Source organism: Coenobita brevimanus, chromosome 3 (genome assembly GCF_032717465.1).
Source record: "Coenobita brevimanus isolate Jiangsu-jjx chromosome 3, ASM3271746v2, whole genome shotgun sequence".
In the NCBI taxonomy this organism is placed as follows: domain Eukaryota; kingdom Metazoa; phylum Arthropoda; class Malacostraca; order Decapoda; family Coenobitidae; genus Coenobita; species Coenobita brevimanus.
Window position 1 is genome coordinate 6,481,226 of NC_136956.1, and position 72,089 is coordinate 6,553,314.

The window sequence follows — 72,089 nt, forward strand, 5'->3', positions numbered from 1 at the left end:
GCAATTTAGTATATGTATAATACAGGGTATAAATATAGTATAAGTATGATTTTTGTATTGTAGAGTTAAGGTAGGAGGTAAACATCTATGAATTATATAATCCGCGTTAAGTATTGCATCAGCCGATCAAACCCCCCTTCCCGCCCTCCATGAAACACGCTTGTAACAATGATTTAGCGAACATTTAAGTTAGCCGAGACTTTGCAGCCTTCTGATGGAGTAAAACTAAGAATATCCTTCAGTCCTAAATCATTTCAGTGATAAAACATTAACTGACAAGTACCAGAAAGGGAGAAGCAGTTCACAATATCCTATGTGATGTTAACTTTGAATTTCTGATCGTTGCGTACATACCCAAGCCAAGTTTAACTGACAAAGTAACGTCCGAACCCCATAATGAAAACTTAGTATTAAGAGATCATTATCGATAGCCCTCAGATTTTAATCCCTAAATACCGCAAATTTGATCTGGCTCGTCTGCCACTAGAGTCGCAATTCGGAGGTGTTTTTTTTATTTTCACCAAGAGGAAAATCAATATGTTCTGGCTAAAGAGGAAGAATTTACACACCTGACAGCGCAATCGGCACCCCCCTAGGCATAATGGTTACCGCACAATCGAGGTCAAAATTGAAAAAAAAAAAATAGTTACCCCCAAAATTTTCGAAATATCCCATAGTTTTGATAATTAACTATTGCAATATCTTACGTCACACCAAACCCGAGAACAGGTGTTTTGGGGTATTAGGAGATTACTTGCTTTTTGGGAGATAAAGTACATTGTGGGGAGAAGGTTTGTAGGTATGGAGGTTGGATTAAACTATCTTTTCTCATCAAAGTAGAGCACTTTCGTTTGTTCTTGACCAACTACTATGAAAACAGATGTGTATGTACGTGTGGGGTGATAAAATTCGATCGGGGAGAAGGCCCACAACGATTACATTGAACCTTAGGAGATCATTTACGGTAACAACCAATTTGGCTAGTTGAAACAAACAAAATCTATGTGATTAAGCATATCAACCATGCAAGCAGGGGTGTTTGCAGGTGTGGGGGATAATTCAAGTATGGGGAGTAATAGATGTATCGAGGTGGAGGGATGGTGGTGGGGGGATGGGGCTGGGTGGTGGTGAGGGGGCTGGGGCTCAGATGCCTGTGATTGCACGTGTTTGCATGTATAGAATAGTATACAGAGAAGCATTTATTACGTCTAGGTACAAAAAGGCACAGGAAAAAAAAATGAGGCAATACATAGAAAGCACTTGTACACCCTCCCAAAAAAGTATCGGCCCCTTTGATTATGATGGTTGTGAAAATGAGCAACTTCCGTGGTATATGTTGTGTCTCAAACCATATACCACGCAGTAAGTGAATCTTCTTGCAATTTTGAGTTCTAATACTTATCAAAGCTAATATTTGCACTTGTAATACCGGATGCCCCGTGTATCACAATGTTTCATCCATAATTCAGAATGATACGTACTGTGTGTCGATACTTTATTGGGAGGGTGTACATGTGTTGGGGATGGGGAAGTGGGGAAGGGGAGGAGTGGGGGGGGGAGAGCAAGCCAAGCAGTGTGCTCGGTATCACACGATGGTTTGCTGGGGGTAGGAGGGTAGCATGGGGCCGAAAAGGAGGCAGGGGGTAGGGTAGCTAGGAGTATACAAGGTAAGGGGGGAAGGTGAGGGGGCTGGAGGGGATGGAATGGGCCTTGTGGTTGGGGGAGGGGTAAACTTCGACTAACAACGTCCTATTGGGGCGTACAGAGGGGTGAGAGGTCTTCAGAGAGGGTTATTACTTAACAGATGTCGAAACATTCAGGCATTGGGTGGGCTGAGAGGGTGCGTGACCCCCCCTGCCACCAGATTTGCCGGATCACCCAACCCGAGGTCGGAGGGCTTAGTTCTCATTGGCTTGAAGGGATATACCATCTCCTTACAAACTTCCGTAACAAGGGCGGCACCTGTTGTTATATCAAATCACAATATGCAGTTGACACTATTTTAAACTTCACTTCATCAAGTTTTGATTACTCATTGTATAAACTAAATTGTCAAAATATTACCAAATATATTTGTTTAGTTTATCGATCCCCCAATGCTTCTTCAGAACCCAGTGTATTTGATTCCATATCCACACAGTTGAGTAACCTTAACCTTCCACTTAGCACCGAAATTACCATTTTGGGTGATTTTAACATACACAATGTTGAATGGTTATTGCATTCTGCCAGGACTGACGATGCTGGTCTAGAGTGCAAGCTGTTCTCAGAATCGTTTAATCTCACCCAGTTTGTAAAGCAATCAACCAGAATACCTGATAATCCTGACCATAATGCCCATCTCTTGGATTTATTCTTGACAAATAACCCAGATCAATACTGGATAGAGGTACTGTCACCACTTGGATCCTCTGACCACAATCTCATCAAAGCCTCATTAGTTAACCTCCCCCCACACCTCCCCGTTCTGAACCTGTCAGGGTGACCCGATGGCACTTTGATAGGGCAAACTGGGATGGATTCAGAAATTATCTTGCTGACATTCCATGGCAGTCTTTCTTCTCTAGTGATCACAGTTCTTCCCAGTACCACATTTGCGATTTAATACTAGCTGGTATGGATATATTCATACCAAGTCAACAGTTCACTAAAAGATCGAACTCTCCAAAATGGTTTGATGGCAACTGTGCCAGAGCAACAGCCCAAAAGTCATTAGCATATAACTCTTACTTAAAATCAAAAACATCTGAATCACTCTCTCAATTTAAAATTTGCTAGAAATCATGCAAAAGCTGTAATAAATCTAGCTAAATCAAACTTTCTTCAAAAGCAAGCATCAAAACTACTTAACAACCCTAATGACAATAGAATATTCTGGTCAACTCTTGTTTTAATAATAACTTTAACAAGTCATCTTCCATTCCCCCACTAAAATCTTCAGATGGCAACATTACAAATGACCCGCGTGGGAAAGCAGATATTTTTGCCAGTACATTTGTGAGAAACTCTACCATAGACGATATCAGCCAGAATGTCCCAGTACTAGAACTTGACTCTCCCGAGTTTGCCCCACTTAAAATACAGACAAGATACGTAAAATCCATGCTAGACAATTTACCTACCAGCAAAGCTCCGGGCCCAGACGAAATTCCTCCAATTGTTTTGAAAAAGTGTTCCCCTGAACTTGCCTCTGTTCTAGCTAAATTATTCAGACTATGCATACGTATTCTTTACTCCCAAATTCATGGAAAGAAGCCAATATCCACCCAATTCCGAAGAAAGGACATTCCTCTGACCCCTCTGATTACAGACCAATAGCTGTCACATCTTTTCTTGGTTAGGTATTTGAAACTTTAATTAATAAGCACGTTGTTAAACATCTTGAAACCAACAACTTAATTAGTGATAGACAATATGGTTTTTGCCACGAAAGATCCACCATTGACATACTCAATCTCCTAACTCATACCATCCATCAATCAGTTGATCTACATGGAGAAACTCATGGAGTAGCTCATGATATTTCTAAAGCTTTCGACAGAGTATGGCACCGTTCCCTGCTGTCCAAACTCCCATGCTATGGACTAACGTCTCTTGTTCCTTTGATTTCTTCATATCTTAATGACAGGAAAATAAGAGTAAAAGTAGATGATGTATAATCCAATTTCCACTCAATTAATGCCGGCATGCCACAGGGGTCAGTTCTGGCGCCAACCCTATTTCTGGTTCATATTAATGATCTCTTATCTGTCACCCACAATCCCATCCACTCATACGTAGATGAGTCAACACTACATAGTGCATTCACACTCAGACACCCATTTACAAAGTCTAATATCTCTACCTCTCAACTCAGTACAGCCATCTCCATAAACCAAAACCTATCTACGATCAGTGAATGGGGACAAAACAACCTTGTCTCATTTAATGCTAGGAAAACTAAATATATACAATTTACTAATAGACAGATATTGCCAGATTCGTTCATTACCTTCAGTGCTACTAATATTCCAATCTCCAAAAATATTGAAATTCTTTGTGTCTCACTTAACAATGCAATCAGCTGGACCTCTCATGTTAGATCACTTGCTAAAACCACCTCAAAAAAACTTGGATTATTGTACAGAGTCCGTAGCTTCTTCGCTGATGGACAGTTGGCTATAATTTATAAGAGTCATGTGCGCTCTCAGCTTGAATATTGCTCACCCTTGTGGAATGGATGTGGAGAGGTTGCATTAAAAGAACTAGACAAAAATCAGAACAAAGCTGTTAGAATTATTAACAACCCTACCATTACAAATAAACTACCTCCCCTGCAAGTAAGAAAGAATGTTGCCTTCCTTGCATTATTTTACATATATTTTTATGGCAAATGCTCAGACGAAGTTGTGTCCATGGCGCCACCTCTCCATGCCTTCCCTCGTGCTACACGGGCATCTGGTAGCGCTCATGACTGGAATGTCACTTAGCCATATTGCAGAACTTCTGCCCAACAGAATTCTTTCATTCCCCGAAATGCATATCTCTGGAACTCGCTTCCCCAGAGTTGTTTCCCTCCTAATTTCAACCCACAGCTGTTCAAGTCTAATTGTTACAGATATTTTATTAACGGAGGACACCAGTAATCTGGTGTATGGATTTTTTTTTTTTAGTCATTTGTTTTTTTCCTTCCTCCGCTCTGTCAAAAAAAAAAAAAAATCGGGGTGGAGCAATGTGCAGGCAGTTTTTTACAAGGTGCGCTATATTGATGTGATTTGGCTGAGAGGGCTAAAGTGGTCAACACGTACATTGATATGCTTCGGTATTTAGGGGTTAACTATCGTCGTACAATTTTTGTGAAATACTATAAACCCTAAAAGGGTCATTTACAAAGTAAACGACTCGTGACATGGTTCCTAAGGAATAACAGCAACAGGGAGTTGACAGCCTCAGATGTAATCGGACTAGTCTCTCTAGCCTATATAAACCAGAAGCATCGTGAGTGATTCTGCAACCATCTCACGTCTCGTTCACAGGTCAGTGCTAGAAATCCTTATATATCCCCCCCCCCAATTACTTCCACATTAAGTCTGTTACTTACAATGACCATTCTCTTCAAGTTGTGAGTTGTGGAGAATAGAATGATTAACAGTTGTACTCAATAGCAAAATTCTTGATTGTGATTCTGCAACCATCTCATGTCTCGTTCACAGACCTCAGCACCGACCAAGTCATAGTCTGCCAGCCACGTCATCACACTTGCATGTCTTACATTCCCCCCCCCCTCTTCTTTGTTTTAGGCCAAATCTAGATGTAGTTGTTCATTAACATAGACTGAGAAGCTCCGTTATTATCATTCAAGGGTGGAATAATGTAATCAGAGTGGATTTAACTGTTACAAACTTACCCTTTAGTTTTCGGGAATTCATAAGCATTAAGTCGGTTGCAACTTTTGAGTCTTCTTGTTAACTGAACTGGGTGGTTGTAAACATGTCCCATTATTAGTAAGAAAGTAGAGTTTCATATTGTTAAGTATCAACCCTCCCCGAGTCCACCAGTGACCTAGGAGGAGGACGCCTGATATAGCCAACAGATCATTCTAATTAAGACACTGTGTTCCTTGAAAGCAGTGATAAGAAGCAGGGAAGTGAGCATGGAAGTGAAAAAGTTACTACATGACAGTATTGTGATACCAACTCTAACGTATGGAAGTGAAGCTTGGACGTTGCTGGAAGGACAGAAGTCAAGAGTGAGAGCAGTGGAAATGAGTTATTTAAGAGGAGCCTGTGGAGTCACATGGAGAGACAGGCTGACAAATGAGGATATAAAGGAGCGTTGTGGTGAGGATGTGGATGTGATAGGAAGCGTTAGGAGGAATACACTGAGATGGTTTGGACATGTGGAGAGGATGGAGGGTGAAAGACTGACGAAGAGAGTGTATGTGAGAGAGGTGGAAGGGGGAAGAGGGAGGGGGAGGCCGAGGATGAGATGGAAGGATGAGGTGGAGAGGTATATGAGAGAGGGGGGTGTGAGTTGGGAGCGGGGCAGTGAAAGGCGGGGGACAGGGCGATGTGGAGGCGATTTGTTTGTGGCCACTCGAACGGGATTGAGGCGTCTGGCAGATAGATAGATAGATAGAGAGGAATCAGTAATCCGATAATTGAGTAAACTGAATTTGAACATTTGGGGTATAATTAAAAGGAATGCAACATCTTATTCCTTTTTTTTTTTTTTTCAACTCCCTTCTCTAATAAGCATGCAAGGTGTACTAGGGAACAAATGGACTCGTAAATCTGAGCCAACCTAAACTCACGCTACCATCTTAAGTGGAAATTCGAGCCTAACTGGTTGGACACGTTTCGACTAAATAGTTTGTACCTATTACAGAGTAAGGAATTAAATCACTCCAGTTAGTCTTGGACTTCACAATCGAAATAAGCACGGTATCATAATGGCAGTTATGCTGGTAATTTAAAAAGGGTATTTCAAGGTCATTACACTGGTGGCTTAGCCATGAAGAAGATAACACTACCCCCATTCCCCATAATCTTTAATAAATTCTGATCATTGCACTTGTAATTAGAATTGTTTCAGAACTTCACCAGTCACAAAATTTCCATCATTACACTGGTTCTATTAGCAGTGTCATCCTAAAATTCAGAGTATTACACGTTGTGGTGTTGATCTGGATGTGTAGTTACGTGGAGAGACAAACAGACAAATAAAGAAGAGAAGGAGCGTTGTGGTGTTGATGTGGATGTGTAGTTACGTTGAGAGACGGACAATTGAGGTAGTGAAGGAGCGTTGTTGTGTTAATGAGGATGTGTAGTTACGTGGTGAGACAGACAAATATGGTAGTGAAGGAGGGTTGTGGTGTTCATGTGCATGTGTAGTTATGTGGAGAAACAAACAAATGAGGTAGTGAAGGAGTATGGTGATGATGTGGATGTGCTGAAAAGTGTCACACAAACCCCTACATGGTTCGTGCATGTGTTAAAAATAAAGAGTTAGAGATTAAGTGAGAGTGTATGTGAGTGAGGTGGAGAGGAAGAGAGGGAGAGGGACACCGGGATGAGATGGAGCGATGGGGTAGAAAAGGAGGAAATGAAGGTGGTGTGGGTTGGAGGTAGGGCAGCCTGATAGTAGAGGATGGGGTGACGCGGAAGCAATATGTTTGCGACCGAGCACTGCATGATTAATGCGTCTGACTACAAATGTATTGACAGATTGATGGACAGATGGGAATACAGACAGATAGTTAGACAGGTATATGGACTGATATCGGAAGACAGACAGATAGGTAGATGGATAGACATGCACTAGTTTATACATTGTACTCTGAGCATGTATCAGGGATCCCATTTTTAGTGTTTAATAGTTTACCTGTAAACCAACTGACGGCATGAAGCGCACACACACACACACACACACACACACACACACACACACACACACACACACACACACACACACACACACACACACACACACACACACACACACACACACACACACAAAGTATACAAAGGAGCGTTGTCACATTCAGGACTAGTGTACAAAGGTTCTAAATCATATGTTGTTGGACATACAGTTTGTGGATAAAAAGATCATTTTCACTACTGTACTGTCTCTCTATTAGTATTGGTGTTAATGTAAATGTTACAGTAAGACCATATTCTTTTGTGGCATGTTCACATTACTGTTATTAGACGATCACTTGTACAGTATGGACGTCACTTATATGAAGCTGACGTTATTGCATTCTTTCTCAGTATCAGTGAGTCATGAATATTAAAACTGCCTTTTTGCTTGAAAGGTCAGCAACGTCCATCATGTGCTACTTGTAAGCAATGAATGTTACTGTTGTTGCACAGGACAATCCTGAGGAGTGCAGTATGTGCTGCATCACCTATGATGAGGGTGAGCGTCGACCACGCAATCTGCCGTGTGGCCACACCTTTTGTTCGTCCTGCATCTTACAACTGACCACAGCCAACCAGCTGACCTGCCCTGATTGCCGTGCCAGCCACCCCGCCACCTCCCTGGATAATTTCCCAGTAAGTTATCGAATGGAGGCTCTTCTAAAAAAACTAAAGAGTGTACAGCAGGCACAGGCAGCAGGACCATCTGGTGAAAAAAAATTCAAAACAAGATGTGGCACAACTCAGAAGAGGCCGAGTGGGATAAGCATGGAGCTTTGGTCAGTGCTGATGGAGAGTGAGAGCAGCATTAGCAGCCAGGTTACTTGCTGTCATGACACCCAGTCCCAGCTGGACCAATACCAGAAATGGCTAGCTGATCAAAACAAACAATACCTCCAGCTGAAGAAAAAGATGGAGGAATTCACACAGATAATCGTTGCGACTGTGACGCTGATAGAGGAGGAGTATGCCAGAGTGGTGGCCATGAAGCAAGAAGGAGAGGAAGGAGAAATGCAGCTGGAGGCCAGACTGGAGTGTCTGCAGAATGCCAACACAGTAGAGAAGGCCCTCACAGCCATTGGCTACGCTGATCAGTGCAGTGTGGAGGTTGATGACTGGAGGCAGAAATGTCAGCAACTGTTCCCTGATGTCAACACTGTCACCACCAGCATAAAGGTAGGCAGCCACTCCCTTCTACTTGTACCACCAGGCTTCTGTAGTAACATGAGCACACTTACACCGACATATTAACTTTTGATGTGTGAAGCGTACATTAGGTCATAGTTGGAAGAGCCTCCAGCATTAATGTTTGTGTTAGTACGAACAGCTGCATGAGGCCATCAAGACGACCCTGGATGCACTGCCAGTGGAGACTGATGCCACACACAGCCCCGCCCTTCTACCACACCCAGACCCGGCCTCCACCATCATGGACAGGATCAACACCATCACAAAGATGACAAAGCAATTAACAGTAAGTTACCCATTACTGTCCCTATTCACAGCACCCCCACCAGTATTGTCTTTATGTTTTGTATTGTTAATGTCCATAAGAATTTCCTGACTGTATCCCATGTAATAACACTGACACTGTACACATGCACTAATGTACAATACTTGTCCTGCCCACAGGTTGAGAACCTCCTGAAGATGAGTCAGCGCATCAAGACGCTGGTGGAGGCTGGCCTGATATTTGCCGTCCAAGAAGACCAAGGTCACATCTGGTCCTCCAGGATAAGCCTAGAATATGACCAGATATACATGTACTGCCTTCAGGATCAGCCCCCACCCCCCCACGCCCACACACTGCAGGTAACTCCACCACTCTGACATGTACCATCAGCTCCCTCACCTGTTTGAGTCTTGCTCCATACCAAGCACATATATACCACTGATTTTTATCTCGCCTGTGTTATGAAGTTCACAATAATTTCTAATGCCTCAAGTTGGATGTTTTAGACGCAGGTCATACCACTGATTCCCTCCCTCATATTTACTTACATACACACTCCTCTCTCCCTGTTGCTCATCATACTCTCCTTCTGTCTCTCTCGTCCTTCTTTCCTTCCTCTGTTTACAATATCTCTACCTCACTTTCCTTTCCCAAACATTTATCCTTTTTCTTTCTTCCATCCGTCTCTCCTGTTTAATGCATTCCCTCCCTATTATTATTCTTCTGTTTGTTTTTTTGTCCTTCCTCCATTAATCCTCCTCTCCGACCTTTCTTCCTGCCTTATCATCTTCCTGTCTTCCCTCATCTCACACCCTCTAATTCTTTCCTTCTTCCTAATTCCATCCTTTATCTATGTACCGTCTTTCTTCCCCTTTCTTCCTCCTTTTCCTCTTTTTTTTTTTTTTATTGTCATTTAGTTCTCTCCTTCCCCCCGTCTCTGCGCTCTCTTCTTTCTTCTTACGTCCCTCCATCTTTGTCATTTCACATTTGTCTGAAAATGTTTCTTTACTGTTTTCTTTCTTATTCCTTTCTTTCTCTCATTTTCTCCACACTCTCTTTCCTTCTCCCTTTTTAAGTGTTTATTGATTCTTCTCACTCATATTTAGCCTCTTAAACTTTCATCTTATTTCCGTCTTCTTGTATTCATTCTACCTTCTTTCACTTATCTCTTCATTTCTTTCCCTCTACTCACCCTCATGTTTTTATTTCCTTTCTTTCTCATCATCTTCTATAAAAATTTTGTAATATTTTCCGCCCTTTCCTCTGTAACCTCCATTCCCTTTAACTTCCTCCGCGCCATTCCACTACTGTTTTCCTTTATGTTTCTGCATTTGTCCCATGTTATCCCAGTTTATTTGTACTTACTTGACTCTCGTCTGTTTCCTTGACTCATTTTTTATATTGTCATTTAATTTGTAATTCTTCGTTTTCCATTTTGCCCAAACTTCATTCCCATCCCCCAACCCACTCTCTCTCTCTCTCTCTCTCTCTCTCTCTCTCTCTCCTGCTGCCACATGCTCTAACCTTGCCATGGCGCCCTCCTCCTATCCTCCACTTCATTTGCTCACACTGCTCCTTTCCTCCCTCCCTCCTCTCCTTGCCTCCAGCTTTTTGTGTGTATACCTTCCTTCCTGTCACTGCCTCCGTGACTGACGTTGTTGTGTTGTGCAGGTGAGTGAGGTGGTGGGGGCCATGGACCCCTCCTCCACCCTGGTCCACCTGGACCTGGGCTGGGGGGGCTCAACAAGAGGGCGGGTCCACATCCGGCTAAGTCCCAACACGCCTGCAGCACAGCAGTTCCGGCTGCTGTGTACCGGCCAGACCGGCGTCTCATACCACAACACCAAATTACACATTGTGGGGTTCAAGGGCAGGCCGGGGGAGTGTGTGGTGGGTGGGGACTACGAAGGGAAGGCAGGCCAAGGAGGGGCAGGGATAACAGACATCAGAGGTGGGGAATACCGGGAGTCAGGCAGGGCAGGGGCCGTGTTTTGTGGGTGTGATGCTGCCGTGGCTGCCCAGTTTGGCATCATCACCAGGGACTGGGAAAGTGACAGGGTGCTTTATAATGTCTTTGGTGAGGTGGTCAGCGGCCTGGAGGTGGTGAGGGCAGCAGCCAACCACAGTGACATCACACAGGTCACTGTGGTGGACTGTGGTATTGTGCTCAACCAGTAGTTACTCTACAACATCAATGTACTCAAATGTACATCCTTCATGATAATTGTACTGCATTGTACAGTTGCGAGCAGATGACTCGAGGCCACCTAGTCCACCAACATGTTTGGTGTTTTATCTGGTAACAACGGTAGCTATGAACTTGACCGAGATCCAGTCGGCTGTTCTGGCGAAACAAACCCAGTGATAATTTGTCAATGTGCAGTTCTAACTGGTCTCCAATCAATATCATGCAAGTAAACGTATTATATTGATAATGATTAACGTGTCATACACATGGCAGATATATTTATAACCATAGTATTACAACATAGGCTTCCAGGTAGTGGTTCATTCATTCATGTGAAACACACGGGTATCGGTAGTGATTTCTTTTGTTCGACCATCGTCATGAACCAAACGACCCTTACCAGTTTTCAAGAGATATGCCATAGGGTTATCGTTTCCCCGCAACCTCTCATTATTATCACAAAAATACCGTCATGCCAGTCATCCCTCACCGTGAACCTCACTTTCGTCGACCTCTGAATCCGAAGCAGGTGGGAGAGTTAAAGGTTCACACCATAGTATGCGGAACAGGGGGAGCGGGATGTGGGACTTATAAGGAGGATGGTGTGTGAGGCAGGGAGGGACTAGGTGGGACGTCTGATGGAAGGGGGGCTGGGTGACATTGGTTACCTCTTTCCCAATATATATATATATATATATATATATATATATATATATATATATATATATATAATGCTGCAGCCAGTGCCAGTGCCGTTTTAAAATGGCCTATAACAAAAACCTTCACTGTGACCGCTTTTTTCAAGATTCACAGGTAAAAATTGGCAGGCATGTAAGGTAACTGTTCCTCTACCATCCCCCAGTCTGTCAAGGCCATATATATATATATATATATATATATATATATATATATATATATATATATATATATATATATTTTATATATATATATATATATATAGATAGATAGATAGATAGATATATATATATATATATATATATATATATATATATATATATATATATATATATATATATAGTCAGAGGTAAAAGTGAATAATAAAAATTATTTTCAGTATTTGAATAATTTACTTATGCTATCCCTCCTTTGGCTTCCTTACATTAGGAGTATTTATCGTGTGTGTGTGTGTGTGTGTGTGTGTGTGTGTGTGTGTGTACATTACTCACTACCATCGGCCTCCTCCCTCTCCCTCTCTTGCTCCAACAATTCCTATTTATACTCAGGGTGTTCATTATATTTCTGTGAGCGGCCCTTGACTCACTCCACTGGATACTTAGCCACATTCTTGGCCAAATTGTCCATGATGGCCAAGGGGAGGTCCATGTGGCACTTCTGGGCCAAGTCCACTAAATATATAAGAACGTCACTTAACCCGCCGAGTGCCAGTGCCGTTTTAAAATGGTCTGACATAATGCTGCAGCCAGTGCCAGTGCCATTTTAAAATGGCCTATAATAAAAAACTTCACTGTGGCCGCTTTTTTCAAGATTCGCTGGTAAAAATTGACAGGCATGTAAGGTAACTGTTCCTCTACCATCCCCCAGGCTGTCAGGGCCATACACTAACTCGCTCCTCCCCTCACGCTCGCTCTGCTCACTCTGCCTATGTGCCTCACCCAGTGCTGTACATAGTGAAGGCATTTTGTAAATATTTTCATGCAAATGTAAGTTGTAAATAGTTTCTTGTAAGTGTAAGGACTATATAGTGAAGTCAAGTTGTAAATACCTTCTTGTAAGTTCCAAGACTGTACATAATGAAGTCAGGTTGTACCTATCTTCAAGTAAGTCTAAGATAATGCATTCACAGCGAGAAAGACATGCAAATTTTGATAGATGCTGAAGTAATAAGTGATCAGAAAAGTGTACTGAACATTGCTATACCTTCCCAGCATAAATATCTTCTAGTTAGTGCCAAGACTGTACGTAATAAAATCAGGTTGTACCTATCTTCAAGTAAGTGTAAGATAATGCATTCACAGTGAGAAAGGCATGCAAATTTTGTTAGATGCTGAAGTAATAAGTGATCAGAAAAGTGTACTGAACATTGCTATACCTTCCCAGCATAAATACCTGAGTGAAGAACATGTTGATGGCCAGGTACTTGAAGTACTTAGAGCAAAGTACTGGAGTTTACATTCTGAAGTAAAAAGACTCGTTAGACGTGATAAGAGGAGGCTATATGATGAAAAGGCAACAGAGTCAGAAATTAAATTAAGTAAAAATGACGGTCAGAGCACAAGAGCAGCATATCAGGCCATAAAGGAGTTAACTGGGACTGAAAAGAGAAGGAAGGAAATACCTGTACGAGATAGAAATGGTAATTTGATGATTAAAGATTTGGATATAGAAGGAAGGTGGAAAGAGCACTTTGAATCTGTTCTAAATAGACAAATCCCAGCTGAAGAGGACATTTTGCCAGCCGAAAGAGATTTGCAGATAGAAACAGGGGATATAACTTTGGAAGTGGTAGCAAAATCTATAAAGGAGTTAAAGAATTTTAAGGCCCCAGGAGAGGATGGAATATTCCCTGAAATGCTTAAGGTGGAAAATGACGAGTTGATGAATGCTCTTTTGAAACTTTTTAATGGGCTTGGGATAATGGTGGAATTCCAGAAGAGTGGAAAAATGGAGTGATAATAAAAATACCAAAAAAGGGAGATTTAAGTGTGTGTGGCAATTGGAGGGGGATAACTTTGACACCTGTAGTTGCAAAAGTCTTTTCCAAAATCTTGTTGAACAGAATAGAGCCAGTAATTGATAAAATTTTAAGAGAAGAACAAGCGGGATTTAGAAAGGGTCGAGGTTGTAATGATCAGATTTTTATTGTAAGGTATCTAATGCAACAAGCTAGTGAGATGAAAATGCCACTTAGTATGTGTTTTGTGGATTTTGAAAAGGCGTTTGATAGTGTTTCACGTGGAGATATGTTGAAAATTATGAAATTCTATGGTATACCAGAAAAGTTTGTAAATATTATTAGAAGCCTGCATGAAGGTACTTTCTGTAAGGTACTGGTGGGTGGTTCTTTGAGTGATCCATTTCAAGTTAGGTCAGGAGTGGTTCAAGGAGTAGTTCTTTCGCCATTGTTGTTTGTTTTGGTTATGGATTATGTTATGAAAAAGGTTGTAAGGAGAACAGGTGCAGGAATTACTGGAAAGAAAATAAGAAGCTGATGGATTTGGACTATGCTGATGATATTGTACTGATTTGTGGAAGTATTTATGAGATGCAAAGGGTGCTTGATTGTCTGGTGGAGGAAGGAGAAAAAGTGGGATTGGTAATAAATTGTGGAAAAACTGAAATTATTAATATGAACGTGGAAACCAAATCGATTGTGGAATTGGGAATAATGTGGTGAAGAATGTAGAAAACTTTAAATATCTGGGAACGATTGTATCATCTAATGGATCATTAAACAATGAAATTGAGGAGATGATTAGACAGGCTTGGTGAGCTGTTGGAATGTTGAAATCTGTTTGGAATAATAATATGCTTTCGGTACATACTAAAGTGAAAATTTACAAGTCCATGGTTAGACCAATTTTAATTTATGGGGATGAGTCATGGTACAGTACAATTGCAACAGATCAGAAAGTATTAGGATTTGAGATTAAAATACTGAGAAGGATTCTTGGGGTAAAGTGGCAAGACAGAGTTACAAATGCAAGAGTAAGGGATATTACGAGAGTGGAACCAGTTAATGAATATGTGAGACTGTCTCGTTGGAAGTGGCTGGGGCACATATACAGAAAGGAAGGTAATTTAATACAGGATGTGCCAGAGTGGACTGCTAGAGGAAGAAGAGGTAGAGGTAGGCCGAGGGAAACCTGGTTGAGGACAATGAAAAAGGAAGCAGGAGAGGAGTGTTGCTGGGACCTGAAGGAGATGGCAAGAGACAAATATTGGTGGAGAGAGTTCATCGAGGCCCTATGCATCCCGTGGGGTGTCACAGGAAATGATTCATTGATTAATACCTTACATAGAAAATGGCTTTCTCACGTATGTGGTAAGCGTGAGAGAGCGTCTATACCTATACACGATTATGCAGGACTAAATAAAACTCATTTCCGAGCCTCGGTGAGCATTTTAATGGCAAAATTCGTTGTTTCCACATCAAAATCTATCATTTTAGCCAAAAAAGAAAAAAAAAGATCGAAAAATGGCCAGCACTGGGGTGACCCAGAGGGCTAAAAATAGTTGGCACGCGGCGTGTTAATTCCTCGGCTACACTGACTCGCTCTGCCGCACTTAGCTCAGGTGCTCCTGCCGATGCCTGGAGGTGGTGGTAATGGACACTACACCTGGTCCTTAGTATTTACAGCAGTTACGTTAAATTAGCAGCAATAAATGACACAATGAACCCTTAGTATTTACAGCAGTTATGTTAAATTAGCAGCAATAAACAACACAATGAACCCTTAGTATTTACAGCAATTACGTTAAATTAGCAGCAATAAATGACTTCCCATTCACAGCAGTTACGTTAAATTAGCAGCAATAAATGATGCAATCATTTTTTAGCATTTACAACACCTATGTTAACTTAGCAGCAATAAACAACACAATCAACCCGTAGCATTTACAGCAGTTACGTTAAATTAGCAGCAATAAATGACGCACTGAATTCTTAGCATTAACAGCAGTTACGGTAAATTAGCAGCAATGAATGACACAGTCAACCTCTAGCATTTTTTTTTTATGCGAGGAAGAAGGAACCAAAGGCCTCAAGCCTGCAATAATTGTTCCTTCCAAGAGAAAAACAAAATACAGGAGAGAGCCAAATTCAACATCCGATCATTTCAAGATGCCTGGACACACTGCGTTTGAAAGACTGGAGATCATAGGAAGCAGGAAATACAGAAAGAGGGAGACAGTTCCAGAGTTGACCTGTTGCATAAATGAAGGACTGGGAGTAACGGTTAACTCTTGCATTAGAGAGTTGGACAGAAAAGGGATGAGAATTTGCTGCCAGACGGGTGCTACGCGCCCGTCGTAGAGGTGGAGGAATGCATGCAGACAGTTCAGAGGAGCAGTGACCATTGAAGTAGCGATAGAAAAGAGATAAAGAGGCTACAGTGTGGCGAAGAGACAGGTTGAGGGGAGTCAGTAAGAGGAGAAGAGTTAATGAGACAAAAAGCCTTTGACTCCACCCTACTGAGAAGAGCTGTATGTGGGGAGCCTCCCCACACATGAGAGTTGTACTCCAAACAGGGGCGAACAAATCCCATGAATAAAGTCAACAACCGTGTAGGGGTAAAGAAGGTACGGAGTCGGCTAAGCACACCTAATTTCTTGAAAGCAGATTTTACAAGAGATGTAATATGATCTTTCCAAGATAAGTCCCGAGTAAATGAAACCCCAGGCATGTTCAAGGATGATGCAGGATTAAGATGAATATTATTAAACATTAGTTGGTATACCTGTGGAAGATTTGGTCGGGTTGATAGGTGTAAGAACTTAGTCTTTGATGCATTAAAAACAACAAGATTATTTTTACCCCAGTCAGAGACACTTGACAAGTCAGACATTAGGTGTGTCATAGCCTCATCCCTTGTTTGTTGAAGTAACTGCTGAGATGGACGTTCCATGAACCAAATGGAAAGGTGAAGGGTGGAGTCATCAGCGTATGAGTGGATAGGGTTAGATGTACAGCTTAGAAGGTCATTGATGAATAAAAGGAAGAGAGTTGGTGATAGGACAGAGCCCTGAGGAAAACCACTGTTGATAGACCTAGGACAAGAACGATGGCCGTCTACAACAGCGGCTATAGAACGACCAGAAAGGAAGCTGGAGATGAAGGCACAGATAGAAGGATAGAAACCGTAAGAGGGCAGTTTGGAAATAAAAAAATTATGCCAGACTCGATCGAAAACCTTTGAGATGTCAAGTGCAATGGCAAAGCTTTCGCCAAAGTCCCGAAAGGAGGATGATCAGGAGTCTGAAAGGTAGGTGAGAAGATCGCCAGTGGAGCATCCCTGACCGAACCCATACTGACGATCAGAAAGAAGGTTGTGATAGGAAAGATGCTTTAAAATTTTTCTATTAAGAATTGACTCAAAAACTTTCGAGATACAGGATGTTAAAGCAACTGGACGATAGTTTGAGGGCTGGGAATGGTCACTCTTCTCTGGGACTGGCTGAATGTGAGCAACCTTCCAGCAAGAAGGAAAGGTACAAGTTGATAGACAAAGGCGAAAGAGTTTACCTAGGCAGGGTGTAGGCACAGGATCACAGTTCTTGAGAACAACAGGAGGGACTCCATCAGGCCCATATGCCTTATTAGTATTGAGGCCTGTGATGGCAGAAAATACATCAGCTGAAGAACTTTTAATGTCAGCCATGAGGAAGTCAGAGGGGGGAAGTGATGGAGGAACAGCACCGGAATCGTCTAAGGTGGAACTGGAGGAGAAAGCCTGAACGAAGAGATCTACTTTATCAGTAGAAGAAATAGCTACAGAGCCATCAGAGTAGAAAAGAGGAGGGAAAGATGATGAGGTAAAATTGTTAGAAAGGTTTTTGGCAAGGTGCCAGAAGGAGCGGGAAGAATTCGAGTTGGGGAGTTGAGAGCATTTAGTATGGATGAAATTATTTTTAGCAGAGCGAAGAACGGACTTAGCGCGATCCCATGCATAAACGTATAAAAGATGTGATTCAGGGGTGGGTTGGCTCCGGTACCTTTTATAGGCCCTCTCTTTGTTGCAGACAGCATTAGAACAAGCGTGATTAAACCAAGGCTTTCTTGCATTAGTGAAAGGATATGAGAAAGGAATGTATGCTTCCATGCCCAAGAGAATAACCTCCGTAATGCGCAAGGCACACTCAGATGGCTCCAGACCATGGAAGCAATAATCATTCCAGGGAAAATCAAAGAAGCACTGCCTGAGAGCCTTCCAATTCGCAGCTCCAAAGTGCCACAGACTCCGTTTCTTTGGAGGGTCCACAGGCCGTACCGGAGTGATAGGACAGGTTTAGGTGATAAGATTGTGATCGGAGAAGCTCAACGGAGAGAAAAGACTAACAGTGTAAGCAAAAGGATTAGTTACAAGGTAGAGGTCAAGTATGTTGGAGCTCTCTCCAAGGCGGTCAGGGATATGGGTAGGGTGCTGTACAAGCTGCTCTAGGTCATTACGGATAGAAAAGGTGTAGGCTTGTTCACCAGGTGGATCAGTGAAAGGAGAGGAGAACCAAAGGTGGTGGTGAACATTGAAATCTCCTAGAATGGAGATTTCGAAGAAAGGAGAAATGGATAGAATGTGTTCCAGTGTAGAAGTAAGATAGTCAAAGAATTTTTGAAAGCCAGAAGAATTGGGAGATAAGTAAACAGTGCAGATATATTTAGTCAGAGAATGACAGGAAAGCCGAAGCCAGAATGCAGATAATTCAGAAGACTCGAGTTCAGGAACACGAGAGCAAGATAAGTCGTTGTGTATATATACACAAAAGCCACCTTTGGCTTTGAAATGAGTATAGGGAAATTAGGAGGATACAGAAAAGGGTTTGCTGTCAGTTGCCTCAGACAGCTGAGTCTCGGTTTGGAAAAGAAGGTGAGGTTTAGAGGTGGAGAGGTGGTGCTCAACAGAGCGAAAGTTGGAGGAAAGGCCGCGAATGTTGCAGAAATGAAGAATAAGTGAGTCAGACAGTGGTTCCAGGCAGCTCGAGTCAACACCGGGAGAGGGGCGGAAGATGGGGGCATTTATGGTCCCCCCCCCCCAGGGACTCTGAGGCTATGTAATTCGACGCCATGATTACTTTTTTGAATTTTGGAAAAGGAAGTGTAGTGTGTACTGTGCATGTAGTTTTGTGTTGATAGAGAAACTTGTATTGGAGAGTATGCTGGCCTACTCTCTGTGTTACTGAGACACTGAAAAAGTTCAGCAAAGGGGGATAGTCGGGAACTAGTCAAGAGGGCTGATGTAACTGGAGCTCCAGCTCTCCCTGTCATCAGCTTTCCATCCACCTTGGGAGTACTGCCCTGCTCGACTGGTGCTACAGTCTACTCCTCTAAAGTTATGATGAATTAGCAACGATAAAATTACCAACAATAAATGACACAATCAATTCTAAACATTCAAAGCAGTTATATTTTAAGACTTTTTTGTCATCATCATCTAATTCTGTGTTGTCCCATGAGGAGCATAGGAGCCCGGGGCTAGACAAGTTGGTCCTGACATTTAAGATGAGAGTGACCAGCCTCACTCATCCTTGAGAGGCATTACGTGAGCAATAAACCCCAACCATCCCTTGGATATAAACCACCACAAGCCCAGTCTGACTGTAGTGCCATAATTACCCACTAAATCACCACACCATAATTTGGTTGTATGGTTACCAACCAGCGTAGTAAATGGTTTCCAGGTGTACAAGAAATCATTTGGCTTGTCACGCAGTGTAGTCTCCCAAAGGCAGATGGAAGACGAATGAGTGAAGGAAAGAAAAACAGAAGAGGAAAGAAGGGAAAAAAGGAAGAGAGGAAAGGCCAGTCACCCAAAAGCAGCACTACATCAAGTGAGTGGATAGTGAATGTCCCCACCTACCACTGCAAATGTAAAAAATCCACAAATATTTGGTTTCTGTCTCATATTGCTCCCAGCAGTCCCAGATTAGTGATAAATCTCATTATACTCTAACTTGGCTTAAAACTGCCATCACTCCACCTTGAATGTTGAGCCGTAACAATAGGTTAATACTAGAATATGATGCTAGTCACGATGAAGTGCTGTGAGAGGGATGTAGAGCTGTAGTACTGCTTTTTCTGCCACTGGGCTTTGTGAAATAAGCTGCAAGAGACGAAAATCACGGCCAAGGTAGAGTAAAACTCACACATCAACGAACATTTGAGTACAATAATCACCAGCCAACATACAATGCTTATATCTATCTCTCTATTGCTGGATGTCTCAAGCCTGTAAGGGGTGGCCACAAACAAATCACCTCCATGTCACCCTGTCCCCAGGCATTTCATTACCCTCCCTCCAGCTGACACCTCCCTCTTTCATATACCTCTCCATTCCATCCCTCCATTACGTCCTTGGCCTCCCCCTCCCTCTCCCCTCTCCACCTCACTCACATATACTCTCCTACTTAGTCTCTCACTCCCCATCCTCTCCATATGGCCAAACCACTTGTGTATTTCTCCTAACACTTTCCATCACTTCCACAATGCTTATGTGATGGTGGTAAACACAGTCTCTTCTCTACTCCTTTCACTGTAACTTGGACCAGAATTTCGTCCTTTTGCAGTTATTTCACACAGCTTAATAGCAGAGAGATCCAGTACTATGGCTCTCCACACATTCCATAGCACTTCTTCATGACTAGCATCATATTCTAGCATTAATCTTTTCCTACAACTCAGTATTCAGGATGGAGTGATGTCAAATTTAGACCAAGTTAGTGTAAAATGGGCAAAGTCAGTCTCTGGCCTGCATTCCTATCAGTTAAGGAAGCTCCCTAAAGTCTATTCCTTAGTGATTTATTTTCTTTCTTACACCTTGCTCTCCTCTTCTGTCTTACATTAAATCATTCTAATATCTCCATACTCTGCACATATATACTGTAGCATCCATCCATCTACAGATATATTGCCAGACACTTTAATCCCGTAAGGGATGGCCACAAACAAATCACCTCCATGTCACCTTGTCCCCCGGCATTTCACTGCCCTTCTCCCAGTTCACACGCCCCTCTCATATACCTCTCCACTCCATCCCTCCATCTCATCCTTGGCATCCCCTTCCCTCTCCCCCCCCACCTCACTCACACACGCTCTCCTCGTTAGTCTCTCGCTCTCCATCATCTCCACATGGCCAAACCACCTCAATGTATTTTTCTTAACACTTTCTATCACATCCACATCCACACCACAATGATCCTCCACTTCTTCATTTGTCAGTCTGTCTCTCCATGTGACTCCACAGGCTCCTCTCAATTAACTCATTTTCACTGCTTTCACTCTTGACTTCTGTCCTTCCAACAAGGTCCAAGCTTCACTTCCATACGTTAGAGTTGGTATCACAATATTGTCATGTAGTAACTTTTTCACTTCCATGCTCACTTCCCTGTTTCTTATCACTGCTTTCAAGGAACAAGCAACCTTTCGTCCTTGCTGTACCCTTTCAAGCACTTCACCCTCGAAACTTCCATTCTTACTCATCACGCTACCTAAGTACTTAAATACACTCTCATTTTCCATTTCCACATCATCCAACCTCACTGTACATTCAGTTACTTCATTTCTCTCGAACACCACAACTTTACTCTTCCCTATATTCACCTTAAAATTCTGTTTCTTACACACTTTCCCAAACTCATCCACCAAGCCATGCAGCTCCACTTCATCTTCACTTAACAACACAGTATCATCTACAAACAACAGTACAGTAAGTTTCCAAATGCTGCCCTCTTTCACTAGGGTTGCACCAGCATCCACAGCCCTACCTTGTATCTCCTTTATAATCCCATCCATATACAGACTTAGCAACTATGGAGACATGACATCCATGTTTCAATCCAACCTTCAAATAGAAAAATTCACTCAGTTCACTATCCACACGCACTGCAGCCTTAGCACCATCATACATACTCTTCACAGCATTCAGCAACTTCCCATCTACTCCATATATTCTTAATACTTTCCACAATCCTTGTCTATCCACCCTGATATATGCTTTCTCCAAATCCATGAAGGCCGCATACAACTTCTTTCCCTTCTCTAGAAACTTTTCCACGAAAGACCTAAGAATGAATATCTGGTCTACACAACCTCCTCCCTTCCTAAAACGTCCCTGTTGTACTCCAACTAATTCCTCTGTTATTTTCCTAACTCTGTCAGTAAGCATCCTACCATAAACTTTTCCTATTACAATTACACTAAGAAGACAAATGCCCCTATGATTTCCACACACTTCTTTTTGCCCTTTTCCTTATGTACAGGGGAATAATTATATTTGACTTCCAATCCTCCAGGACTTTACCTTCCTCCCAGTCCAATCTGCACACCTTCTGTATTGTTCTACTACTATCTTACCCCATGCTTCAGCATTTCACTACATACTCCATCAATTCCTGGGGCTTTCCCCATTTTGACTTTCTTCATTGCTTCCATTACTTCCATTCTACTGATTTCTTCCTCTCTTCTCACATCCCTCCTTCTCCGAGCCATTCCTCAGCCACGTATACTCGCATTGCTTTCATTCTCTGTGCTTCACAAATCTTAAAAGTGTTCTCTCATCTGCTCACTTTTTCTCCCTTCTCCACTAGCAATCTACCATTTTTATCTTTCACTCCCTGACTTACTTCTTTATCACCCTATCTAACTCTCTTTACCTCTTTCCAGAACATTTTCTAACATTCCCTCCACTTACAGTCAAATTCTTTCCAAACTCCTCATCCACTCTCGTCTTATTCTCTTTACTAATCTTTTCACTTCTCTCTTCCTCTCTACATACAACTCTCTCTTCCTCTCTACTCTCTCTTCTGTCTTTCAACTTCTCCACGCCCCTGTTTCTCATGCACTCACTATAAGCTTTCTTCTTTTGTGCCACAGCCTGTCTCACCTCTTCATTCCACCATGCTGTTCCTTGCACCCCCTTTCGTCTTCTCATCCCACACACCACCTCACATGCTGCGCAGACTACTTCTGTGAACATCTTGCACACACCTTCCACCTTCCCCATCCGCCCAGATCATATCTACCCAATCGTTCTTCCACTTCTTTCATGGGTTTTTTTTTCCATCCATTTGTAAACTTTTTACCTTCCTTGTATCGACTACTGTACTTCCTCCTGTCCTTTCCTCCCCCTGTTCCTCCATTGCACCTTGACTTTCACCACCACAAAGTGGTGGTCAGAAAGTCCACTCCCCCATCCTCTATGTGCTCTTGCATCCATTACATACTTTCTCATCCTCTCATTCACACACATATAATCAATCAATGCCTTCCGTTCATTCAGTTCACCATCCACCCTTCTCATCACTTGACACATATACAGTGACTTCCAAAGCTACTTTAACCAGCCATATCCAAAAATAAATCACTAAGGAAGAGGTGCTACGGAGCTTCCTTAACCGATGACAGTATGGGTCTTTGTGATAATTTCAATTTGTACTGTATTAATTCCTGAAAGTAAAGGAACATTGTGGTGCTGGTGTGGGTGTGACTGACAGTGTTAAGAGAAATACACGAGATGGTTGTTGGGAGGACAGAGAATGAGACTGACTAGGAGAGTGTAGGTGAGTGAGGTGGAGGAGGAGACCAAGGATGAGATGGAGGGATGGGGCAGAGAATAAAAGACTGACTAGGAGAGCGTATGACTGTAGGGGTTGCTGAGCTTAGAGCTGTTACTACAACTACTACTCCTACGACTACTATTACTACTGCTACTACTACTACTACTACTACTTCTACTACTACTATTACTACTACTACTACCTCCACTAATATAATCATCATTATCATTATCATCGTCATCATCACCATCATCATCATCACCATCACCTTGTATTATAATTTATCATCATCATCACCATCATCATAATAATCAGTCATCATCATTATCATCATCACCATCACCTTGTATTACTATCATCATTATAATTCATCAACATCATTATCATCATCACCATCACCTTGAAATTACTATCATCATTATAATTCATCATCATCACTGCCATCATCACCATCGTCATCATAATCACAGTCATCATAATCACCATCACCTAATAATATTGGCATCATTATAATTCATCATCATCACTGCCATCATCACCATCATGCCGGACCATTACAATCATTATAATTCATCATACACCAACCATTTGTTTTATCAATTGCCAAATGCCTTTATCCCATTAGGGGTGGCCACAAACAAATCACCTCCACCTCGCCCTGTCCTGTGTCATAACGCTGCCCTCCTCCATCTCACACCATCCTCTCTCATGTATCTTTTCATTTCATCCCTCCATCTCATCCTTGGTCTTCCCCTCAATTTCACTCACATACTCTCTTCTAGTCAGTCTCTCATCCTCCATCCCTACATCTCGTCCTTGTTCTGTTCCTCCTTTCTCCCTCTCCAACTTTTTTTTTTTATAAATAACAGAATGGAGGAAGGAAAAACAAATGAGTTAAAAAAAAATAATCCATACACCAGATGACTGGTGTCCTCTGTTCATAAAATATCTGTAACAGTTAGACTTAAACAGTTGTGGGTTGAAATTTGGAGGGAAACAACTCTGAGGAAGCGAGTTCCAGAGAGATGCAGTTCGGGGAATGAAAGAATTCTGATAGGCAGAGGTTCTGCAATATGGCTAAGTGACATTCCAGTCATGAGCGCTACCAGATGCCCCTGTAGCACGAGGGAAGGCTTGGAGAGGTGGCACCATGGACGCAACTTCGTCTGAACATTTGCCAAAAAAAATGTCTGTAAAATAATGCAAGGGAGGCAACACTCCTTCTTACTTGCAGGGGAGGTAGTTTATGTGTAATGGCAGGGTTGTTAATGATTCTAACAACTTTATTCTGAATTTTGTCTAGTTGTCTTAATGCAACCTCTCCACAACCATTCCACAAGAGTGAGCAATATTCAAGCTGAGAGTGCACAGGACTCTTATAAATTATAGCTAACTGCTCATCGGCGAAGAAGTTACGTACTCTGTACAATAATCCAAGTTTCTTTGAGGTGGTTTTAGTAAGTGATCTGACATGAGAGGTCCAGCTGAGGGCACTGTTAAGTGAGACACAAAGAATTTCAATACTTTTGGAAATGGGAATATTAGTAGCACTGAAGGTAATGTACGAATCTGACAATATCTGTCTATTAGTAAACTGTATATATTTAGTTTTACTAGCATTAAAAGAGACAAGGTTGTTTTGTCCCCATTCACTGATTGTAGATAGATCTTGATTTATGGAGATGGCTGTACTGAGTTGAGAGGTAGAGATATTAGGCTTTGTAAATGGATGTCTGAGTGTGAATGAACTATGTAGTGTTGAGTCATCTGCATATGAGTGAATGGGATTGTGAGTGACAGATGAGAGATGAACCAGATGAACCAGAAATAGGGTTGGCGCCAGAACTGATCCCTGCGGCACGCCAGCGTTAATTGAGTGGAAATTGGAATATACATCTTCTACTTTTACTCTTATTTTCCTGTCACTAAAATATGAATAAATCAATGGAACAAAAGACGTCAGTCCATAGCAAGGGAGTTTGGACAGCAGGGAACGGTGCCATACTCTGTCGAAAGCTTTAGAGATATCAAGAGCTACTGCATGAGTTTCTCCAAAAAGATCAATTGATTGATGGATGGTATGTATGGCTGCAGTACCACCCCCCCGCTTCTGATCAGTTTCTCATTCTCCAGTCACTCTGCTTCATCCCTACATCTAATCCTTGTTCTCCCCCTCCTACTGTCTTACACACACTCTTCTAGTCAGTCTCTCCTTCTCCATTCTCTCCACTCCATCTCCCCATCTTATCCTTGGTCTCCCCCTCCACCTCACTTACACTTTTCTAGTCATGTCTCTCCTCCATCCTCTCCACTCCACAACCTCATTCTCTTCCTTCCCCTCCCCCCCTCCACCTATGCCATACACTCTCCATGTCAGTCTCTCCTCCATTCTTTCCACTCCATCTTCCCATCTCATCCTTGGTCACCCCCTCCACCTCACACTCTCGTAGTCATGTCTCTCCTCCATCCTCTCCACTCCACAACCTCATTCTCTTCCTTCCCCTCCACCTCTACCATACACTCTGCATGTCAGTCTCTCATTCTCCATCCTCTGCATAGTCACTAAGTTCACAGATCACTGAAACCCAAGGCCAGAAACACAAGAATCATTGATGAACATAGGCAGAAACTCGAATACCATTATGAAGTGATGGAAAAAACATTTAATCACAATCCTTTTTACTCTAACTTGGTAGCACTGTGGGAAGGACACAGAACCAAAGCATTATATCATTGTCACTGAGCTACAGGACAAAAATCTAGGCCACGAAAATCATGTCATTTATAACAATTTTGCTTTTAAAGGCTCCATTATGTTTGAATGCATTGGCCTTGGTCATGTAATGGTGGCTCTCCACACTGTTCAATCTCTGGCTGCCTCCCTATTCAGTCCCAGGAATTTTTCAATCTGCCTCTCGCAACCCACCCCCGACGTTCACACTTCTCACTTTCTGCACCCAACTGTCATCCTCCATCCTCTACACATGTCCAAACCATCTCAGGTGGAAAAAAATACCTACAAGAGTACAGCATACACACCTGTGGCCAGTTCCATCGGGTGAAAGAGAACACTGAGTACAGGACACCCACCTCTGACTGCCACTGAAAGAGCTGTGCCAGTTCTCCCACCTCCCCGACCAGCAACAGGAGCACACTGCGGGGGGCGTGGTACTGCAGCCAGTCTCGCTCCCGGCAGAACTTGTGTTGCAACGACTGCACTGCCTCCAGACTCACGTCGGATGAAAACCTATTAAGGTATGGTGTCGTTAACTATCTACAGGTATCTATTACACACTTCACTCTGTCTGTTAACTCTTTCAGTACGATGGCACCTTTCACATTACAGCATGCCCTTCTGTTATGAGGAGGATGCATATCATATCACCTATAAAGGCCCCAGCATGCTTGCATCAGTCTTGGTCACCTAATGATGGCTCTTCACATTGGTCAGTCTCTGGCAATCTCCCTATTTAGTCCCTTTTCCCATAGGTAACATAATTTATTGTATACTGAGTCATTTATAACATGGGTTCAATGGGGATACATTTTTGGCCAAGGTTCATCCCAAGAAAAAAGTCTAAAAATAAGTTTACAACTCATCTAAGTTGGTTGTTACTTCAGTTCACTGCAGTTCACTTGCTGCCTGAACTCCAGCACCGCACTACTGATCCATCACTGACACTGACACAGTTCAAAGGCTATCATGAACTCCAACACCACACTACTAATCCATCACTGACACTGACACACCCGACAGTGACACAGTTCAAAGGCCATCATGAACTCCAACACCACACTACTGATCCATCACTGACATTGACACACCCGACAGTGACACAGTTCAGAGGCCATCATGGAACAAACAAATGACTGTAACTTTGCAAGTCGGTGATGGTATAAGTGAGAATAGTTGGTGTACATCAACCAGTGAGGTTTAGTATGGGATTGTGATGATTGTATAGCAGGAGCAAAAATGGCATCATACATCCAACACAATGTCCTAACTTTGTCATCATCGTGTAAGTGATTCATTGCATACTAGTTCATGGCAAAACAAGAGTCTGCTGTATATTCTAGCTTACTTCAAAGCTTTTTATGCAGATAAGAAGCGACTTTACAAACTGGAGAGGTTAGATAAAGCCTTCATAAAACCCCTGTTACTATGGATCCAGCATATATTAAAGAAAATTGCTGACAAGTTGTTTGTTCATAAAGGCTCCAACATGCTTGCATACCTCAACCTAATTGCAGCTCTCCATACTGCTCAGTCTCTAGCAGCCTCCCTATTCAGCCTGTCATCCCTGAGGTCACACCCTATTTCATCCCAGGAAGGAAAAATAAAACAAAAAAAATTCATCACTGGTTAAGTTCTAGTATCCAAGCCTGCTACTTCAGCATCTCATACTGACGCACGCACACACACACACACACACACACACACACACACACACACACACACACACACACACACACACACACACACACACACACACACACACACACACACACACACACACACACACACACACACACACACACACACACACACACATACCTAACATATTTACTTTCACTCCTCTCTTCCAACCATGACATACACAGTGTAGTCCATATATAATGTTCCTCTTCCACTCTGCCATGTAATTTCTCAAGGGCTGCAGAAATGGCTCTGGTGGTATTATAAAAGTCTCTCCTGCATCATTTATTCCTTTCCTGCTTCCTCTGCCATGCCCACACCAGCAAACTGAGCCATCTCCACACCACACAGGATGCCACCCGGTGAGTTTCTGCTGCACATTCCTAGCCGACACATTTGCAATCTCTCACGCATCTCTGTCAGTCATCGTCGTATTGCATCATTTATAAAGGCTCCAATATACCATGCAAAGGATTATCTATCTATCTATCTATCTATCTGCTGCTGGACGCCTTAATACCATAATGAGTGGCCAAAAACAAATCACCTCCATGTCGTCCTGTCCCCCATCATTTCGTTGCCCTATCCCCAACTCACACTCCCTCTCATTTACCTGTCCACTCCATCCCTCCACTTCCTCCTCGGCTTCCTCCTCCCTCTCTCCCTCTCCACCTCACTAACATTCACTCTCCTCATTAGTCTCCTGCCCTCCATCCTCTCCACACAGTTGACCCCTGACCTCGGTGTGGGTAGCTTCCAACACTCTGTGACCTATTCTGCCAAAGCTACGTGACTCAGGTGTGGCAAACTTGAGGCATCTGCCCCCTTTCTCCCAACACCTCACACCGTGCCTGCAAGCTTGGCATCATGGCCACATGCATGAGTGACTCCTTTCCCGTCCCTGGAACTGGACTGGCAGTAGACTGCTTCTGTGACAATGATACTGGGTTCACCCTGGTCACAAGTAAGAAGGAAAATAGCAATAGCATTGAAATGCAATATCCAAGCAGTGGAGAGGAAAACCCAAGCACAAGCGGGGAAAAAGAAAAAAAACAGAGCGAATGATGAAAATGAAGACAATGATACAACTGAAATGCAGCAGCGAGACCAGACACGTGAGATGAGAGAGTCCTAGAATAGAAAGGAGTCGACAGAACCCCATGGGAATAGGCTGAGACTGCTGTTTCCAACCAACTGCCCGCTGGACTACCACCACAAAACCCTGTGGGGAATAAAGCTTGGCAAGGAGCACAGTGTATTTTCACTTGAACTGAAAGAGGGTAAATATAGGCCATATATCACAGTTGGCTCTCAAGAAGCTGTGCAATTCCTCACTACAAAAGGATATGAAGGTATTGTGGTGCAAACCCCCGAGGCAAATGAAACATATATATATATATATATATATATATATATATATATATATATATATATATATATATATATATATATATATATATATATATATATATATATATTATTATTATTTAGAAATCCAATGTGGGTAGAGGCAGACATAACGCTGTATGATCAAAGAATACTATGGGCATACAGAACCACAGTGAGGGTAGAGAAAAGGAGCCAAGTGGTGGCTCTCATAAAAGGAGAAGTGGCCAACACAGTATTTGTAACAGGACTCGTATACAGGCACACAGCACAGTATGTGAAGGAGCCTAAAAGCTGCCTAAGATGCTCCAGGTCGGGGCATAGAGCGTGGAGTTGTCAGCTCAACCCTAGATGCAGATTCTGTGGAAGAAAGCATCACTCAAAAACCTGTGGAAATAAAATTAGGGATGGAATGACAATACCTAATGTTTTATTTAATGAACTCACACTAGTTCCAGGTGACCTAAATGTACGACACAAAGCACTGGAATTCGCTAGTAAGATTAATGCAAACGGTATGAAACTCTATCAATTTCTGCAAGACTATCCTGAAATAAAACTGCTGGGGACACAACAAGCAACTTCACACAGAGAGGATTAGATTATGCATTTATTTTCAATGTGCAAGATTTGGCGGGAGAGTGTGAAGTCACACCTGAACTCGTTAGCGACCACTTCTCGCTTAGTATTAAAATACCTTTGGGAAAAGGAGAGTACAGTGATAACAGAAAATGGATAACACTGCCAAAAACAAGAATTAATTATTTTCTTGTTGCCATCAAGAGTGATGTCATTCAGCCAATATACTGTACAGTAGATAAAGTCTATGAGGACTCTGTTGAAGCAAAAGAAGATATACTTTAAGAAAAACCCAAAGTTACATCAAAAAGTCCTTGTCAAGGAGATAAATATTATAAAGACCCATGACTAAGGAAGTGATTGCCGATGTTAAGAGTGGCTCACAGAAAATAGGAATAATCAGGAAGGAATAATCAAAGTAGAGTTGCGTTGTTAAAAGCAGCAAAACTATGCAGGCAAACTAGGAAAGAAGTACAAGGGGAATACTGGAAGCAGTTTGCAAATAGGATAGGAAACAGCAAAAATATTAGTGAGATATAGAGGGAAAGAAGTAAAGTAAGAAGAAAGTAAGTCAACAGTATTGCACACCGCACACCTCAACCCTGAGATTCTAGCAGAGGAACTAATGGCTACCTGGGCGGCTGAGGTAAGTAATGGGTGTTTGCCTCAGGCCGTCTTGGAGGCATTACAGGAATGGCAGGAATTCAGACGAAACTGTATAGTCAACGCTTTAAATGTGGGAGATACTTCTGGAGATGAGAGTGCTAAATATGAACTAAGAGCTGCAGCAAACAGGAAATCCACAGCTCCGGGAGAAGATGGAATAACTTATGATATCCTGAACTGCCTGACAAGCATGGAAGACAGTCCCTCTTGGACCTTTGTAATTTATGCCTTAGGGAGGGTCAGCTACCAACAGCATGGAAGAAGAGTCTTATAATCCCTGTACCCAAAGCTAATGGAGGACGGACACCTGTCTCTCTGACATCATGTTTCTCAAAAATGATGGAAAGAATAATGCTGGAGAAACTATTGTATCTCACTGACGATAAGCTTAGTGATAATCTGTATGGATTTGTGATAAGCAAAGGAACAACTGATGCTGTGATAAAGTGTATGTCCAATGAATCTGATACTGCAGGGTGTTCACTGATCTCAAGGGTGCATTAGACAAAGCTGAAGGTGAAGTAATACCAGACGAATTAACCAACCTGGGAGTCAAGGGGAAACTATTGCATTGGGTGGGTGATTATTTTTTTGGACAGAGAGCCCAAGTATGATACAGGGTACACTTTCCCATGAGAAACAACTTGAGTTAGGTACATCTCATGGGAGAGTTCTAAGCCCTACGATGTTTAATGTGCTAATGAACAAAATAGCATGTACACAATTAGCTCCTAAAGTTACAACAGTTACCCTTGTCTATTGATAATATGCAAACTGCATTAAATCATTTTAGCACAAATACAGCACATGGGGCTTGTAATTAATGAAGAAAAAACGAACTACCAGTGTCGAGCTATTAGTAATAAACAGTTAAAAAATAATGAGAAAAGTACAGGGAGAGTGAGAAGTTATAAATACCTAGGAATGTACGTTGGTTATACAGCAGAAAGTAAGGCAGCAGAGACAAACCACCTCATAACACAATGCACAGCATGAATGCAACCCTTGAGATATACAGCAGAAAGTAAGGCAGCAGAGACAAACCACCTCATAACACAATGCACAGCAACAATGCAACCCTTGAGATATACGGCAGAAAGTAAGGCAGCAGAGACAAACCACCTCATAACACAATGCACAGCAACAATGCAACCCTTGAGATCTTGGGCCTGGAGTGGTCCAGGTGTTGATGTGTCCGTCCTAAAAGTGATGTACATAAACACTATTAGATCAGTGACTTAATAGGCCAGTCCTGTCCTCTCTTGCCTTGATAAAGGAAGACTTGATAAACCTGAAAAGTTGCTGAGCAAAACAATGAGAATAATCCTGGCTTGCCCCAGAAATGCCAAGGTAGATGCCATGAAAATGGAGCTAGGATTACCAAGCATAAAAAACAGTGGAGGAAGTTAGTATTGTAGCTGCCATCTGGGATATGAGAACGAGTGAGGGTAACAAACTACTCAATAATGTCAAAGATTACATAAGTCAAGTCAGAACATCCTGCAAACAAGGCAAGAGAGGCATCATAAAACAGGTGCTGAGACCCAGGCCTGGGGTAATAGTAATACGTAATAGTAATAGAAAATTACAGCATTTTTTGAGTAATAGGAAATGTAATTGTAATAGACCGAAATTTGTATTCATGTAATAGTAATAGTAGAGCAAGAGTAATGGAAAGCAAAGTAATAGAGTAATTCTATCACGTTCTATCACACCTGTTCGCTGCGGTCTCATTTGCAACTGATAACATGATCAAAACATTACTGTAGAGCTGTGACATTCTGTAGTGCTCTGATGAACGTCACACAATCCAAGCTGACAACGATCAACATTCAGATGACGGAGTACCGATTCAGATTTTACTGAGTGTCGACAGTGGAGTGTCGTCAAGCAAGTCGGTAGGTCTTACATCCTGTTACGGAAGAAATTGAACCTTATTAGTTTAAGTTTAATGCTCACTTTCACCTTGTAAATGAGTGTTAATTGAAGTGACTACAGATACTTACTTTGTTCAACTTGCATGTATATTTCATGTTATTTTCTAGGTCACACAGTTGACATGTCGAGCATTTGGAATTATTTCACCGTTTGCAAAGTGACTGAGACACAAAGTAATTGTAACAGTAAGTGTAATACATACGAGTAATTGTAATAAAAATAGTAACAGTAACAGACACTGGAACGTTGTAATAGTAATAACGATAGTAATAGCTGGGCTCTGAAATAATAGTACAGTAAATGTAATAGTAATAGAACAACCGTAATTGGCCCCGTCCCTGCTTAGAACATACACAATTACAACCTACTCAGCACTTGTGTACATCAAGGTAAATCCCCAAAAGTACCGCCATGGGAAGAAAAGGATATAAATCTAGATGTAATGCCCTTCAACAGGAAAAAAAAAAAGACTATACGATACTGACGTGATGAAAACAATATTTTAACAGCACATGAATACTGTGACAGGTAATGACACAGACCATGTTTATTTTGATAGATCAGTAATGGATAATGGCAGGGCAGGGTGTGGGATCCTGAGAAGAGACTTGGCAATAGATTATCAGATGGCATTTCATTAATACAAGCTGAACTAAATGCTATATTGCTCGGTTTAAAAACAGTAAATGGTGAAGGGGATGTATGCTTCTCCTGTGACAGTCGAGGGGGGCTAGAGTCATTAAAAAGTAAAATCCAGTCCATTAACAAGTCTTGGAATGTAAAAATATATTTCATAAGCCAAACTCAATAGGAAGAAATGTTAATTTTTCGTGGCTACCATCTCATGTAGGGATAACTTGTAATAGAAGGATAGATGCTATTGCCAAGAATGCCACAGGAAGGGATACTAGTGATACTGAATGTTTCCTAACCTTATGAAGACCAGAATCAGAAAAACACAAGAATAAGAGAACTGAAAATCATAGAGAACAAATATGCCCAATAGCAACACAATCAAACATTATTCTCAGGTACTAAACAGCACTGATTTTATGTGTGGGAGATCCACTAATGAAAAGAAAGATGCTATATGTACAAGGCTGTGAATGGGATATGTGTACAATTGGCAATTAGGTACTAAACAGCACTGACTTTATGTATGGGAGAACTACTAATAAAAGGATAGATGCTGTACGTACAAGGCTGAGACTGGGAGTAACAACAATACTATGAAGCATGTTTTTGCCCCTGTTCACAGTCAAGGTCACACCCTCCATCATTATGTGTTACAATGTCCACTACTAAATACCTACACAAATAATATTTACAAAGTAACAAAACAGGTAATATGGATGTTCTGTGAAGATAAAAGAGATGAATTATTATGGAAGTGTAAAAATTTTCATCATCATCATCATCATCATCATCATCTAATCCTGTGTTGCTCCATGAGGGGCGTAGAAGCCCGGGGCTAGGCAAATTGGTCCGAACATTAAAGATGAGAGTGACCAGCTTCACTTCCTGAGTGGCATTACGTGAGCAATAAACCCCAAACACCCCTTGCATATAAACCTGCACAGGCTCAATCCGACTGGAGTGCCTTAATTACCCACTAAACCACCAGGTACCATAATTTGGTTATATGGTTACCACACAGTGTAGCATATGGTTTCCTGGTGTAGAGGAAACCATTTGGTTTGTCACTCAGTGTAGAGTCACCCATAGGCAAAAGGAAGAGGAAAGAATGAAGGAAATACGGTACAGGGAGTGTAGAGATATCCGTAGGCATAAGGAAGAGGAAAGAATGAAGGAAAGACAGAAGAGGATGGAAGGAAAGAAGGAAGGAAGAGAGGAAATGGCAATAACCTACGAGCAGCACTACATCGAGTGAGTGGATTGTGAGCTTTCCCACTTACCACCATAAATGTTCAAAAACATAATCTATCCATCAATCACCCAATCCTACGTTGCCCCATGGGGAGGAACATAATCTGTAATGGGTAAAAACAGCTCTTATTTCTGCCGGGCAGTATGCCTAATTAGTAATTAGTGTATGTACAGGAGCTGTAAGGTTTACATACCAAGTGTAAACATGCTTGTGTTGCTGTATTCTAATTTATTTGTATATGTACAAAGGCAAAGCCACAAATATTTTTACATGTAATAGTGTGCACATTTGAGCGTGTGTTTACACAATCCTACATTTGTATGTGGAAATTTTAAACAATGATGGGTTCATGTAAATAATAAGATATTATGTGGGATTGTCAGTACTGTACTGTAATACTAGCCTGAGCAGGGAAAGTAACCCTAAGCTCCTTTACCCTTTTGAGATTTTGTATTTTTCATTGTAATGAACGTAATACTAATCTCAATAAATGCTTCATATTCAAAATTGAATTTCTTTCCAAATGGCCAAACCACCTCAGTGAATTTCTCCTAACGCTTCCTATCACATCCACATCCACACTACAACGCTCCTTCACTTCTTCATTTGTCAGTCAGTCTCTCCATGTAACTCCACATGCTCCTCTCAGATAACACATTTCCACTGCTCTCACTCTTGACTTCTGTCCCTCCAACTACGTCCAAGCTTCATTTCCATACATTAGAGTTGACATCATAGAACTATCATGCAGCGACTTTTTTTTTACTTCCATGCTCACTTCCCTATTTCTTATCACTGCTTTCAAGGAACCTTTAACCTTTCTTCCCTGCTGTACCCTTTCAGGCACTCCATCCTCCAAACTTCCATCCTTACTCATCACACTAACCAAGTACTTAAATGCACACACATTTTCCATTTCCTCATCATCTAACCTCACTGCACACTCAGTTACTTCATTTCTCTCGAAGATCATAACTTTACCCTTCCCTACATTCACCTTTAGATTTCGTTTCCCAAACATTTTCCCAAACTCATCCACCAAGCCTTGCAGCTCCCCTTCGTCTTCACTTAACAACACAGTATCATCTGCAAACAACAGTAGTGGGAGTTTCCAAACACTGCCCTCTCTCATCAGGGCCACTCTAACATCCACTGCACTACCTGGTATCTCTTTTATAACCCCATCCATATACAGATTAAACAACCATGGAGACATGACACATCCCTGTTTCAAACCAACATTTAGATAGAAAAATTCACTCAGTTCACCATCCACACACACCGCAGCTTTAGTATCCTCAAACATACTCTGCACGACATTCAACAACTTCCCATTTACTCCATATACAGGTGCTCTTGATATTATCTACTTTAACATGGCCTAAAACTGCCAACCCTCCATCTTGCCTTTGTTTTTAACTTGGCCTAACATTGCCATCTCTCCATCTTGCCCTTGTCTTTAACCACCTAAAACTGCCATCCCTCCATTTTCTCCCTGTGTATATGTTCAGTGAAATGGTGAACTTCGTACATGTCTTTGGGTATGAGAAGATATACTCCGTTCACTCTAACCTTGCCTAAAATTGGTATCTCTCTCCTTTTCATATTAACATGGCCTAAAATTACCACCTCTCCTCTGGTCACTTTAAATTGGCCCAAAACTCCCATCCCTTCATCTTGAAAGCTGAGCCATAACAAGACTGCAATATAGTGCTAGCTATGATGCAACCCCGTAAAAATATATATAAATAGGTATACAATGATAAAAAAAAAAATACCACATCGTACCTATGAAGAAGACAGTTACAGATTCACTCTTGTGTAGGTACTGAAATTAAACATGATACAGAATACAAAAATGCAGCTGGGTATAAGAAATTATATAAGAAGAGCACATTCCACCATGAAGATGTCTAATAATTCCTGCCTACAGCTATATGCACAGTGGTGGCAACTATCATCCACTCACTTGATGTAGTGCTGCCTACTTCTTCCTTCACCTTTATCATTCTTTTTCTGTGTCTGTCCTCCTCTCTTCCTATTTTTCAACATTATCCACTCACTCGATGTAATGCCGTCTACTTTTTCCTTCACCTTTATCATTCTTTTTTTCCTGTGTCTGCCCTCCTTTCTTCCTATTTTTCCATCTTTCTTGCAACTTTTTATCACTCTTTTTCCTTCTTCAGGTAGCTTTACAATGAGTGACAAGCCTAACAGTGTCCTGTAAGACAGGAAAGTCCAACATTGAGCGGTAACCATATAGCCAACCCATATTTGTTCTCTAGGTGTCAATAAGTGGGTTGGTGGCGGGTTAGTGCCCCTCCCGGTAAAATAACTAACTCAAAGTCAAACAGCCACCCCTTACTGGATTATGGGACTTGGCTATATAGAGTGGGAGAGAGAGTCAGATGCAAAAAATTATTGCATCATACCTGTACAAAAAACTATCACATCATACCTGTGAAGAAGACAACAGCAAACCCGCTCATTTAGACAGAGTTATCGGAGTTTTAAATTGATAAAGAATACGAAAATAGCTAGAGACATAAAATAATACAAAATCTGTACATAATTCCTGCCTACAGTTAGATGCAAAAAAATTATCTCATCGCATCTGTGAAGAAGACAGCCACAAACCTGCTCTTTTGGACAGAGTTATCGGAGTTGAATTCAGTGCGCACACTGATGTCCTCGGAGGTGATGGTGGAGGGGAGACGCTGGCCGCACAACACCCCATGCTTCCTCATCTCCTTCACCCCCAGCTTGCTTCGGATGTCCACACTGTCGTCCTCAGTCTTGCTGGGGACACCCTCACAGGGGTGAGGCTACGGCTGGCTGGGTTAGGCTAGGATGAGGGAGGGCAGAGTCGAGGTTTCGTTAGGCCAGGTTTGATTATGTTTGGTTAGACTGGGATGGGTGAGGTTTGGTTAGGCTGGGATAGATGAGGTTTTGTTGGGCTGGGATAGGTGAGGTTTGGTTAGACTGGGATAGGTGAGGTTTGGTTAGGCTGGGATAGGTGAGGTTTGGTTAGGCGGGATAGGTGAGGTTTGGTTAGGCTGGGATAGGTGAGGTTTGGTTAGGCTGGGATAGGTGAGGTTTGGTTAGGCTGGGATAGGTGAGATTTGGTTAGTCTGGGATAGGTGAGGTTTGGTTAGGCAAGGATAGATGAGGTTTGGTTAGGCTGAGATGGGTGAGGTTTGGTTAGGCTGGGATAGGTGAAGTTTGGTTAGGCTGGGATAGGTGAGATTTGATTAGGCTGGGATAGGTGAGGTTTTGTTAGGCTGGGATAGATGAGGTTTGGTTAGGCTGGGATGGGTGAGGTTTGGTTAGGCTGGGATAGGTGAGGTTTGGTTAGGCTGGGATAGGTGAGATTTGATTAGGCTGGGATAGGTGAGGTTTTGTTAGGCTAGGATAGGTGAGGTTTGGTTAGGCTGGGATGGGTGACGTTTGGTTAGACTGGGATGGGTGAGGTTTGGTTAGGCAGGGATAGGTAAGGTTAGATTAGGCTGTGTGTGATTAGGCTAGGAAGAGGGAAGACATGCAAGAGGTTTAAATCAGCTAGGTTAGGTTAGGTTAGGTTAGGTTTAGTTAGGTTTGGTTAGGTTAAGTTAGGTTAGGCTGTACAAAGGATGACACTGGGCTATAGAAAGACAATGACTGTGTTTACCTGGTCAGGTGTGTTCTTACCTAATTGCTCTTACCTAATTGCATCCTTACAGGAATAAGTCAAGCTCGTACTGTCCCGTGTCTTAAACCATTTTTATCGTACATATCCTTAAATTTATGAACTGTTTTGGCACACACTATTTCATTCGGTAGTGCATTCCATTGATCAATTGCTCTGTTTAGGAAACTGAATTTCCTTACGTCTTTATCACCTCTCTTCTTATGCAGTTTTTTGCAGTGTCCTCTTGCTGATGCTTCTCCATATGTTAAGTAATCATTTATGTCTATTTTCTCCTTCCCTGATATGCACTTATGTAGCATTATCATGTCACCTCTTTTCCTTCTCTCCTGTAGTGTTGGTAGATTCAGTTTATTTAGTCTTTCTTCGTAGCTTAGGTCCCTTAAGCTTGGTATCCATCTTGCAGCGGCTCTTTGAACTTTTTCAAACTTGTCCATATGCTTTTTGAGATGACGACTCCAGACTACTGATGCATATTCCAGGGTTGGTCTAATGAATGATGTTATTATCCTTCTTAGCATGTCTTCATTTATGTATGTGAATGCTATTCTCATATTTGCAAGCAGTGTATACATGTTCCCTACCTTCTCGCTGATGTGGTCAGCCGGAGATAGTCTGTTATTGATAATCACACCTAGGTCTTTCTCTCTTTCTGATGTGTATAAGGTTTTATTTCCTAACTTATAATCCCAATCAGATCTTTTTCCACTTTTACCAAACTTGATTACATGACACTTGTCCACATTGAATTGCATTTGCCATGTACTACTCCATTCATGAAGTTTATTTAATTCTTCTTGTAGCTCTTTGCAAGAGTCTTTGTTAGTAATTCTCCTTTGTATTTTTGCATCATCTGCAAACATATTCAGATAGCTCTCATTTCCAGTGTTACTGTTTATATCATTTTTATACACTAAAAACATGATTGGTGCCAGCACTGAACCCTGTGGTACTCCACTAGTCACTTCTTTCCATGATGAGTAGTTTCCTCTTAGTACTGTCTTCATTTCTCCTTTTATGAGAAAGTCTTGCATCCAACAAAACAGTTTGCCTCGAATTCCTCCTTGATGGTACAGTTTCCATAAAAGTCTTTGGTGTGGTACTGTGTCAAAAGCTTTCTTGAAATCTAAATAGATACTGTCCACCCATCCTTCCCTTTCCTGTATTGTGTTTGTTACTCTGTCATAGTAGCTCAACAGATTAGTAAAATGATATACTTTTTCTGAAACCAAACTGTCTTTCTGTTATCATACAGTGATCTTCTAGATGATTTACCCAAGCTTTTCTTATAAGCTTTTCTAATACCTTGCTTACAACACTGGTCAGTGATACTGGTCTGTAGTTGAGTGGATTTTGTCTATTTCCTTTCTTGAATAAGGGGACAATATTTGCTTTTTTCCAAATATCAGGTAGTTTACCTTGACTCAATGATTTCTTGAAAATTAAAAATATTGGTTTACTTAACTCCTTTGCACATTCTCGTAATACCCAACATGAAATTTCATCAGGACCATTTGCTTTTCCTCTGTCTAATCTACTTAACTCCTCCTGTATTACTTTTTCTGTTATTTGTATATCTGGTAGTATGTGTGGACATGCGTGTTCCACATAGTCCCTCTCAAAAATTTTTTCTTCTGTAAAACCTAATTGGAAATTCTTATTTAGTGCTTCACAGATATCTTTCTCTTGTGTATAAGTGATTCCCTCATCCGTAATGGATTGTATTATATCTTTTACTTTGGTTTTGCTTCTGATATAGCTGTAAAACAGCTTTGGTTGATCACTATTTTTTTTATTATATCCTCCTCAAACTGTTTTTGGGCTTCCCTCCTTATTCTTGTATAGTCGTTTCTTGCCTGTTTGTAATTATTATACGCCCTTTCACTATTGTGTCTTCTGTATCTATTCCACAACAAATCTCTTCTTTCTTTTGATTTTTTACATTCTGTATTGAACCATTTCTGTATTTTCTTATCTGCTTCTTTGTGCTGTGGGATGTACTTCTAGACTCCTATTTCATAAAATTCACAGAATTTTTTATATACAGCATTTAAATCTTGTCCTCTAAGCTCATTTTCCCAATCAACTTCTAAGAAATACTTCTTTAGGCCTTGATAATTTCCCTTTTTATAGTTTAGGCTCTTTTTGTAACTGTCATTGCTGTTTACTATGTCATATGCTATCCTGAAGTTAAAATTTAGTACTGCATGATCGCTTTTGCTGAGTGGAGGGTGATATATTAAACTGTCAATATCATTTTGTTGCCTAGTAAATATTAGATCTAGCACTGAAGGTACATCAAGTTCTCTTTTTCTGGTGGTTTCCCTCACATGTTGCGTTAGGAAAAACTCTTGTACTAGATCCAGGAGCTTTTGGTCCCAACAGCTTTCTTGGCTAATTATATCTAGAGTATTCCCATTTATATTTGTATTGAAATCCCCAGTTAGTATAATTCTTTCCGATTTCTCTTCCATTTTCTGTAGCAAGGATCTTATACTTTGAATTGTACTCTCTGCCAGGTCCTCATATTCGTCTCTTTCCCATGTGTTTGATCTGGGTGGCATGTACAAATTGGCTACAATTACTTTACCTTCAGATGTGTTGATCTCTACTGCAATCAGTTCTACTTGTGATGGTATATCTAGGTTTATTTCCTTGACTTTTAGATTTTTCTTAGTTAATATTATAATTCCTCCTCCTATTTTTAAATTTCTGTCTCCTCTCCATATATTGTATTCCTCTAAGTTTAGTATGTCATTGGATATCCTTGGTGTTAATTTTGTTTCAGTTAGGCATATTATTTGTGGTTCATTTTCTCTGACATAATCATTCATCTCTAGTAATTTTGATACCATTCCATCCACATTTGAGTACATCAACTTTATCATTTTGTTTATATACTTGTCATGACATGGTTCTACTACCATCCTCCTTTTTCTTCCATCCTGTTTGTGAACCACTTTCGTACCTGCAATCCTATTACTTTGTAAAAAAAAAATTCTTCTTCTCTCTTCTGATCTTCCCTCATTTTTTGTTTTTGCTTTCTCCCTCTTCTCTTTCAGTAATTCCAGTTCCTCATGTGTTAGGCATCTTTTTATCCATACATTTTTGAACTCCTCTTTTTCCATAAGATTCTTTTGCATTTTTTAGTATCTCTTCCACAGTGTTTGCACTCTGGAAAGTCACCTTTAGAGGTCTTGTCTTGCTTTTCTCGTATTTCCCTAACCTTTTGTGTTCCTCTATGTCTTTTTTTTTTTTTTTTTATGCGAGGAAGAAGGAACCAAAGGCCATGAGCCCGCAGTAACAGTTCCCTCCAAGAGAAAAACAAAATACAATAGAGAGCCAAAATCAAGATCCGATCATTTTGAGATGCCTGGACACACTGCGTTTGAAAGACTGGAGATCATAGGCAGCAGGAAATACAGACAGAGGGAGACAGTTCCAGAGCTGACCTGTTGCATAAATGAAAGACTGGGAGTAATGGTTAACTCTTGCATTAGAGAGTTGGACAGAAAAGGGATGAGAGTTTGCTGCCAGACGGGTGCTACGCGCCCGTCGTAGAGGTGAAGGAATGCACGCAGACAGTTCAGAGGAGCAGTGACCATTAAAATAGCGATAGAAAAGAGATAAAGATGCAACAGTGCGGCGAAGAGACGGAGGTTGAAGGGAGTCAGTAAAAGGAGGAGAGTTAATGAGACGAAAAGCCTTTGATTCCACCCTATTGAGAAGAGCTGTATGTGGGGAGCCTCCCCACACATGAGAGTTGTACTCCACCCAGGGGCGGATAAAACCCCTGTATAGAGTCAACAATTGTGCAGGGGTAAAGAAAGAGCGGAGTCAGCTTAGCACACCCAATCTCTTGGAAACAGATTTTACAAGAGATGTAATATGATCTTTCCAAGATAAGTCCCGAGTAAATGAAACCCCAAGCATGTTCAAGGATGATGCAGGATTAAGCTGAATATTATTAAACATTAGTGGGTATACCTGTGGAAGATTTTGTCGGGTTGATAGGTGTAAGAACTGAGTCTTAGATGCATTAAAGACGACCATATTATTTTTACCCCAGTCAGAGATACGAGCCAAGTCAGACATTAGGTGTGCCATAGCCTCATCCCTAGTTTGTTGAAGTAACTGTTGAGATGGGCGTTGCGGGAACCGAATGGAAAGGTGAAGGGTGGAGTCATCAGCGTATGAGTGGATAGGGTTAGATGTACACCTTAGAAGGTCATTGATGAATAAAAGGAAGAGAGTTGGTGATAGGACAGAGCTCTGAGGAACACCACAGTTGATAGATCTAGGAGAAGAACGATGGCCGTCTACAACAGCGGCTATAGAACGACCAGAAAGGAAGCTAGTGATGAAGGTACAGATAGAAGGATAGAAACCGTAGGAGGGCAGTTTGGAAATTAAAGATTTATGCCAGACTCGATCGAAAGCCTTTGAGATGTCAAGTGCAATGGCAAAGCTTTCGCCAAAGTCCCGAAAGGAGGATGACCAGGAGTCTGAAAGGTAGGTGAGAAGATCGCCAGTGGAGTGTCCCTGACGGAACCCACACTGACGATCGGAAAGAAGGTTGTGATAGGAAAGATGCCTTAAAATTTTTCTATTAAGAATTGACTCGAAAACTTTTGAAATACAGGACATTAAAGCAATTGGACGATAGTTGGAGGGTTGGGAGTGGTCACCCTTCTTTGGGACTGGCTGAATGAGAGCAAACTTCCAGCAAGAAGGAAAGGTACAAGTTGACAGACAAAGGCGAAAGAGTTTGCCTAGGCAGGGTGAAAGCACAGAAGCACAGTTCTTGAGAACAACAGGAGGGACCCCATCAGGCCCATATGCCTTGTTAGTACTGAGGCCAGTGATGGCAGAAAATACATCCAATGAAGAAATTTTAATGTCAGCCATGAGGAAGTCAGAGGGGGGAAGTGATGGAGGAACAGCACCGGAATCGTCTAAGGTGAAATTGGAGGAGAAAGTCTGTGCGAAGAGATCTGCTTTATCAGTAGAAGAAATAGCTACAGAACCATCAGAGTAGAAAAGAGGAGGGAAGGATGATGAGGTAAAGTTGTTAGAAAGATTTTTGGCAAGGTGCCAGAAGGAGCGGGAAGAATTCGAGTTGGAGAGTTGAGAGCATTTAGTATGGATGAAATTATTTTTAGTAGAGCGAAGAACAGACTTAGCACGATTCCGGGCAGAAACGTAAAGATGATGTGATTCAGGGGTGGGTTGGCTCCGGTACCTTTTGTAGGCCTGCTCCTTGTTGCGGACAGCATTAGAACAAGCGTGATTAAACCAAGGCTTTCTTGCGTTAGTCAAAGGATATGAGAAAGGAATGTATGCTTCCATGCCTGAGAGAATAACCTCCGTAATGTGCAAGGCACATTCAGATGGCTCACGGCCATGGAAGCAATAATCATTCCATGGAAAATCAAAGAAGTACTGCCTGAGGGCCTCCCAGTCCGCGGCTCCAAAATGCCACAGACGACGTTTCCCTGGAGGGTCCACAGGCCGTACCGGAGTGATAGGACAGGTTAAGGTAATAAGGTTGTGATCGGAGGAGCCCAACGGAGAGAAAAGATTAACAGAGTAAGCAGAAGGATTAGTTGTGAGAAAGAGGTCAAGTATGTTGGAGATCTCTCCAAGGCGGTGAAGGATACAGGTAGGGTGCTGTACAAGCTGCTCTAGGTCATTAAGGATAGAAAAGATGTAGGCTTGTTCACCAGGTGGATCCGTGAAAGGAGAGGAAAGCCAAAGGTGGTGGTGAACATTGAAATCTCCAAGAATAGAGATTTCAGAGAAAGGAGAAATGGACAGAATGTGTTCCATCGTAGAAGTAAGATAGTTGAAGAATTTTTGATAGTCAGTAGAATTAGGGGATATGTAAACAGCACAGATATATTTATTACAGATTTCCTCTGATACTTCTTTCAGTAAGCTCATTACATTTGCCATCTCCTTTTTGTCTCTTGTGATCTTGTTTTTTACTTCTTCCTCTTCTATACCAGTGATTACTATAGATTTGTTTATCTCTACTGAATCCCTGACTAACTTTGGATTGTTTTGAATTATTCTTTTCACTTCCTTTTTAATGCTTTTTTCCTCCATCCTTGTTTCTAAGTCTTTTTTTACTTTCACCATTTCAGCATTCGTGGTTTCTACATCATTTTTGTAGCTTTGCACAGCTTCATTCACCTGTGTTATCTTCTCAGTATCACTGCTCTGGTCCATAAGACTGCTTCCTTGCCTAATTGTCTCTGTGTCATTTTTGAACTCTTCCATAACACTCTCGTGATTGACTACTGTACTTGCCATTTCACTCACTTTCTTCCTAAGTGTACTCAATTCCACTGTTAGTTCACTGATGGTTGTGTCTTTCTTATTGGTCTCCCTTCCTAGTTTTTCTATCTCTTCCTTTTGCAAGTGCATTTGCTTCTTTATTTCATCAATTTCATTTTTGAAAGCCATTTCTAGTTTGTGTACACGTTCAACCAGTCCATTGTGAGTCTCCACTTCAACCAGTTCTTGGTAGAAATCGTCATTTTGCTTTTTACTTTTATCCTGTTTCTTTTCCAAATTTGTTTTACTAAAGTATGTATTCATTTTGCAATACTAAAAGAACAGAGTATGTACTTACAGAGCATGTACACTTTCCCCGCGTTGCTGTAGTCTAAACAAACCCAGCTGACTCAGCGCATTTTTTTCCTCATGGTTCTCTTTTCTGTTTGAACAAGTCTTGTTTAAACTTATTATTTTTTCCTTTTAATAATGAAAAATCATTTAGTCTAACTTGGTACAGAGCTTGACTCATACAAAGATACTAATTTAGGTAATGCCACTGGCCGTGTTGGTTTGGTACGGAGTGCCGATGTCGGACGTCTGCATCTGATGACACCCTCTGTGTGTGTATGTGTGTGTGTGTGTATAGTGAGGAGTATGTAAATGAATGTAGTGTAATGTGCAAGTGTATGATGTGTGTATGTAGTGTGTAAGTGTATCGAGTGTGTATGTGGCGAGTAAATGTATGGAGTGTATAAGTATATATGTAGTGTGTATGTGCATGAAGTGTTTAAGTGGTGTAGTGTTTAAGTGTGTGTGTGTGTGTAATTCACCGGGTCGGTCAGGATCACTTGATGGTCGTGATGGTCAGCTTTTACCCTCCCGGAAGGGAGCTGAGAGCTCAAATAGTCCGATCTAACGGCAAGGCTGTGACCTTCACACACGCACACACCCGTCCCCTTGCTCATGGGGGACAGTAACCACCCACTTCGTCAGTGAAACTTTTCGCAACCTGAGCGAGGCGCGAACTCCCATCCACCAGTTGGCAAGCGAGAACGTTACCACTGCACCAGCGAGCGGTGTGTGTGTGTGTGTGTGTGTGTGTGTGTGTGTATGTGTGTGTATGTGTGTGTGTGTGTGTGTGTGTGTGTGTGTAAGTGTGTATGTCGTGTGTAAGTATGTAAGTGTATGTAGTGTGCAGGTGAAGGAAGTGTGTATGTGGTTAGTGTGTATGTAGGGTGTAAGTGTATAGAGTGTGTATGGTATGTAGTGTGTAAGTGTATGAAGTGTGTGTGTAGTGTGCAAGTGTATGAAGTGTGTATGTAGTGTGTATGAAGTGTGTAAGTGTATGAAGTAAGAGTATTGAGTGAATAAAGTGTGTAAGTGTATGAAGTGTGTAAGTGTACAGACTGCAAGTATATGTAGTGTGTAAGTGTATTAAGTGTATGAACTGTGAAACCACATGAAGTGTGTAAGTGTATTAAGTAAGTGTATGTAGTGTGTAAGTGTATGTAGTGTGTAGGTGTATGTAGTGTGTAAGTGTATGTAGTGTGCAAGTGTATGTAGTGTGTAAGTGTATTAAGTGTATGAACTGTGAAACCACATGAAGTGTGTAAGTGTATTAAGTAAGTGTATGTAGTGTGTAGGTGTATGTAGTGTGTAGGTGTATGTAGTGTGTAAGTGTATGTAGTGTGCAAGTGTATGTAGTGTGTAAGTGTATTTACCCACCCCATCCCGTCGACGTATGGGTACATTGCAACGATTTGCATTTGCCAGTCCCGGCGATGTACCAGTACGTCGTGCAATTGCAAGGTCCCTAATTTGCACAATTTTCAATTTTTGCTCGTGATTTTTTGTATGTATACACGGGACACCTTCCTCTATTCCTCTACAAGATGCCAAGCAGGGACAATGCCTTACACCGCGTAACCTTCCCCCTCCCCCCCTCACGCCATTGTCTTGGCAAAGGACCTGTTACCAGTGACCTGGCTAGTAAAGATATTCAGGGCCAGAGTGATTCCCCAATCGATGACAATGTGGAGGACAATGTTTACATAGCATTAGAAGAAGAAACAGCCAGAAATAATGATCAGGTAATGTGGCAAAAAAAGGTCAGGTATGGTGATTAGTTAGGAGTGAAACAATGCTTATAATGCCTTTATTACTGCTTGAAAACCAATATACTCTCATACTACATATACATTCGTACCAAGTAAATAAATAAATGCCGTTTATGAGTGGATAAAATAGTTACCCTCCCATAGAACTCGTTTTCTTTGGTGCCAGCATGTTAGAAAACCCAGTCAGGTAAGGAGGAACTCCTACCTGGATTGGGTACTTTAAACCTCATGTGAGCGATTTCTCTATGAATTTTCGATGTTTCTCACCAAAAGCGAAGGTTTTAGCCAAAAAAAATTTTTTCGAAAATACCTCGGGACTGGGGGATGTCGGAGGTGCGGAAAACCTTGGGACGTGACGAGTTAAGTGCATGTAGTGTGTAGGTGTATGTAGTGTGTAGGTAGTGTGTAGGTGCATGTAGTGTGTAGTGTGTAAGTGTATGTAGTGTGTAGGTGTATGTAGTGTGTAGGTGTATGTAGTGTGTAGGTGTATGTAGTGTGTAAGTGTATGTAGTGTGTAAGTGTATGTAGAGTGCAGGTATGTAGTGTGTAAGTGTATGTAGTGTGTAGGTGTATGTAGTATGTAAGTGTTTGTAGTGTGTTTATAGTGTGTATGTAGTGTCTAAGTGTATATAGTGTGTATGTAGTGGGTAAGTGTATATAATGTGTATGCAGTGTGTATGTAGTGTGTAAGTATATGTAGTGTGTAAGTATATGTAGTGTGTACAGTAAGTGTATGTAGTGTGTATGTGTATGTAGTGTGTAAGTTCAGGCATGGAACCTGTGACCCTATCCCACCAGCTGTGGCCAGTGGCTGTGGCAGTGGCTTGGGGACACCCTGCCAGGACAACTACAGCGACGAGCACACCTAGGCACTGTACCTGCGGCACCATTATACACCCACTGATTGGCCAGCCTCCTGGGACACTGTACCTGCCCCACCATTATACACCCACTGATAGACCAGCCTCCTGGGACACTGTACCTGCCCCACCATTATACACCCACTGATAGGCCAGCCCCCTGGGGCACTGTACCTGCCCTACCATTATACACCCACTGATAGACCAGCCTCCTGGGGCACTGTACCTGACCCACCATTATACACCCACTGATAGGCCATCCTCCTGGGGCACTGTACCTGCTCCCATATATATATATATATATATATATATATATATATATATATATATATATATATATATATATATATATATACAGTATATATATATATATATGTAAGTATGAAGGAATCAACGGCCAGAAGCTCACAAGATTGTCCCTCCAAGAAAAACAAAAACAAAACAGACAACCAAATTCAAGATGCTTTTATTTTGAGATGCCTAGACACAATGCATTTAAGAGACTGGAGGTCATTCGTTGTAGGAAATTCGATCAGAAGAAGACAGTTCCAGAGCTGACCTGTTGCATACATGAAGGACTGGGAGTAATGGTACCACAATGCCCTGTACCCTCTAACACAGATACAAGCCCCCAAAACTATGCTGGCAGAGCCCACGTCATGCCTCCCCTCAATAGGTCCGCCACTAGGTAGGGAGGCAAAGTTTTCTGTCCACATGCCTTTGCTGGCTCGTGTGATATGTACAGCACACGTAGGGTAGTGCATGAAATAGTAGGTGATGTAGTAAGCTATGTAGTGAGGTATGTTGTGAGATATGTACAGCATATGTAAGGTAGTGCAAGAGACAAGTTAGTGATGTACTGGGGTATGTTGTGTGATATGTACAGCACATGTAGGGTGGTGCAAGATATAGTTAGTGATGTAATGGGGTATGTTGTGTGATAGGTATAGCACATGTGGGGTAGTGCAAGGGATAGTTAGTGATGTAGTGGGGTATGATGTTTGATGTGTACAGCATATGTAGGGTAGTGCATGAGATAGTGATGTAGTGGGGTATGTTGTATGATATGTACAGCACATGTAATGTAGTGCAAGGGATAGTTACCGGTAGTGATGTAGTGGGGTATGTTGTGTGATACGTATAGCACATGTAGGGTAGTGCAAGGGATAGTTAGTGATGTAGTGGGGTATGATGTGTAATGTGTACAGCATATGTAGGGTAGTGCATGAGATAGTGATGTAGTGGGGTATGTTGTGTGATATGTACAGCACATGTGGGGTAGTGCATGAGATAGTGATGTAGTGGGGTATGTTGTGTGATATGAAGAGTGCATGAGATAGTAAAACTGCTTGGGAGAGTATGCTGGTATATTCTCCATGTTAGTGTCACTCTGAAAAAGGTCAACAAAAAGGGGATGGTCAGGATATCCTGATGGCTAGTGAAACAGCAGCTTCAGTCCTCCCTATCACCAGCATTCCCATTCCCCTGGGCAGTATCACCCTCATGGGCTGGTGCTACAGCTAACTCCTTATATCTCTGTTGTTATGATGATAGATAGATTGAGATGGTTTGGCCATGTGGAGAGGATGGAGGATGACAACTGGGTGTCTAGGATGACAAGTGTTAACACTGGGGGTAAGATTGCAAGAGGTAGACCAAACAAGACCTGGGACGAAGTCATAGAGTTGACCACAGGGATAAGGGACTGAACAGGGAGGCTGCCAGAGATCAAACAGCATCGAGAGCCACTATTAGGTGACCAAGGCCGACGCATGGAAGTATGCTGAATCCTTTACAAACAATACGAAACACAATCAGGTAAAGAATAAGTAGTAGTAGTAGCAGAAGTAGTAGAAACAATAGCAGTAATAATAATAATAATAATAATAATAATAATAATAATAATTCATCCATCCATCCATCATCCAATCCTATGTTATCCCATGAGGAGCGTAGGAACCCGGGGCTAGGCAAGTTGGCCCTGACATTTAAGACGAGTGACCAGCCTCTCTCATCCCTGAGTGGCATTACGTGAACAATACAGTAAACCCAACCTTCCCTTGGATATAAACCTTCACCGGCTCAATCCGATTGGAGCGCCGTAATTACCCACTAAACCACCAGGCACCACCTTCCATAATTACCTAACTACACTAACAGCTGAAAATGCGTTGGGAAGTTATCAGGTAAAACAAATGCACTACAGTACTGTACTTAACTGATCAGACTTCTGCCACTCTCCTCCAAGCAGTCAAGGTCCCTCCGCTACTTGAGTTCTCCATGATCGCCCCCCCCCCCTTAAACCAGAATCAGGCTGCCCTCTCTCTGAAACCAGGCTGTCCTGATACTTCGTTCACACCCACACGAACCCAGGGCCGCCATAGGAACACCATTGCAGTGATTGTAGAAATATAGTACCAATGATTCTGAGTAGAAAGTTATACAGTAGATAACACTACTACTACTACGACTACTGCTACTACTACCACTACTACTACGAGGTACTACCACCATCACTACTACTACTACTACTAGTACTACTACTTGCCTAGGATGGTGTCTTATGCAGTCCATTTTACATAGTTCACTGGCAGGACAAGATAATGATATAGCTAGTTATCCATTCAACAGCAGTTCTTCGTGACTAGTAATATATTCTAGTGTTCATCTATTGTTAACACTCAAAACTGAAGATGCTAAGCTATTTTAAACCCAAAGGAGCATAGCAGCCTATTTTGCCAGACTTTTGTTACGGCTCAGTTTTCAAGATAGGAGGACTTGACTAAGATTAACTTGCAGGATTCCAGGGGCTTGAATGGTGAGTGAATGGGAGTGTGGCTCATTCAACTGGGCAAACTCTGGTTAATATCTCATTATAACGAGTATTTTCTGGCTCTGCACCCTACCTCACCCTACCCAGGGGTGAGGAAAGAGGTCTGGATGAAGATGATGATGAAGATGGAGGTGACGAAGATGGAGAGAAGATGGAGACGATGGAGATGGAGATGGAGATAAAGATGGAGATGGAGATAAGATGAAGATGGAGATGATGGAGATGGAGATGGAGATAAAGATGGAGATAATGGAGATGGAGATGAAGTTGATGGAGATGGAGATGAAGATGATGGCGATGATGATGATGATGATGGAGATGATGATGATGATGGGGATTAATCCCCGAGCTAGACATCATCAGATCAAACAGCTCTGCTAGGAGAGCGCTACCCCTCCCAGCACAACAGCCACCGGGCGTGACGCGAACTCGCAACCTCACGATTATGAACCCAACACCCTACTGATGGTGATGGTAATGGTGATAATGATGATGATGATGATGATGATGATGATGATGATGATGATGATGATGGCGACGATGCTGCTGGTGATGATGATGATTGCACTAACACACCAGCCACACATTCTTGCTCGTCTGGCTCACAGCTCAAAATATGAAGGTGTGGTTGCATCTGACGAGCCGTAGTTATGAGTCAGGAGGGAGGCCTTGGTTACCATACTGCTTTTACTCTAACTTGGCCTAAAATTGCCATATCTCCATCTTAAATGCTGAATCGTAATGCGACATTAATACTGACTACACTTTGGTATCAAATAACTGGAAAGGATGGTAGGGATCTTTAAGAGGTTGTTGCATTGAATATGTTGAGCCATAGTTAAGGAATGTGTCTCCTTGGTTACTAGCCAAAAATTACCCTCCCATTCTGACTACACTTGGCTATAATCTTAAAAGACGCCAGGGATCTTGTTGCTTGGAATTAGATGAGCTTTAGTTAAGGAATATGTCTCCTTGGTTACTGTCCAAAATTACCTTTCTAATCAAGCTACACTTGGCCATCAAGTAACTAGAAGGGGCTGGGGATCTTTGTCAGATGAGAAACTACTTATAACAAAGGATTTATATAATTTAATTGTTAAAGTTAATATACCTAACCCCTCCAGAAAAGCAGAGTGGAAGTAGCAAGCATAAAATAATAATAATAATGATAATGATAATGATAACAAAATTATAATAATAAAAAATTAATAATAATAATAATAATGATAATAATAATAATATAGTAGTTGTAGTCGTAGTAGTAATAGAAGTAATGATAACATTACAACAACAACAACAACAAAAACAACAATAATAATAATAATAATAATAATAATAATAATAAAGGCAGAGTATAAGAGAGAAGTGGAGGAACGATTGGGGAAATATGAATTGGAGCAGATGGGGGACGTGGATGGTGTGTGCAGGATATTCACAGAAGAAATATGTGCAGCATGTGATGTGGTGTGTGGGATGAAGAGAAGACGGAGGGGGGTGCAAGGAACAGCGTGGTGGACTGAAGAGGTGAGATAGGCTGTGGCACAAAAGAAGAAAGCATACAATGAATGGATGAGAAATAGGGGCGTGGAAGAAGTTGAGAGGCGGAAGAGAGAGTTATATGTAGAAAGGAAGAGAGAGGTGAAAAGATTAGTAAGAGAGTAAGAAGAGAGTGGATGAGGAATTTGGAAGGAATTTGAGTGTAAAGTGGAGGGACTAAGAAAATGTTCTGGAAAGAGGTAAAAAGAGTAAGACAGGGTGGAAGTGAGGTTAGCAGGGGAGTGAAAGATAAAAATGGTAGATTACTAGTGGAGAAGGGAGAAAAAGTGAGCAGATGGAGAGAACACTTTAAGGAATTGTTGAACATACAGGATGGAAGTAATGCGAGTATAAGTGGCTGGGGAATGGCTGGGAGAAGGAGACAGGTGAGAAGACAGGAAGAAAACAGTAGGATAGAAGTTCTGGAAGCAATGAAGAAAGTTAAATTGGGGAAAGCCCCAGGAATTGATGAAGTGTGTGGTGAAATGCTAAAGCATGGGGGAAAGATAGTAGTAGAATGGATGTGGAAGATGTGCAGATTGGCCTGGGAGGAAGGTAGAGTCCCGGAGGATTGGAAGTCAGGTATGATTATTCCCTTGTACATAGGAAAAGGGGAAAAAGAAGTGTGTGGTAATCATAGAGGCATTTGTCTTCTTAGTATAATAGGAAAAGTGTATGGTAGGATACTTATTGACAGAGTTAGAGAAAGAACAGAGGAATTAGTTGGAGATCAACAGGGAGGCTTTAGGAACGGAAGAGGTTGTGTAGATCAGATATTCATTCTTAGATCTTTAGTGGAAAAGTTTCTAGAGAAGGGAAAGAAGTTGTATGCAGCTTTCATGGATTTGGAGAAAGCATATGACAGGGTGGATAGACAAGGATTGTGGAAAGTATTAAGGATATACGGAGTAGATGGGAAGTTGTTGAATGCTGTGAAGAGTATGTATGATGGTGCTAAGGCTGGAGTGCGTGTAGATAGTGAACTAAGTGAATTTTTCTCTTTGAAGGTTGGGTTGAAACAGGTATGTATCATGTCTCCATGGTTGTTCACTATGTACACGGATGGGGTAATGAAGGAGGTACAAGGTAGGGTAGTGGATGTTGGAGTGGCCCTGGTGAGAGAGGATAGTGTTTGTAGGCTCCCTGTGCTGTTGTTTGCGGATGATGCTGTGTTGTTGAGTTGGGACGGAGGGGAGCTGCGGGGCTTGCTGGATGAGTTTGGAAGAGTGTGTAAGAAACGGAATCTAGAAGTGAATGTGGGGAGGAGTAGGTTGGTGGCCTTTGGGAGAGGTGGGGTCAGTGGATGTGCAGCAGGGTTGGATGGTGAGGAATTGGAAAGTGTGAGTACGTTTGGGTACTTGGGTGGTGTGATGAGTGAGGGTGGGGGTTTGGAGGGTGAAGTGCTTGAGGGAGTGCAGCAGGGGGTAGGGGTTGCTGGCTCTTTGAGGGCAGTGGTGGGGAGCAGGGAGGTGAGCATGAAAGTGAAAAAGTTACTACATGACAGTATTGTGATACCAACTCTAACGTATGGAGGTGGGGCTTGGACGTTGTTGGGGAGACACAGGTCGGGAATGGGGGCAGTCGGGGTGGGTTGTTTGGGAGGAGCCTGTGGAGTCGCATGGAGGGACGGGCTGACGAATGAGGATGTAAAGGAGCGTTGTGGTGTGGATGTGGATGTGATAGGAAGCGTTATGAGGAACACACTGAGGTGGTTTGGCCATGTGGAGAGGATGGAGGGTGAGAGACTGACGAAGAGAGTGTATGTGAGTGAGGTGGAGGGGGGAAGAGGGGAGGCCGAGGATGAGATGGAGGGATGGGGTGGAGAGGTATATGAGAGAGGTGGGTGTGAGTTGGGAGCGGGGCAGTGAAATGGCGGGGGACAGGGCGACGTGGAGGCGATTTGTTTGTGGCCACCCCAAACGGGATTAAGGCATCTGGCAATAGATAGATAGATAGATAATAATAGTAGTAGTGGTAGTAGTAGTAGTAATAATAACTAGTAGTAGTAGTAGTAGTAATGATAATGATAATAATGATGATAAAAATAATTATCATCAGGACCTCCGGTCCCACCCAAGGGCAGGGTGAGGAGTAGTAACGTCCAGACAGCACAAGGTTTGCTCAGTCCAATGGGCCGCGCTTCCATTTACTCGCCATTCAAGCTCCCGGAATCCTGGCTCTATCCTATGCGCCAAAAACATTCACCATGTTCTGTTTCTTCACATAAATGTATCCGATTGAGTCAGTGGTGGTAGATGGGGACGCCCATCATCCACTCACTTACTGTAGAGATGACTTATGGTCTCTACACCGCGTGACAACCAAAATGGTTTCCTGTACCCAGGAAACCATTTATTAAGCTGGGTGGTAACCATATAATCGGGGTTTTTGGCCGGGTTAAGTGTCCCCCAGATTCCCCTATCTAATCACTTAACCATGGCAAATGGTAATAATAATAATAATAATAATAATAATAATAATAATAATTAGAAAAACTTCTGAAATACTCATTTAATTAGTAGCCAACTAAATGTTCACTCCAAAGTGATGGCTGTGGTTGTGGTAGCTGTGGTGATGGTAGTAATGGTAGTTGTGGTAGCTGTTTTGTTGGTGGTGGTAGCTGTGGTAGCTGTGGTAGATGTGGTGCTGGTGGTGGCACTTGTGGTATTTGTGGTGGTGGTGGTAGTTATGGTACTTTTGGTAGCTGTGGTGGTGGTGGTAGCTGTGGTAGCTGTGGTGGTGGTGGTAGCCGTGATAGATGTGGTGGTGGTGGTGGCACTTGTGGTATTTGTGGTGGTGGTGGTAGTTATGGTACTTTTGGTAGCTGTGGTGGTGGTGGTAGCTGTATTAGCTGTGCCAGTTGTGGTATCTGTGGTGGTGGTGGTAGTTGTGGTATTTGTGGTGGTGGTGGTAGCTGCGGTGGTGGTAGTTATGGTAGTTGTGGTACCTGTGGTGGTGGTAGTTATGGTAATTGTGGTAGACGTGGTAGTGGTAGTTATGGTACTTGCGGTAGTTGTGGTGGCAGTGGTAGTTGTTGTAGCCGTGGCAGTGGTAGTTATGGTAGTTGCGGGACGTTGTGGTAGCCTGTTTGTGGTAGTTATGGTAGTTGGGTAGCTGTGGTGGTGGTGGTAGTTGCGGTAGCTGTGGTGGTGGTGGTAGTTGTGGTAGCTGTGGTGGTGGTGGTAGTTGTGGTAGCTGTGGTGGTGGTGGTAGTTGGGTAGTTGTGGTGGTGGTGGTAGTTGTGGTAGCTGTGGTGGTGGTGGTAGTTGAGGTAGCTGTGGTGGTGGTGGTAGTTGAGGTAGCTGTGGTGGTGGTGGTGGTAGCTGTGGTGGTGGTGGTGGTGGTGGTGGTAGTTGTGGTAGCTGTGGTGGTGGTGGCAGTTGGGTAGTTGTGGTGGTGGTGGTAGTTGGGTAGTTGTGGTGGTGGTGGTAGTTGTGGTAGTTTTGGTGGTAGTTACGGTAGTTGCTGTAGTTGTGGTAGCTGTGATGGTGGTAGTTGCAGCTTTAGTAGCTGTGGTGATGGTAGTTAGACAGTTGTGGTAGTTGTAATGGTAGTAGTTATGGTAGTTGTGGTAGCTGTGGTGGTAGTAGTTATGGTAGTTGTGGTAGGTGTGGTGGTAGTAGTTATGGTAGTTGTGGTAGGTGTGGTGGTAGTAGTTATGGTAGCTGTGGTGGTAGTAGTTGTGGTAGCTGTGATGGTGGTAGTTGCAGCTTTAGTAGCTGTGGTGATGGTAGTTAGACAGTTGTGGTAGCTGTGGTGGTAGTAGTTATGGTAGTTATGGTAGCTGTGGTGAAGGTAGTTATGGTAGTTGTGGTAGGTGTGGTGGAGGTAGTTGTGGTAGTTGCTGTAGCTGTGGTTGTGGTAGTTATGGTAGCTGTGGTGGTGGTAGTTGTGGTAGCTGTGGTGGTGGTAGTTGTGGTAGCTGTGGTGGTGGTAGTTGTGGTAGCTGTGGTGGTGGTAGTTGTGGTTGCTGTGGTGGTGGTAGTATGGTAGTTATCGTAGCTGTGGTTGTGGTGGTAGTTATGGCAGTTGTGGTAGCGTTGGTGGTGGTAGTTGTGGTAGCTGTGGTGGTGGTAGTTGTGGCAGCTGTGGTGGTGGTGGTGGTGGTAGTTGTGGTAGCTGTGGTGGTGGTAGCTGTGGCGGTTGTGGTAGTCCTCTACAGCTAAATGCCTTGAAGCCGGAAAGAGCGGCCACTAATTCGCCTGCATGTCATTCTGTTCATCATGCTGCCCTCTCCCCAACTCACACCCTTGAAAAATAACATCCTTTACTATATTAAAAACATAAAACACCCATAAACATATTGACAACCAAAATTACACACACATGTACCCCATTCTGCACACACACACAAACACACACAGACACACACACACACACACACACACACACTTCATACACACTACATACGCACTTCATACACACTACATACACACTTCATACACTTGCACACTACACACACACACTTCATATACTTACACACTACATACCATACACACTCTATACACTTACACACTACATGCACACTAACCACATACACACTTCCTTCACCTGCACACTACATACACTTACATACTTACACACTACATACACACACTCACACACACAGACACACAGACATACAGACACAGACACAGACACACACACACACACACACAGACACACACACACACACACACACACACACACACACACACACACACACACACACACACACTGCACATACCCCAAACTCCAGACATAGCTCTGTTACCCTTCTCTTTTCAGTTATTACAATTTCAGTTATCTTAGTAATCCATAGAAATACTCAGGAGTGTTTAAAATACAAACTAAAATCAATATTATAAAATCAATTAATGGGAAGAAAAAGGAAAACTATCTTACCCAAATCGCCCAGCCTTCACCAGCCACAGGTCACGACACACTGACCAAAAGCCGCCGAAATCCACCTCCCCCCAAATTCTTTCCCTCCACTTGTTACCTCCCCCTCCCTCCCCCCAGTAGTTCCCAGCCCCTCCACACCTCCCTTCATATCCCTTCTTCCTCCTTCCCTCCTCTCCTCCATTCCTTTCTCTCACTCCTTTCTTCCTTTCCCTGCTTTCCTTTCTTTCCTTTCCCCTCCTTGTCTTTCCACCTCTTGTCATTCTTCTTCCCTTCGCTTCTTCCTCCTTCCTGAAAAGCACACTTCCTCCATTCCCCCCCCAATCCCACCATTCTTTCCTCCTCCCTCCTTCCCCTCCACTCCCCCTTTCCTTCTCCATACTTCCTCCCCCCCCTCTCCTCCCCCCTTGTTTATCCATTCTCTCTCTGACTTTGCAGAACATTGAATATTTTAGGACCTTATACATTGACACACACATACACACACACACACACACACACACACACACACACACACACACACACACACACACACACACACACACACACATGCCTAACTCATAAACCGTAAGTCTCACCTAGTAATCACACACACACACACACACACACACACACACACATATGCCTAACTCATAAACCGGAAGTCTCACCTAGTAATCACACACACACACACACACACACACACACACACACAGGTAGGGGTTGGTTGGGGTGGGTGGGGATTTATCAGTCAGGCGGCTTACATTCTCCAACTCTATCTGTGGCCTCAATTGACTTTCGTACCTCGTGTGGTTAAGTGGCTTGGTGGTATACTGGTGTGGTGGTATACTGGTGTGGTGGTATACTGGTGTGGTGGTATAATGGTGTGGTGATATACTGGTGTGATGGTATACTGGTGTGGTGGTAAACTGGTGTGGTGGTATACTGGTGTGGTGGTATATTGGTGTGGTGGTATATTGGTGTGGTGGTATACTGGTGATGTGATATACAGTACTGGTGTGGTGGTATACTGGTATGATGGTATACTGGCGTGGTGGTATATGCTGGTGTTATTGTTAAATACATGTTTACCTATAAATAACTCTGCACAAGAATCTCACCTAATATTATCTCTTCTGGGGTTGCCTCAGTCTGCTGGTGTGGGCGTGGGTTTGGCAGGGGCAGCAGGAAAGGAATAAATGATGGCCATTGACACTGGTAACGCTGAGGAGGCTGTCCCTGCAACATACGAGATATCATTGAGGAGAGTCAAAGGGCAGTGTTATTAGCCACACTTGACATGTTACTTTGGCTGTGTTGTGTGTCCCGGCTGTTATTTTTGTTATAGAGCTGAAGTTCTTGTTCTCTCTGTTATGTATATTGAAGAGTTATCACGGTGTCATTCGTACCTTATAGATTTGTTATATCTACCTTGTGTAGTGATTGTCTGTGTATTTTTATTGTGTTGAGACACGTTATATACCACGTATATTGTGACGCTATAATTTGTGCCTAACTAATACCATCATTTTGTACCGGTATATCATAAGCCCACCTGACCATAGCATAGCATAGCAAAGCATAGTATAGCATAGCATTGCAGAGCAAAGCATACAAAAACAGCATAGCATAGCATACCATAGCATAGCTGAACCGAACGACCTGACTAACCTTGGTGCCAGCCTTACCAAAGAGTTGTGATCACGTTATCAGTTGAGGCGATAACGATGATAGTGTTGACCTTATCATTGCCTGGAGACAGACAGTCCTGATTTACCACTCTGCTCTACCCTGCCCTACCCTACCCTTGCCTTCCTTACCGTACACTACCAATGTCTTCCCCATCCTACCCTACCCTTGCCTTCCCAACCATACCCTACCAATGCTTTCCCTACCTTACCCTACCCTTGTCTTCCCTACTCTACCCTACCCTACGGTACCCTTGTCTTCCCTACTCTACCCTACCCTTGCTTTCCCTACACTACCATACCCTAGCCTTCCCTACCCTACCCTACCATTGCCTTCCCTACTCCACCCTACCCTTGCCTTCGCAACCCATCCCTACCCTTGCCTTCCCTACTCTACCCTACCCTACCCTTACCATCTCAACCCTGCCCTACCCTTGCCCTCCGTACCCTAATCTACCCTTGCCTTTCCTACCCTAACCTACCCTTGCCATTCCTACCCTACCCTACCCTTCCCTTGCCTTCCCTACCCTACCCTACCCATCCCTTGCCTTCCCAACCCTACCCTACCCTTGCCTTCCCTCCCCTCCCCTAACCTACCCTTGTGTTCCCTACCCTTGCCTTCCCTACCCTACCCTACCCTACCCTACCCTACCCTTGCATTCCCTACGTTACCTTACCCTTGCCATCCCAACCCTACCCTACCCTTGCCTTCCCTACCCTACCCTACCCTTGCCTTCCCTACCATACTCTACCCTAGCCTTCCCTATCCTACCCTACCCTTCCCTCCCATAGCCTACCCTTGCCTTCCTTCAGTACCCTACTCTACCCTTGCCTTCCTTACCCTACCCTACCCTACCCTTGCCTTCCCTACTCTACTCTATCCTTGCTTTCCCTACCCTACCCTACCCTTGCCTTCCCTACCCTACCCTACCCTTGCCTTTCCTATCCTACCATACCCTTGCATTCCCTACCCTACCCAACCCTACCCTTGCCTTCTCTACCCTACCCTACCCTTGTCTTCCCTACCCTACCCCACCCAACCATTGCCGTCGCCTCCCTAGTCTACCCTACCCTTCCTTCTCCTACCCTACCCCACCCTTGACTTCCCTACCCTACTCTTCCCTAGCCTTCCCTACCCTGCCCTACCCTGGCCTTCCATTCTCTACCCTAATCTACCCTTGACTTCCCTACCCCACCCTATCCTACCCTTGCCTTCCCTCCCCTCCCCTCCCCTTGACTTCCCTACCCCACACAACCCTACACTACCCTTGCCTCTGCCACTCTACCCTACCCTTGCCTTCCCTACCCCTTCCTAATCTTGCCTACCCTACTCTACCCTTCCCATCCCTATCCTACACTACCCTTGCTTTCCCTACCCTACCCTACCCTTGCCTTCTCTACCCTACACTACTCTTGCTTTCCCTACCCTACCCTACCCTTGCCTTCCCTACCCTACCCTACCCTTCTCTACCCTTGCTTTCCCTACCCTACCATACCCAAGCCTTCCCTACCCTACCCTACCCTTGCCTTTCCTACCCAATCCTACCCTACCCTTCCCTACCCTTGCCTGTCCTACCCTACCCTACCCTTGCCTTCTCTACCCTGTCCTACCCTTGCCCTCCGTACCCTAATCTACTCTTACCATTCCTACCCTACCCTACTCTTGCCTTCCCTACCCTACCCAACCCTACACTACCCTTGCTTTCCCTACCCTACCACACCCTAGCCTTCCCTACCCTACTCTACCCTTCTTCCCTACCCTTGTCTTCCCTTCCCTACCCTACCCTTGCCTTCTCTACCCTGCCCAACCCTTGCCCTCCGTACCCTAATCTACACTTACCATTCCTACCCTACCCTACCCTTGCCTTCTCTACCCTGCCCAACCCTTGCCCTCCGTACCCTAATCTACACTTACCATTCCTACCCTACCCTACCCTTGCCTTTCCTACCCTACTCTACCCTTCCCTTGCCTTCCCTACACTACCCTACCCTTGCCTTCCCTACCCTACCCTACCCTACACTTGCCTTCCCTACCCCACCCTACCCTACCCATGCCTTCCCTACCCTACCCTACCCTTGCCTTCCCTACCCTACCCTTGCATTCCTTACCCTTCCCTACCCTACCCTTGCCATCCTTACCCTACCCTACCCTACCCTTGCCTTAACTACCCTACTCTACCCTTGCCTTCTCTACCCTACCCTACGCTTGCCTTCCCTATCCTACCTAACCCTTGCCTTCCCTACCCTACCCTACCCTACCTTTCAATTCTCTACCCTACCCTACCCTTGTCTTCCCTACCCTACCCCACCCTACCTTTGCCTTCGCTTCCCTAGCCTACCCTACCCTTGCCTCTCCTACCCTACCTCACCCTTGACTTCCCTACCATACTCTTCCCTAGCCTTCCCTACCCTACCCTACCCTTGTCTTCCCTACCCTACCCTACCCTTGCCTTCCCTACTCTACCCTACCCTTGCCTTCCCTACCCTTGCCTTCTCTACCCTTCCCTACCCTTGCCTTCTCTACCCTGCCCTACCCTTGCCCTCCGTACGCTAATCTACCCTTACTATTCTTACCCTACCCTACCCTTGCCTTCCCTACCCTACCCTACCCTTCCCTTGCCTTCCCTACCATACCCTACCCTTGCCTTCCCTACCCTACCATACCCTACCCTTGCCTTCCCTACCCTACCCTACCCTACCCTTGCTTTCCCTACCCTGCCCTACGCTACCATACCCTTGCCTTCCCTACCCTACCCTAGCCTTGCCTTCTCTAACCTACTCTACCCTTGCCTTCCCTACCCTACTCTACCCTAGCCTTCCCTATTCTACCCTATCCTTGCCTTCCCTACCTTACCCTTGCCTTCCTTACCCTACCCTACCCCACCCTTGGTTTCCTTACCCTACTCTACCCTATCCTTGCCATCCCTACCCTACTCTACCCTTGCTATCTCTACCCTACCCTACCCTAACCTTGCTTTCCCTACCCCCTACTCTACCCTTGCTATCTCTACCCTACCCTACCCTAACCTTGCTTTCCCTACCCTAACCTACCTTACCCTACCTTTGACTTCTCAAGCTTACCTTACCCTTGTCTTCCCTACCCTACCTACCCTTGCCGTCACTTCCCTAGCCTAGCCTACCCTACCTTTGCCTTCTCAAGCCTACCCTACCCTTGTCTTCCCTACCCTACCCCACCCTACCCTTGTCTTCGCTTCCCTAGCGTACCCTACCCTTGCCTCTCCTACCCTACCCCACCCTTGATCTCCCCACCTTGCTCTTCCCTAGCCTTCCCTACCCTACCCTACCATTGCCTTCCCTACCCTACCCTACCCTTGCCTTCCCCACCCTACCCTACCCTACCCTTGCCTTCCCCACCCTACCCTACCCTACCCTTGCCTTCCCCACCCTACCCTACCCTACCCTTGCCTTCCCCACCCTACCCTACCCTTGCCTTGTTTACCCGGTCCTAATCTTGCCTACCCTACCCTACCCTTGCCTTCCTTACCCTACCCTACCCTTGCCTTCCATACCCTACCCTACCCTTGCCTTCCCTGCCCTACCCTACCCTTGCCTTCCCTACCCTACCCTACCCTAGCCTTCCCTACCCTACCCTACTATACCCTACCCTAGTCTTGCCTTTCCTACCCTAAAATAACCTTGTCTTCCCTACCCTACCCTGCCCTTGCATTCCCTACCCTACCCAGCCCTTGCATTCCCTATACCCTACCCATGCCTTCCCTACCCTACCTTACCCTTGCCTTCCCTACCCTACCCTACCCTACCCTTGCCTTCCCTACCCTACCCTACCCTTACCTTCCCGACAGCCGCACTACACTGAGTTTATGGTGAGCGCCCCCACCCACCACTATTGTTATTATTATTATTATTATTATTATTATTATTATTATTATTATTATTATTATTATTATTATTATCGGTATTAGTGTTATTTTTATTATTATTATTATTATTATTATTATTATTATTTATATTATTATTAATTATTTAATAATAATAATAATAATAATAATAATAAAAACAGTGTAGGAGACAGGGGGTGTTGGTGGAAGCCTTAGCTCTGAGGTGTTATCAGTGTCATCAGCCTCAGTGTTATTATTCTATCCCCTGACTGGCTGTTGTTGTGTTGATAACGTACACAACAACACACCTACACATGAAATGACACGGACACATACACTCAGTAGCTGTTGACATACCTACATGTACGCACAACAGCCGAGGTGACACACACACGGGGATGTAGGCAACACATGGGTTAAGTGACACACAGACGTACATATGTACACAGGTGGTGAAGTGACACACAGTTACATATGTATGCAGAAGGTGAAGTGACAAACACATAAACATTCTAACAGGAGGTGAAGTTACACACACAAACACGTACACACAGAGGGTGAAGTTACACACACGAACACGTACACACAGGAGGTGAAGTTACACACACGAACACGTGCACACAGGAGGTGAAGTTACACACACGAAAACGTACACACAGTAAGCCAAATGGCACAAAAGTACACAGATGACATTGTCTAATATTTCCATCCGTATCATTATAAATACAATGACTATCTTCAATGCCTGCTTTCTTCACACCATTATAATTAACTTTTGGGTAGCATAGATTTTTTTGATCTGGGAGGGGTAAAAAGACCTTCATGAATTCTGTGCCTCGTGTGTTGTCCTAAGGTAACGAAAATGGGATGTGGTAGCAAGGGTAGCCTATTAAACAAACGCGTCCTGACACTGAAAGGGTAACTAAGATATAATGATGGGAGATATTAACGTTGTTATCTTTTACCAGGTTGACAGTGACGACAGAGAACGCTGCCGTGGGTTTACAGTGAACATCGAAGTACCAAAGAGGTATACAGTGAACAGTGAAGTCCCACAGAGGTATACAGTGAGCATTGAAGTCCCACAGAGGTATACAGTGTGCAGTATAGTCCCCCACAGACGTACGCAGTGCCACTACAACAAATATGGTGAGTATCATCACTGGGTACTGTTAACCTACTCACAGTACTTGACTTGTGGTTTGAATATTTGAGGCGACGAGAATTACGCTCACCAACTCTTATATTATCCAACATTTGTTTACAGTATTGTTCCTTCACCTTTATTTGGCCTAGATATTCCTCCTCTTGCAGCTTACTTCACGTAGCTCAATGGCAAAGAAAAGACAAGGCTGCGGCTCCTACATCATGTCACTTCTTCGTGACTACTGTCTTATCTTTGTGTTCATCTACTGTCACAACTCAGTATTCAAAAGGGAGAGATGGAAATTTTAGGCCAACTTAGAAAAGAAAGGTGAGACGGGGGGGAGTTATTGTGTGATGGGCAGTTATGACCAATAGGGCAGTGAGATGGAAGAGGAAAAGTTCCTGCATGACCGTATGATCCCCACTCTAACATACGGAAGTGAAAGCTGGACCTTCTTGGAAGGACACAAACAAGAGTGAGTGTAATGGGAGTGAGTTATCTGACAGGATCATACAGAGTTACCTGCAGAGACAAACACACAAATAAGGAAGTCAAGGAGCGGTGTGGTGTTGATATGGATGTGGAGTTACCTGCAGAGACAGACGGACAAATGTGGAAGTTAGGGAACGTTGTAATGTTGATGTGGATGTGGAGTTACATGCAGAGACAGACGGAAAGTTGTGGGTGGTAAGGAACGTCGTGGTGTTGATGTTGATGTGGAGTTACATGCAAGTACAGTCGAACAAATGAGAAAGTGATGGAGCGTTATGGCGTTGATTTAGGTGTGGATTTACAAGGCACGACAGACAGATAAATGAGGGAATGAAAGAGCGCTTTGGTGTTGGTGTGGATATAGAGCTACGTGGAGTGACAGGCAAACAAATGCGGAAGTGACGGAGCGTTGTAATGTTGATGAGGATGTGTAGTTGGATGGAGAGACAGACAAATGAGGAAGTGAGGGAGCATTGTGTTGTTGATGTCGATGTGTAGTTACGTTGAGAGACAGGCAAATAAGGTAGTGAAGGAGGGTTGTGTGTTGATGAAGATGTGTAGTTACGTGGAGAGACAGACAAATAAGGTAGTAGAGGGTTGTTGTGTTGAAGAAGACGTGTAGTTACGTGGAGAGACAGACAAATGAGGTAGTGGAGGGTTGTTGTGTTGATGAAGACGTGTAGTTACGTGGAGAGACAGACAAATGAGGTAGTAGAGGGTTGTTGTGTTGATGAAGACGTGTATTTACGTGGAGAGACAGACAAATGAGGTAGTGGAGGGTTGTTGTGTTGATGAAGACGTGTAGTTACTTGGAGAGACAGACAAATGAGGTAGTGGAGTGTTGTGGTGTTGATGTGGATTTATAGTAACGTGGAGAGACAGACAAATGAGGTAACGAAGAAGTGTTGTGGTGTTTATGTGGATGTGCTAAAAAGTGCTACACAAACCCCTACATGGTTTGTGCATATGTTGAAGTGAAGAGTTAGAGATTAACTAAAAGGGTGTATGTGAGTGAGGTGGAGGGGGACAGAAGGAGAGGGATACCGGAATGAGATGGAGAGATGGGGTAGAGAGGAGAGAATGAAGGTGGTGGGGGTTGGAGGTCGGGCAGCCTGATGGTAGAGGATGGGGTGACATGGAAGCAATTTGTCTCTGACCTAGCACTTCAGGATTAATGCGTCTGGCTAAGGAAATACTGACAGACAGATAGACAGATGAGAAGACAGACATATAGATTGACAGGTACACGGACTGACATCGGAAGAGAGACAGACATATAGACAGATAGATAGACAGAGGGGCAGACGGTAGTTCATACATTGTACTCTGACAATGAATCAGTTATCCTATTTTTGGGGTATAATAGTTTCGAATTGCCTGTATAGCAACTGATCATCTGATGGCATGCAGCGCGCGCGCACATACACACACACACACACACACACACACACACACACACACACACACACACACACACACACACACACACACACACACACACACACATACACACACACACACACACACACACACACACACACACACACACACAGATACACACACACACACACACACACACACACACACACACACACACACACACACACACACATACACACGCACACACATACACACTCACAAACACACACACACACACACACACACACACACACACACACACACACACACACACACACACACTATACAAAGGAGGGTTGTCACATTCAGGACTAGTGTACAAAGGTTCTTAATTCATTCTGTACGTTGTTGGCCATACAGTTTGTGGATAAGAAGATCACTATTCACTACTGTACTGTCTCTCATTATTAATTTTAGTGTTACTGTACATGTTACAGTACATATTCTTTTCTTTTTTTAATGCAAGGAAGAAGGAAACAAAGGTGGGGAGCCCGCAAACGGTTCCTTCCAAGAAAAAAGGAAAAACAATACAAAAGAGAGCCAAATTCAAGATTAGTTCGTTCTGAGATGCCTGGAAACACTGCATTGGAAAAGACTGGAGATCATTGGAAGCAGGAAGTACAGACAGAGGGAGACAGTTGCAGGTTAACCTGTTGCATAAATGAAGGACTGGGAATAACCGTAAACTCTTGCATTAGAGAATCGGACAGAAAAGGAATGAGAGTTTTTTGCTAGATGGGTGCTATGCGCCCACCGTATTAATTTGAGGGGTACAAGCTGATAGTTCTGAGCAGCAGTAACCATTGAAGCAGTGATAGAAAAGAGATAAAGATGCAACAGTGTGGCGAAGAGACAGAGGTTGGATGGAGCCAGTAAAAGGAGGAGAGTTAATGAGTTGAAAAGCCTTTGATTCCACGTTGTTGAGAAGAGCTGCATGTAGGGAGTCTTCCCACACTTGAAAGTTGTACTTTATACAAGGGCGAATGAAACCTGTATATGAAGTCAACAACTGTGCAGGGGTAAAGAAGGTATGGAGTCGGCTTAGGACACCTAATATCTTGGATGTAGATTTTACAAGTGATGTAATATGATCTTACCAAGATAAATCCCGAGAGAATGAAACCCCAAGTATGTTTAAAGATGATGCAGGATTGAGCTGGATATTGTTAAACATTAATGGGTACTCATGTAGAAGATTTTGAATGGTTGATAGGTGTAAGAACTGAGCTGTTTACTCATTAAAAACAAGATTACTTTTACTCCACTCAGAGATACGAGCCAAGTCAGACATTAGGTGTGCCATAGCCTCATCCCTTGTTTGTTGAAGTAACTGCTGAGATGGACACTGCGGAAAGTGAATGGAAAAGTGAAGGGTGGAATTATCAGCGTGTGGCTGGACATAGTTAGATGTTCAATTTAGAAGGTCATTGATAAATAATAATAAGAGAGTTGGTGATAGGACAGAGCCCTGAGGAGCACCGCTATTGATAGATCTAGAAGAATGGTGGCCGCCTACAACAGAAGCTATAGAATGACCTGAAAGGAAGCTAGAGATGAAGGGACAGATAGAAGGACAGAAACTGTAAGAGGACAGTTTAGAAATTAAAGATTTATGCAAGACTCAATTGAGAGCCGTTGAGATGTTAAGTGTAATGGCAAAGCTTTCGCCAAAGTCCCGAAAGGAGGATACTCAATCACACCACCATTTGTGCAGTATGGACGCCAGTTATATAGAATAAAGCTCTTGTTATTGCTTTCTTTCTTAGCATCAGTGAGTTATGAATATTAAAACTGCCTTTTAGCTTGTAAGGACAGCAATGTCCATCATGTGTTACTTGTAGGTAATCAATGTTATTGTTGTTGCATAGGAAAATCCTGAGGAATGCAGTGTGTGCCAGATCGCCTATGATGAGAGTGAGCGTCGGCCACGTAATCTGCCGTGTGGCCACACCTTTTGTTCGTTCTGCATCTTACAATTGACCACAGCAAACCAGCTGACTTGCCCGGACTGCTGTGCCAGCCACCCTACCACATCCCTGGATAATTTCCCAGTAAGTTATGGAATGGAGGCTGTTGTAAAAAAACTAAAGCGTGTACAGCAGGCACAGGCAGCAGGACCGTCTGGTGAAAAAAAAATGAAAACAAGATGTGGCACAACACAGAGGAGGCCCAGTGGGATAAGTATGAAGCTTTGGTCCCGGCTGATGGAGAATGCAAGCAGCATGAGGAGCCAGGTTACTCACTGCCATGACACCCAGTCCCAGCTAGATCAGTACCGGACCTGGCTGGCTGATCAGAAGGAACAAAATCTGCAGCTGAAGAAAAGGATGGAGGAATTCACACAGAAAATCACGGCAACTGTGACGCTGATAGAGGAGGAGTATGCCAGAGTGGTGGCCATGAAGCAAGAAGGAGAGGAAGGGGAGAAGCAGCTGGAAGCCAGACTGGAGTGTCTGCAGAATGCCAACACAGCACAGGAGGCCTTCACAGCCATTGGCCACGCTGACCAATGCAGTGTGGAGGTTGAAGACTGGAGGCTGAAGTGTCAGCAACTGTTTCCTGATGTCAACACTGTCACCACCAGCATGAAGGTAGGCAGCCATGCCTTCTACTTGTACCACCATGCTTCTGTAGTAACATGAGCACACTTACGCTGACATAAACTTTTGATGTGTGAAGTGTACATTAGCTCATAGTTGGCAGAACCATCAGCATTAATGTTTGTGGTAGTACAAACAGGTGCATGAGGCCATCAGGACGGCCCTGGACGCACTGCCAGTGGAGACTGATGCCACACACAGCCCCGCCCTTCTACCACACCCAGACCCGGCCTCCACCATCATGGACAGGATCAACACCATCGCAAAAACGCCACAGCAAATAACAGTTAGTTACCCACTACTGTCCCTACTTACTGCATCCCTACCAGTATTGTCTCCATGTAATAATGTGTTATTAATGCCCATAAGAATGTAGGACAGTGTCCCTGTAATAACATAATAACATATTTACACTGTCCACATGTACTGATGGACAGTACTTGTACTGCCCACAGGTTGAAAGCCTCCCGGAGATGAGTCAGCGCATCAATATGTTGGTGGAGGCTGGCCTGGTATTTGCCGTCCAAGAAGACCAAGGCCGCATCCGGTCCTCCAGGATAACCTTAGTAAAAATGACCAGATATACATGTACTGCCTTCAGGATCAGCCCCCACCCCCCTACGCCCACACACTGCAGGTAACTCCACAACTCTGACATGTACCATCAACTCCCTCACCTGTTTGAGTCTTACTCCATACCAGGCACATATACCACTGATTTTTATCTCGACTGTATTATGAAACTCACAATAAGTGCTAATGCCTCCACTTGGACGTTTTAGATGCAGGTCATACTACTGATTCCCTCATTCATACATACATACCTACAAACTCCTCTCACCCTGTTGCTCATCGTACTCTCCTTCTGTCTCTCTCATCCTTATTTCCTTCCTCTGTTTACAATTTCTCTACCTTTCTCTTTCCTTTCCCACACATTTATCTTTTTTCTTTCTTCCATCTTCCTCTCCTGTTTTTTGTTTCCTTTATTCTTCTTCTTCTGTTTGCTTTCTTCTCCTTCCTCCAATATTCCTCCTCTCCGATCTTTCTTGCTGGCTTACTTTCTTCCTGCCTTCCCTCACACCCCCTCATTCTTTACTTCTTCCTTAATTCCATCCCTTACCTGTGTATCATCCTTCTTCCTCGTTCTCCTTTTCCTCTTTTTTCTATAATCATTTAGTTTTCTCCTTCCCTCCGTCTCTACACTCTCTTCTTCCTCCTTACGTCCTTCCTTCTTTCCTTCCCTCCGTCTCTACACTCTCTTCTTCCTTCTTACGTCCTTCCTTCTTTCCTTCCCTCCGTCTCTACACTCTCTTCTTCCTTCTTTCCTTCCTCCGTCTCTACACTCTCTTCTTCCTTCTTACGTCCTTCCTTCTTTCCTTCCCTCCGCCTCTACACTCTCTTCTTCTTTCTTACGTCCTTCCTTCTTTGTTATATCACATAGGTCTAAATCAGTTTCTTACCTGTTTTCTTTCGCATTTCCAATTTTCACTCATTTTTTCCACACTCCCTTTCCTTCTCCTCTTTCATGTGTTTGATAATTCTTCTCTCTCCTTTTGAGCCTTTTCCATTTTCATCTTCATTCCCTCTTCTTGTGTCCGTTCTTCCATCTTTTACTTCTATCTCCTTTTCTTTCCCTCTGCTCACACCCGTGTTTGTACTTTCCTTCATCGTGTATTAAAATTTTGTAATATTTTGAACGCTTTCCTCTGTCACCTGCATTGCCTTCCATTTCCTCTGTGCCTTTCCACTCCTGTTTTCATCTATGTTCCTGCATTTGTCCCATGTTGTCCCACTTTATTGGTATTTATTTGACTCTCCTTTCTTTCCTTAACTATGTTTTTGTATTCTCATTTTATTTGTAGTTCTTCTTTTTCCATTTTGCCCACATTATCTCCCCTCCCACCCCACTCTCTCTCTGAGCTCTTTCTCGTCTCCCTTCCTCCTTCTCTTTCCTTTTGCTGTTCCTCTCTCTCTCTCTCTCTCTCTCTCTCTCTCTCTCTCTCTCTCTCTCTCTCTCTCTCTCTCTCTCTCTCTCTCTCTCTCTCTCTCTCTCTCTCTCTCTCTCTCTCTCTCTCTCTCTCTCTCTCTCTCTCTCTTAGCTTTTCATTTCCTCCCTTCCTCTCTCCCTCCCTCCTTCCCTCCCTCTCTCTCTCTCTCTCTCTCTCTCTCTCTCTCTCTCTCTCTCTCTCTCTCTCTCTCTCTCTCTCTCTCTCTCTCTCTCTCTCTCTCTCTCTCTCTCTCCTGCTGCCACATACTCTAACCTTGCCATGGCGCCCTCCTCCTCTCCTCCATTTGCTCACACTTGTTTCTCCCTCCCTCCTCTCCTTCCCTCCAGCTTTTTGCGTGTATATCTTCCTTCCTTTCTTTGCCTCCGTGACTGACGTTGTTGTGTTGCGCAGGTGAGTGAGGTGCTGGGGACCATAGACCCCTCCTCCACCACGGTCCATCTGGACCTGGGCTGGGAGGGGTCAACAAGAGGGCGGGTCCACATCCGGCTGAGTCCTAACACGCCTGCAGCACAGCAGTTTCGGCTGCTGTGTACCGGCCAGACCGGCGTCTCATACCGAAACACTAAATTACACCACGTGGGGAAGAATGGCTGGCAGGGGCAGTGGGTGGAGGGTGGGGACTACGAAGGGAAGGGAGGAAGAGGAGGGGCAGGGATAATAGACATCAGTGGTGGGCAGTACCGGCGGTCAGGAAGGGCCGGAGACGTGTGGTGGTGGCGGTGTGATGCTGCCACGGCTGCCCAGTTTGCCATCACCACCAGGGACTGGGAAGGTGACTGGCTGCCCAGTGCTGTCTTTGGTGAGGTGGTCAGCGGGCTGGAGGTGGTGAGGGCAGCAGCCAACCACTGTAACATCAGACAGGTCACTGTGGTGGACTGTGGTATTGTGCTCAACCAATAGTTACTCTACTACATCAATGCATTCTTGTACCAGACACCACAGATCACCTGGCACATATTTTGTAGGAGATAAATAACTGCGATGTGCGTTCTCTCGAGTTTTGGGGTAGCTGGCTTGTCGATGATCATTCTGTGTCGCTTGCTGGTATTTCCCTCATTTCCCTCTCCTCCCTTAATTACTCATAGAACACATGTATATTGGTATACCTGCACAAACTGTGTACAGTATTAATGAATAGCTTGGAGGTTAATAAAGTCTGGTATAACAAAATAATCTTTGACTATTCAAACACTATTATACAGTTAGGTACAAGGGGTTATGCAGTATAAGTCTGAGTGCTATATGATTAAGTCTTACTATCCCTACTCCCTGGCTATTACTGCTGGCTCTAAGCTCACACTGGGGCGTGGGAATGAAGCTGACAGTGCATCGAATGTTCGATGCTGATGCCTGTGAGGCAAGCTATGTGATGCTATGTTGCTAAGTGAATCTTTAGATATGCTAAAAGTAAGTCTGACGTAAGATATGATATATATACATATACAATGCAGATAGATAAGATAATAAATAATGAAAAATATAGTTAAAGAATATAAATGAAAGCAAAAATATGGATACAACTAGTACATTGCTCGGCCACATAAACCAGAACAGTCCTCAGGCCGGCAAAACTGAAGTAGGACTGTGATAGTATATTCCTACAATCTAGGCAACCTGTCGTGGGGCAGGAGTTGGTGGAACAGCTTCTAGTCCTGACGCCTCACGTATATCGTGAAGGCAATCTTTGAGACGCTTGAGACACCAACAAAAGACACAGCCAATAATTAATAGCGCCACAACAGGGACAGAAATCATAGGGTACAACACATGAGGGTGTATGAGTGAAGGGACAGAGGACATAAGGACATCACTGTCATTCAAGTAGGACAACACCTTCAAACGTTCAGACACCACAGTTAGATTTTCAGGATGAACTTCAAAGGATGGGGACACTGGAACCAAAGAACTAGGTAGAACTGCCTGGAAACCAAGACGTTGCCTGTCAGGAAGGGTAGAGATTGCAGATGAACGAACTTCGCGTGAATCAGGAGCGACATAGTAGCCTTCTGCAATGACATTGTTACTACAGCGAGAACACAATAGTGTAACACTTGCAGGTTCTCTGAAGTAGAAGAACTGATTGCCGCCAACATGAGCATGGTAGACCGGCCAGTCAGGGCGCACAGGTTCAAACTGACAAAATTTATGGATCAGGTCCGAGTAATTCCGCACTACGGCTAGTTCACAAGGTGCTGACTTTGATGGCAACAGAGCAAACAAGTAAGCAGGACAAACGTGAATGTCCAAATAACCTGACTTACAGGAGGTCAATACGGTTCGGCTAGTGAGTGCAACTGACATGTAATCATCTGCCACAAGAAACATGTCTGACTGGGAAACAAGATTGAGCAATGAATCATTGACTCGCATCGGGAAGGGAGTGACACTGTAAGCCGAATAAGTTACATCTGATTTCAAGGGAATGTGAACCAGTATTTGTGAGTCAGTGAGAGTTGCTTCCAACAAGGGGTAATAAAATTCGAAGTGACTACCCTCAAAGAGTGGGGTCAAACTGAAATTAGCACGTTCAAACTGAGTAG

The 72,089-nt window shown here is 43.2% G+C and overlaps 1 pseudogene; it reads right to left on the bottom strand.

The window, feature by feature from the left end:
- Positions 1–12,220: 12,220 nt before the first annotated feature.
- LOC145392908 (uncharacterized) lies at positions 12,221–47,135 on the bottom strand (annotated as a pseudogene).
- Positions 47,136–72,089: the final 24,954 nt, after the last annotated feature.